Raw genomic sequence first — 72,089 nt, forward strand, 5'->3', positions numbered from 1 at the left:
GAACGGTTAATTGAGAATAGGATTTGCCTCAAGTATCTAAATTGCGTACAATACCCTCATTATTCTGCCTTAACTTTGATAAAGAATCAGATCAAGTAGAGTAAGTAATGGCTGAACTGCTGAGGTTACACTTTGCTGTTAAAAGACTTAAAGTAAGTATCAAAAGTAAGAGATGCAATCATCAATTAAGTTGATCAGCACAACACAATGTTTTCCCAGATGACTATTTCGAAAGCTAAAATCTGTCGATTATATGGATATACAATCTGAAAGGAAGGTAGATCGAGCGTCAAAACCATTTTTGTCGTATTTTCTATTGTATTCTTTTAAAGTACAGGTGTGATGTGTAAGCGTGACTCTCCATTGTAAAATGATGTTACATAACAGCTGATGAAATCCAGTGTGCTTTTTTGTGGGGGAAGGGTGGGGGGTGGCATCTTCACTGAAAACTGATACTCACATTAGATATTGTTCAGTATAATAGCTACTCATGCTCATGTTTACTGGGTTTTGCTTTTGTTGTACAGTATCCTGATACTATCGGCCTCTTAACGTTCACAGAAGTAGAGCTGGGTATGTTATTAGTGAGTATGAGAGCCCGTGTGATTTGAAGAACTGAATTGTCTGTAGTTGATACTTGGCTGTAATCTGAACAAGGAACAAGGAACTGAAACTAACAAACTATATATGGATAGATCTCGCCAGACATCATGCCCGCAAAACAGGACATGAAGGAAGGCTGTGCACTGAAGTGTATGCAATGTTACTGTACATTGTAGTGACCTGAAGAAAAAAAAAAGTTGTATAATATTATGCAAGGGTATTTCATATCAGTACACGGCGCACATGCACATGTGTCTATAATGTACTCTTAAATGAATCCCGCAGGGATTGGAACAATCATCCCTCAGCATTCCCACTGATTCCCACTGATCAGTTACTAGCCATCCCCCCCCCCCTTAAACCAAATGAGCATAGCCAAGGCTTCAAAATATAAGTTTATCACTACAACTCTGACTTGTATATCCCACACTATTTTGAGATAATAGTGATTGTTTCTTCCATTAATAGTCATTGCATTCACTTTAATATTATTCTGCTTGGTGGAAATATCATGTCTCGTTAATAAAAATTAAAATTAAATTGTGCAACTTTGAACGATTTGACTTTTTAACGAACATCTCTTAAATCTGTCTCTGCATCACTGTCGTGACACATTCCGCGGATATTGTTCGTAATTGAATTCTTTCCACACTTACACTGACCATATATATGTATGGATTCTCTACTATTAATGTAAAGCCTGAAGAAGAAGGCATAATCACGTCAATATCAACATTCAACAATTAGTGCATCACACAGCAGAGCACTTTCACTTCATAATTTCAATTTCAATTTCAATCTAATTTCATCTTTTTGATGAAAAAAGTACATCAAATTCACTGTATGATATCAAATAATACATGATATCCAGCTATATCGAGGCATAACAGAGTATAGCAAACAGTATAGAACATGGTGGTCGATCTATGAAAGTTGGCATCTCTCAATGCATGCTAAAGAAATATGGTGGAATATGAAATATAGTGGAATATGAAATATGATGGAATATGAAATATGACAGAAAAGATATGGACATATTTGACACTACAGCTACAAATCAAAATACCTCTTCAAGCTTATAGCAATAAGTTCTCTCTTACTCAAGTTACAAGGAACCTCATTTTCACAATAAGTGATATATATGTCCAAGCATTTTGCCTTTTTGATAGCGTTGTTCGTGGCAAATTGAGATCTCCATGTACTTACATATTTTCATGTCCAATTGTAATGTTGCTGGCAAATAGCATGGCCGCCACAAGAATAATGGGAAACCCTGTGAATACATACAAGATGGATACAGCTCGTTATACAAAGAAAGAGCGGTTGCTAGGATCGTCATACATACTGTGCTGTAATATGAACTCGGTGTACAGAGTGATGATACCAAATCATTGTGTGTATTGTAGGAAAGAACACATAGAATTAATACTTGCTGCACTCTGCTTATTACGTCTCTACACGGTACAATAAGATTTAACTTCTCTATAGTGTTCATGGTTACACGTATAATCTTTTAATACGCGGCAAACTGAACCACGGAATCACCTGTGCTGTAACTATCAAATCGCAACTCCGCACCCAACGAATACTTGGGTTTTCGTTACCGCAAACGCTGGTTTCTTACAGACTTGATTTCCTGCTGATCTTCAGTCTCGACTCTGATTTTACATCTCTTTATCCTCGTAAGTGATTGGTGCCAAAGAAGAAACGACATATTTACTGCACCGCTGTGACTAGTCATTTAATACTGAATAAATCAGCTTCGTGTATTACCTATTTACTGATTCGATATCATTTAATTTTTTAGTCTTTATGTATAAGCTTCACGCTGGATGACTACCAAATGTGTTTAATGATTTATTTGTATTAAATACTTCTGTTCGTTTGTATGATACCCGTAAGAGAAACACACTGCGACAACCAAAGGTACGCACAACATTAGCCCTGAACTCATTCCAATTAAAATTCCCAAAACTATGGAATGCTCTTCCAGAAGACATAAAGCATAGTTGTACAATATCACGATTTAAGAGATTGTCCTTTAATTTGCTCCTTCTGAGGGAAAACCTAGTCACACTTGTACTCACATGAATGAAGATCATTGCTTGCGAGCACTACGTCTATAGTCCATCTATCGCTTATATACTCCCACCTTTCCAATCATACTCACCTTGTTTTCTACTCTTCTTTCATCTCTCCTGAATTTTCGCTGTTGTTTTCCATGGTGTCACATTGAAAATGCATTTCCAGGTTGTTTCATGCAGGTCACCTATCGGTCATTCAACTAGACAAACTTGTTTACGTGTAGGGACAACGAGACAAAGAGTGCAAGTGAGTGAGCGAGAGAGAAAGCGAGAGAGGGAGAGAGAAAGTGCTAAGACAGGTGTAAATGTTTTACAAGTCGCGCCATCGATGACCGAGAGGAGTTGATTTATTTTTGCATGTCAATTAATGTAGAAAGAAAAGACAGGATGTAGCTGTAAGTCCGGGAGAGTGCTGTATAGGTGTTTTCGTTCAAGTCATTTTAGTTGTATCAATATTCCAAATGCCTCGAAAAGGAGTGTCGTAGTCGAGTAGCAATTTAACAGTAGAGTTGGATCCTTTCGGGGCAGACACCATTTTGATTTCACCGAGAGAAAATTGAGTTAGCTCCATGATGGCAGGAAACCAACCTGCCACACCCAGGCGCCAGTTGGCAAGATAATTTTGTTTCTAAGCCCAATTTCGTTTGCGGCCAGGAGCCGTCCGTCCACCTTACCGTCAGCCTGTATACTGGCTGATTAGAGTTCAGATTTTGTTTGCTGCCAGAAGGCGTATTCCAACAACCTTTGCAGCCTTCCAGTAGACAAGAATTAGAAGAGGCATTTTGGTTATATTACACCGGTCATTGGTAAGTTAAATTGCGATTTGATTTCTGCTTTGTCGTGTGTAAGGATGTGAATGTGTTTCAGGGCACCACATAGTCCCGGAGAACCCCGTGAATAAGTGATAAAGTATATCATAATAGTGTACAGTTTTTGAAAACGATGCGGTGATGTTTGATAAGCTATGCACTGTTATATTTCCAATGTTTGAAACATTTCATTATGTGAATTTTGTATGTTAATCGGATAATAATGCAGTTCACAAATTTTCACTGTGATGTCAGGATTTTAAGCTGATAACCTTTTTGTGTGTGTGATTAGAACACACCCCATTGGTATATGTTGCATTTAAATAATTTTGTAGATGGCGCCGAGGTTGAGTTTACTCCCAGGCAGACGCATTCCCAGTCGTGCGACAGTGTCCGCCCTCGCTCGGGAGAACCTTTGGACGCCAGCGAATACGCAACGCGGGTCCTCGCGACACTTTGTAGCTAGAACAGCAACCTCTCATACAAGGACGCTCCACCCACGAATTACTTATATTCTGGAAGCGAACAGTTTGAAAATTAATGTGACTCTGTGGACAACGCAGGTGAGCGATGAACCTGGCGGGTGCATGACACCCTGTAGACATGATTGGTTATGACGTGGGAGTGTCGCTGAAGGAGAAATATGGAATGTCATGCGAAATTGGTAATTAGATGAATGAAATGTGAACATAATTTGAATATTGGCATTTATATACTCCATGATAATTGCGGGTTAGCGCAGAACCCGGATGTAAACGGAAGCAGTGTAATTGAAGACAAGTGTCATAACCGCGGTAAACCGTCGTGTGTGCAGGCTGGTCATCTCAGGATCAGCACTACGGTGGTGTGAACCAAATAGTGTTACGCTTGATAGCAGATAGTGGTATTGTCAGGGATAACAAATTGATAGTGAAGCTGTTATAATTATTCTGAACAAGTGTCGAGTCAAAATTTCAGGTGGAACCTGACCAAGTCAGGTCCCGTTCACATGGTTGTCGAATATAAGAGTATTGTAATTTAATTTATCTCACTCAGAATTTTGATTTTGCATTTTATGTTGGTCACAACTTCTTGATTTCGGTTCTGTAAATATTCCACAAATTGTTTTATTAGATTGTACATTAAAGTGAATGGCACGAGTGTAATCGAGTATTATTTAAGTCCGCCCAAGTGACACAAGTCATGGTATCTGTGCATATGTATATTATATGCATGCTGTTTTTTCCCTTTCCCATCCCCACCAAACCAAATGTACAACCTTGAAATGTATATTAATTCTTTTGCTTGTTTGTTTTACATGTATATCAATATTCAAGCATTACTGGGACCCCTATTTATAAGCACTGCTTCTCATGGGGTTCCCACTAGATCAAGTTTAATTGTTTTCTGCTTTGTTTTTGTTTACTTTATGTATAGTTATGTATCTTTGTGTTTTTCTTTATTGTATACTTCTAAATTGATGGTGAATAAAACTGATCTGAACTGAACTGAACTGTGTTAGGAAGGCACATCGTGCAATGTCGGGCTTTACCATCAAAAGAAGACTATCACTATGGCGACTGGTATGTCTCCGCCATATCGCATGGTTCTCCCAACCTACGTTTTATGACCTGTTAAGACGGGACTTTATTGTAGCTACTGATTATAGTACATCTTGACATGCGAGACGACACGTAAATGGCACCAGAAGTAACTATTGCGCCCCCCTTCTTTCTTCTCGGAATTCCTGGATTAGCTCCTTGCGCAAGGAGGTGGAAAGAGCTAGACTACGATCTCTGGTTAAAGGTCTTGTTTACCTTAGGGAGCAGTGAATTAGAAATGTTCATGATATCACATTTATTTTGATCCATATATTTATGGGAATGTGTAGGTCTGTTGTATCACAAAACATCCTACCATATACGATTTTAGCATTAATCGCTAAAATATATGGGGATATCACTACTTTTCACAATAAACCATAAATGTAGACGGTTTAGTCTGAAAACATTTTCATTATATCTACTGTTCACTTTTTGTGTATTTAACATTACTTTAAATCGATTATACGAACTCAATTTTTTGCAGTCGTTGTTTCTATTCCTAACTCACATTTTAGAACTATATTACAGCACTAATGCGGGTTTTTGTTTCTTCTGCAAAATGGTAAATTATGCCTTTAATGTAATCAGGAAGTCCAGCTGGCCTAAATCACGTATCACAGTTTTATCACCTTAGTTAATCAATCCAAGGAGGAAGGCATTATTATACAAGTATGTACCTCCTTTCTTGAAAATGTAATGGAATTACCGTGCGTTATTCACGACTATAGGCTACCACAGCGTCAGGATCGACGCGGAATCCTCGGGCCATCCTTCGCGTCAGAGTTGGACTGTTCGCTGTGTGCAGTTCGTTTCCTCGGTGGTACATCTCCTTCTTCTTTTTTTGCGCGTGGTTTCATTAACCTTTTCGTAGATTTGTGAGACGCCCGGGGGAGACGCCATCATGGAAAGCAGTCAAGCAGCTAGAGATCGAATCATCACCAAGTTTCCCGAAGTAAGTTTGTACTCTCACAAAAAAAAAACATTGTTTATTCATTAAAGGAGTGGAACAATTTTGGTTGAGATGGGGCTTCAGGTTTCTAACTTTTTTCTACGATAATTAAAAACCTCTTTCCCCGTCTCTTCTAAAATTATACCATCCCTCTAACTTGCTAGGCCGGCCAAAATGGGTGATTACTGCATTTTGTAATGAAGGCTGAACAGTCAATCGTCTCAATTTATGCATAAAAGTTCATAGGGCCAAATGGATTTTTGGTTGTTTTTATTTTTGCTGTGGTTGTTTTTTATCTGATGATGCAGTCTGTGTCAACTCTATATGTCCAGATAATTTAAATGATTTGTGCAAATTATCGCATCTATTTTGTCGGGGCGCTGTGGCAAAGTGGATAAGACTCCCGACTCCCGATCGGAGGACCCGATTTCGAATCCCGCCCAGTGCCTTCGTCCTTGGACAAGATGTTTTTACCACTGTGTTCCTCTCGACCCAGGTGTATAAATATGTATACCTGGCATTGCTAGGGTAATAATAATGATAGCAGGACCCTCTGGTAGAGCAGTTGCAACGCTACCCTGGGTAAATAAGACATTGTTATTATTGCTATAATTTTATGAGTATTATAGACATTTTGAATAACTTTGGAAATACAATCAAAATGAGGTACAATCTCAATCTCATCTCTCATCTATTGAGAAATGATGTTCCTTCGTTCAAAAAGAAATACGTAGGGCCAACAGCAAGTGTATATTATATTATTTCTTTGAATTCAATCTTCTGTATTTAGCATAACTTATGCATATTTTGTGCTGCAAATGAAGGGATTTCTGTGGCTTTTCAGATTTTTTTTAAAATCTATATGACGTCAAATTAGATCCATTTGAAGAGACTTGGGGAATCGGAAGTTGAACATAGTCATGGAAGTTTCTTTCTGGAGACACAAGCGTGCATTTTATATCAAAATAGATAGAAAGCGCTCCTGAAATCCGTTTCCCTTGCACAAGATATATTATAGAGAATAATAGAATGAAATTCAAATTGTGACTTTAGTTGCATTCGTCGTTACCAACTAGCCTGTCGCAAAGATACAGGCTTACAACGAAATAACCGTATACAGGTGGTTTTTTATCTTTATCATTAGCCACACACACACACACACACACACACAAAATGAATCTTTATATAAATACGCAGCTACAGATTTATAAACGAGTATTTATTATTGAATTGCTCCATATAGGCAGTGGAAAATAATGACCCGAATTAATGATGTCTATTACTCATCCAAGATAGACAATGATTCATGATTTTTATAGGCATAGATACATACACTTTTTAATGGTTTCGTTATTGTTTTGGTTGACAGTCATACAGTCAGACGACAACGCATGGGAAAATTTTTGACTCGAGAGTGAGGGAGGCATGTCTTAGCAAGAAGATTCCGAACGTTCGGTAAGTCCGACTGACTTTGTTTCCTCAGAGAATTCGGAGAAGAATTAGCAATTTTCTCTTAGCACAGAGTTCAGTGAAATGATGAAACAATTAACAATAAAAGTAGGCTCCTATATAGTTTATAAAAAGAAAACTTTCCTCGAAAGAAAAGTCTGGACTGCATGTAAGAACTCCATCCCTCACGGTGAGACAGGAAACGCTGTCTTAGATAAAACTTAAGTTGTCTGGATTAAACAATGAATAAAATTTATAGTTCTTAGAACTGGAGAGATCATTAAATGCATGCATGACAACTGTTAACCCTATCAGTTAAGCCCAAGCTATTTTTACCCCTCGCAGGCCCAAGGGGGGGGGGGGGGGGGGGCACATTGTGCCCCCCTATATAACTTTTTTTATTATTTGATGTATCATCGTCATATTTGGCACGTGGGTAGAGTAACTCATAATCTACATGACCGTATATTTGAATTTTCACAAGGTCACCCATGGAGGGCGCTATTTACCAAAATATAAAGAAATACATAGGAAATATGCTAAAAACATGATTTTTCTTTATCCCCATTATATAGGTCTTATCATAGACCAATCATTTTCATATTTGCCACAAATGATAAGCAAGTGGAATTTTATTATTTCTTTATGGGAGAAATTTCTCAAGGTCACCACATGGGGGCGCTGTTCATATCAACATAGTGATACATTATGAGACCTGAGATGAAATGTTTTTGATGGGTACATGTATAGTTATGACATTTCATATTTGCATAATAATGGAATTGTGAGATTGCAAATTGATAATATGATAAACTAATGATATTAGAGGCATAACTTGGGTGAAGGAATCAAAATAACTCAAAATATAAGGGCAGTCTTTAGAAAATATTATTGATTTCAATTATCTCTATTATGTCTATTGTTTTATGCCTTTGTCGCGTAAAAACAAAGGAAATAATAAGAAAATTTTTCCAGGACCATAATTACTTCGAATTTTGCTCCTTCAACAAATTTCAGCCAAGAAACACCCATTTCATACTCTGTAATGATGTTAAATGAAATGGGAACAGAAAAAAGATGCAAAATCTGACTGACATGGTTGTCAGTTTATGGTTGCCATGGCAACCAGCAACATCAAATATAGCTAAACTATATATCAAAATGTTTGCCATAAGATTTTAGGAAAAGTCACCAAATTTGGTTGAAATCGGATTAAGGGCGAAGGAGTGGCAAACGAAAATCTGGTAGGGGGGCACAATGCCCCCCCCCCCCTTGGGCTTTATAGGGTTAACACAGTCGTTATACCACGGTTATAGTTTGCTATTCCGAATAGAGGGTTCGTTCAAATCGAAGTTTCTGTAATCGAAAAATTATTATGGTTCGATATTCCGAAGGTTCGTTAATCCGAAAATTAAGGGGGAAAAGCAAACTCGTTATTCCGAACGTTCGTTTGTTTACACGTTTTTTGTTTCTATTTTTTTAACCCTATTTCATTTTCGGATTAACGAACTTTCGGAATAACGAACTTTATTTAATTTTCAGATTGAGGAACCGTTAGAATAACGAACTGCACTTGTTACATCAGGGTGATATGATGATAAGGTGGTTATAATCACGTGAGATATGATAGGTTTAGTATCAAATGAAAGTGAGCTACGCTCACACACTTTTACACTACAGGAGAACGATATAGGGCCTATACACTCAAACCCTTTTTGGCTGGCAATCACGCATGGTTGTAGCAGAGGGGATTTGATTGTGATGGGAAGGTTTTCCAATTTCTATTCCATGTCAATGAAGGGACTTTAATAGTGAAGATTTCAAGGCCATTTTCGACACCATGCAAACCATTTACAAGTACCATGAACTGGTTATCAGATCCTTTGCCGTGTCCACCCTAGACAGGGAAATTCGAAAGTCTTTCTAACCTCTTTTACTTTCAGCCCGCCAAAGGTCATCGTGATTGGGGATGTGCCAATCGACAAACGGTTCTGCCATGAAGACTTTCGCAGACAGTTCGAGAGAGCCAATATCGGCATCGACATTAAGGAGGAAAGGTTCAATATCCTTGGCGTCCCGTTCGTAATCGTACTGTAAGTAGCCGTACATGAACTGTGAGTGTATAATACACAACATTTATATAGCGCCAATCATATATGTTGTAGAAGCATTAAAAGGCGCAGACTCCTCCAAGAGAGTTAGCAATTGAATGCCTGGTAATGTGAGTCTTCAGTGAGGTTTTGAAGTGATCCAGTTTGTCAATTTCACGGCGGAAAGATGGGAGGGAGTTCCATAGGTGAGGAGCAGTAGAGAAAAAAACCCGGTCTCCATATCCCTTGAGATGATTGTGTGATGGTCACCTGGCTGGCAGTAAGACCAGTTGAAAGAAGGCCAGGGCGGGGCTGGCGCCGCTCGATTATATTAAAAAAGGAAGACAGGTATCCTGGGACCTGACCATGAATGGCCTTAAAAGTGAGCAGTAGGATCTCGAAATCAATTTTGTTCTTGATGGGAATCAATGCAGCTCAGACACGACAGGGGTGATGTGATCATACTTCCTCATATCAGCCCAGTTAGCAAGCGTGCCGCTAACATTATGTGCTGATTGAAGTCTGTTCAAAGTTATACAGATGGACAGCCAGCTAGAAGACTGTTACAGAAATCCAGTCCTGATGTTATGAGTATTATGGATGAGGCTTTCTGCAGCTGTCCTCAAAGCAGAGGTCTATAATAGTTGCAAAGCTATACGAGGCTTGAGGTACATACCTTGTAAGCATGCAGTCCGGTCCGGCATACCTGCGAAACATACATGTACATGAGTATCCATCTTCATTATGTAGACTGGTCAAAGTAGACTCCAAGGTTGCAGATGCTATCTGCAGGAGACAGACTCACCGCCGACCTGAAAATCAGTGGCGACAATTTTGTTTCTCAATCGTGGTGAAGAAATGATGAGACATTCAGTCTTGTCGTCAGTGAGTTTCATGAAGTTTTTCATCATCTATTGTCGGATATCTGACAGGCACAAGGTCATACTCGCATAACTGCTGCTATTTCTTCAGTTGCCACTCACGCAAGGTACACTTTTCTTCAAATAACTGAGATACGCCCAAAAACAACAGCAGTAGCGGTAACGGTAACGCTAGCAGCAACATCGACTAATCCTTCTCAACAATGATTTCTTTTTTCCTTGTGACCTTTTTATTCCGTCAATTAGTCGCTATACAGTGATAAAAACACTGAAATGCCCCTCCCGGTACCAAGTGTACCTTGTATGTTTCAATGCAATGTCTTTTAATTGTTAATCATATTATTAACAAGGAGCTTGTTATTCTAGACATCCTTAAAAAAATTGAAGGGCATTCTTCATAATTCATAATACCAATGCAGATAGGCCTAATTTAAATAGGTGATTTGAAGAGCTTAGCCATGGATTACAGTGTACACTTCCTCTCTTGGGAATAGCACGTCAACATGGTTTAGAACCCACTTCTATGCAGATGACACTCAGCTTTATGTGACATTCGATCCTGGTTTAGTATCATAGAATTATGATTTAAGTAGGGAGAAAATCCGGTTGTTGCTGGGTTTTTTTTTTTCAGTTTCATCCCAAACTCAGCTATGAAAAATGTCAAATGTGTGTTGAAAACTCGAAAGGAAATTGGTACGCTTGTCGACATTCTGCTCCAAGTCAATTCAGTTTGAATACATTCACATTCTCACCGACGTATGATAATCTTATGTACGTTTTATAACGAGTGATCAAACTTGTTGTGTTGACATATTAAATAAAGATTAAAGTGTAAAGTGTGAAGTTCGAGTCTGAAATCGTGCCTCGATATGTGAGTAGTCTCATCATTTCAGACCCATCTGTTTGGACACAGTCGCTCAATAATAGTTTCTGTGCAGTCCGAATTCTCTATTGATTACCTATTTACATCTTTTGATGTGCACTTTTTTCATAAAATGTATACCTTATACCAGAGAGATAAGAAGGAAGTGACACATGATACAGGGGCCGCGGAACGGGGGTGGGCCTGTGCTGCTTCACCCCCCCCCCCCCCACACACACACACACACACACGCGCGCGCGCGCAGACACATATATTTATATATATTTTTTTGGGGGGGAAACACCTTTTCATTCTTTAAAAAACGGAAAAACAAGTAAAATAGTTACAACAAAAAAATCCCGTCAAAGTAGGGATGGGGGGAAGGGGTACTGTTAAACTCTTGACTCGATCCTATCGGCCCGCACAAACACACACACACACATACACACACACACACTTTAAGAAAAGTTTTACGCCCTTGTTATCAGTGCATGCACTTTGGTTGCCATATAATTATTATGAAAAGAAATGTGAATTGACGGTTACATTTGCAGGTGCTCGGCATAGGTGCTCTTTTCTAGGCGGTATGACCGCGTGAAGAAATAATTTTTGTCCAGTGTTATGTCATAGCGTTGTCAGAAAACTTTGCCCACACATTCTTTATTATTTGGGGTTTTCCCCCTTAGAATATAGAAGTACAGTTAAACTCGCCTAAGTCGACGTCGCATATGTCGAATAATTGCGCAAGTCGAAGATTTTAAAAAGTCCCGATTTTTCCCCATTGACTTACGTGTATTAATTCACTCACTAGTCGAATTTTTAAAGTCGAATACTCGCCTAAGTCGATGAAATTCCAAGAACACTTTCACGGAAAAAACATTGAATTTACTGTGCCTAAGTCGATTAAGATTTTATTGTGTAATAAATCACTGTCAAAATCACGAGACGCCAGTTTTTGTTTACATACATTATATACCAAAAGAAACTTTGCGTTAATAAACATTAACGTTTCATTAACGCAAGCGGTTTCACCTGAATCGTTATTATAACGCAAACTGACGATCGGGAAAATTAACGTTTGTAGTAACGATGAGTAACAATCCCAAGCGCAAATTAACGATGTTTCATTGACATTAACGATAGGTAACGCAAGAACTCACACGAGATTTTGATTTCCGTTACCCAGACCTGGTGAAAGGACGACGTATCGCCCCTGCCGAGTGTATAGCAATCTATGCCTTTTCGCGAATCGAATCATGATTTCGCGAATGGTTCATAACATTATGCGACCGGGATCACCAAAAATGCACGCCGGGCAACCAAAAAAAAAAAAAAAAAAAAGCCGGATGTTTGTCTTCAGTTTTGGAAATGAACAGCGGTAACAATCGGCTCCATATAAGATGCTAGAATAAATGTCAGATGTTTGCTCTTAATTTTGGAAATGAATAACGGTAATATTCAATGCGGATAAAGTGTCTTGCTGAAGGGCAACTATCGAGCACACCGCTCCAGCTCTCGGCTCCAGCGTAGACAACATGCATACATGTACAGTATACATGTGTAAGCGTGGTGTAACTGTAAGTCGATTTTTTTCGACTAACGCACAAGTCGAAACTCGCCTAAGTCGATTTTGCTCAGTCCCGAGAAGATCGACTAATGCGAGTTTAACTGTATTGTCCTTCCACTCTTTGCAGTTGTTCATGCCTCTAAACATTACACAAGGTATGAATGTATTTACACATAACGCTTCTACGGTAATATGACGAACTGTTGACTTTATGTAAGTGCGTGGGTATGAGGATTCTAGGCCAGTATAGGTATGATAGACCCTACTTGATTATGCACAAGACAAAAAAGAAGGCACACACAAAAAAATATCATGCAGTTTTGGTTTCTATCAAATTGAGGCTTTACATTAGAGGGGAATTAGATAAAGATTGCAGAGGATGCTCATAGGGGTAGTGGTGATCCTTGTAGTTTTGGAAAAGTGGATGTGCGAGAACATACGCCATTGATTACTTTGATGCATGATAATGACTCTCTATGCAAGACTTCAGGATTATAGTGCTTATGTAGCCACACACCTTAAGAAATTATGTATGGCATATACGATGTCAACACAACGATTAACTATATATTTATGAATGCAAATTCCATCATTTCCCATGCATATGTATTTTAGTATTCAGCACTACAAAAACAGTGGTGTTAGATTCAACACCAGTGGTGTTAAATCTAACACCGGCCGAACTTCAATAAAGGACCATACCATCTGGTGTTGAAGTAACACCGTCTCTGGTGTTAAAATATCCAACACCCGTGGGTGTTAAAGGGTGTAAAAATATACCAACACCAGCCTCGGTGTTTTTTCAACACTTAAGAGAGTGTTAAGAAGTTGACACCATAATGGTGTTCATTTGACATCCCAACACCAGTTATGGTGTAAGTTCAACACCCGTGGTGTTAAAATATACCAACACCAGCTTTGGTGTTGCTTAGATTATTGATAAGTTGACACCACTTTGGTGTTCTTTTGACACCCTTTAACACCAATGACGGTGTAACTTCAACACTATTTGTTGTTGGAATCTATACCCCAACACCTGTCATGGTGTTATTCTAACACTTCAAAGTGTTATAAGTTTGCATTATTTGGTGTTTATTTGACACCATAGAAGTGTTGATTCAACGCTTCAGAGTGAGAAATAAATTCCAAGTGATGCCAACTTATTAACAATTTGAAGTGTCGATACCTCGACATCATTTCACACTCTCCACATTCAATCGCACAAAATAACACAGTAATGTAAGTAGGTGAAAGACAGTCACGTGCTACTAGGTTGATCAAAATATTTAATAAATTCTGTCTGTCACAACAAAACACAATAATTCTATTACATGTAATGAAAGCCTCATCTCTACAATATACATGTAAGTATCAAAATGGAATACCTTTGACCCTTTCAGTTGGTTCTTTGATTATCTACGCAAATGAGATACACTATGGCTATTGTTGGCTAAAATATCAAATTTAAATACTCACTCTGAATACCTTTGGCCTTCTTGGCACTATCAAGTTGAATTTTCAAATGATATTGATACTAGTATTATATCTTCTTGGCTCTATCATTCAAATGTTCAAATTGAATTGCCTACTCAGCTGTATAATTCAAATATTCAACATAGATCATCCAGTCTGGTTGTAAAATGTTAACATTAAAAAAAAATTATACTCTTTCTTTTGATCAATGCTATTGCAAGTGACGATACAAGCATGTGAAATTCGGATCATTTAAATATTCAAATGACACACATGTAAGGCCTTCTTGGGCCAATATTTTCAACTCGAACTGGATGTAATTGATACCCCCACCTAAAACTTAGAGAGTTAGCTCAATTCACGATATTCTTGTATGCCTTTTGTTGAAAAAAAAGTACAATGTACCAAAAGTTGTTACCATAGCAAGATTACTCAACAGTGAGATCAGTGTGCGACTCATTTTAAGATTACACTGGTTACATGAGCGAAACCTCAAGTCAAATGCTAGAAAACTGAGGGAGCTCACCCAATTCACAGCATTTTTTGTTTGATTTTCATTTTAAAAGATGGTTGCCATTACATTAGCACTCTGTGCAATATTTCAGGCCAGATGCTCAGAAACTGAGGGAGATTGCATAATCAACAGTTGTGTAAGATATTAATTTGAAAATGTCACTGCCATGATAACACTTTCTTTGACCGATACAAAAGATGACATTTGCACATTAGCGCACTACAGTGGTCACGTGCCAAATTTCAAGTCAAATGCCTAAAACATGAGGGAGTTATGAGTCAATCACAATATCTTCGATTGCTTTGTATTAAAAAAAAATAAGTTAGCATGGCAACGCATTGTTTAACATTGACGAGATAAGTGTTTTGCACATCTAGAATTTATCTTGTCACAATATATAGGTGTCATATCTCAAGGTTATTGCTAAAAATTGAGAGAGTAAGCTCAATCCACTTGTAGTTTATACGATTCTCATTACAAAATACCATGAACTTGACAACATACTATTTGACAATGACGAAAAATAAAATTTGCACAGGTACATAATACAGTGGTCACATGTGCCAAATTTAAAGTCAAATGCTCAAAATCTGAGGAAGTTAGCTGAATCCACATCGTACTTGTGGATGATTTGTATGAAGATGCTGTTGCCATGGAAACGGATTTATGACCCCCACAAAAAGTGTCTTGCACGATAACATATTATCATAGTGACCATATGTATCAAATTCAAATTTAAATGCTAAAAAAAGAAACTAAGAGAGCAGCGTGATCCACACAATTTTGTATGATTTGTTTAAAAACTGCAATTGCCATGGCAACAGATTTCTGGACAATCGAATTTCAACAGAATTGATTTAAAACTGAGTAGCTTGATCCACATTCTGTATTTGTAATCTTTATGAAAATTTGATGTTACCATGGTAATGCATTACTCCATACTGACACATGTAAACTAGCACATGTAAAAATTACAAGGTCGTTGTTCAATGTCCCCTGGACTAAAGGCAATCACCTCCTCATCAAAAACTGTCATCGACTAATGAAGAGTACTGCTTCATCAACTGTATATCATCAGTCTCTATCTCGGTTCCTCCATAGAACTGGACTTGGAGTATCTTCACAGTTTCATTGTCACAATGATGATTCTTCAAGTGTCTTCTAAAACCATTGAACGAATCAAATTATGTCCGTACACAGGCCCCCTGGGCGCAATTTATTGTTTGTCTATCACTCAGTCCATGTTCGTATGGCAAACAGTGAAAAAAAAAGCAGTTTCAGTGGGAACTCCTAAAGAATGCATCACTTCATTATCTATTTGAAAGTTTAGATCTCGGTTCACGAACTCGGGGTAATTCCAAATGTCCAAAGGTTGATGAGAGGTTTTGCATACCGTAGACAAAACACATATTTAATGTGCTTTGAACAATGTGTCGAAGGCACTCTGAATGATATCACCAGGGCAGGGTGGTACCAAGTGGTCAACAATGAAGTAATATTGGTACACATGTATGTTATCCTTCTGACGTCCTCTGTCAAGCAAGCTGGATCTTCTGATCTTCAAGCAAGCAAGCTGCATCAAGAGCTGCATCTTCTTCTGCTTTCCCTCTTCAAGTGGTGATCAAAACTAGCATCAGGCTGAAAATGTAAGGAAACAATGAAAAACAAACAGACATTGTATGAATCTATAACAAATAAAAACTAGACAAATTTGACTGTGACCTTTATTTCAATTCCATAATGCAATTTGATAGACTCAGTCATACATAGGCTTAACACATTTTATTCACATTTATGATTATTCTAACAGATTTCAAGCTATCACACACACGGAGGGATGGACTACTCAAAACCATAACAATTCAGGCACCACTTCTTGGTAGAGGATAATAAATGGATCTTATTCCATTTTACTTAAAGATCACTATAATTTCACAATTAAAACTCACTTATACCTATTTTTTCTTAAGGAAGCTTTGAAATTTATCACTTTTCTCTTATTCGTGACTGATCAAAAAGCAACTTCAAAATTTTAGCCTACATATGGGGAAGACAATCTTTAAAGTTCAAGGATCGACTTTGAAGCATTCACGAGTAAAGTTCTCGTCGACATCAGGACATAACCCTGACAAAGGCAAGTGCGCAAAAATATTCACAACATCCAAAAAAAAAAAAGTTAACCTGTGAAACATTGAAAAGCAAGTGATCTTAGTAAATTACATAGTCCAACAACACAAAAAAACCCCAGAAAATTTCCCTTGACCTCTAATTTCTTTTCTAATACAAAAACAGATCATAGAAAGTAGAAAATGCAAAATCAATTAAACTCGTAAAAATCAATTTCATTTTCAGAATACCAAAGTACTGTGAGTTCTAATTGCCTGTCCAAAATGACTCATAAAGGCTTGTTCAGATACGATGAGACAAACTCCGGCAACATTTTAGTGCACAAATCAATGCGATATGAGATGGTCAAAAACAAACAAATAAACAGATCAAAATGCAACAAAACAAAACAAAAACACTGAGGCAAGAGGAATATATTTTGCCACACAGTGGCAAGAAGTTATGGTGCAATCAAGCTCAAAAGTAAGTGAAGATACAATGTCATGAGTTTATCTTTATCTTATTTTTTTTTTGAGTCATGTGCATTCATTAACCCGTTCCTTACGGGAACCTGGTTTACCAGGTTCCCGTGGGAGCAACTGATATACGGGAACCTGGTTTACCAGGTTCCCAAAATGAAGACAAGGGTGCCTGCTTCAGTGGCCTAAATTCATATTTCTTTGTGTTAAAATGCTCAGAAAAGTGGGTTTGATTAAAAGATCAGAGTTTATTCTATCAGGATTTGTTCTCCTACTGTTTAAAAAAGGGGGTTTAACAGTATTATGTACCTTTTCCTGATGTAGTTTTTTGCTTGTTCTGCTGTAAACTCGTACGAACATGTACATAATGATCAAGGCTGAGATCAGTTAGAAATGCGGGTTCGCTGACCCCAGTCACCTCATTCAGGTACCTGGTTTTGTGTAGAACAAAAGATTCTGAGAGTTCATCAGCGCACGCTCTATTCATACCTGGCACCCGATCGATATTCCCATTGTTCACGGGCACATGTAGTTGACTGTAGAAAGGGGACACAATGAACCGCTTGACTGCCTTCACACAGCTGGATTACCAACCTGTGTGCCTCTCTGTTGACGGGCGAAAAGAATCTCGTTTGGGGGCATTAAAGGCACTCAGAGAATTGCGGAAGGAACGGGTTAACATAATGAAAGTGGCGTGGTTCGGCGCACCATATCTGAACACTAAAAATGTCAGGGGGTTTGTCGCATCATATTTGAACAAACCTTATAGTCATGTAGACTTACCTTTTGAAATTGGATAAGGTAGTCTATAGCCAAAGCCACAGAAATCTTGCACAATCCTTGCGCCCTGGTTCACAGGTGGAAGCAGATAGAGTACAAGAAGGATTTGCAGGTTACTTACATTCTATGCTGTGTTGTAAGAAATGCATGTTATATACAATGTATTCTACGACTCATTAACAAAGTATCCAGGTATCAACAGAAATTATCAGTGAATTGCACTGCATAATCAGGGAGCATTAAGTAAAACATATGATCCTTCATGTAGGATGAACCTATGGGTTGTTGTGTGGCTTCTATAAAAAAAAACAAGAAAAAAAAACTCTTCTTTATTTCATCAGCATCTCCAAAATAACAAAATTACATTACATATTGATTTGTGACTGTGAACTTTTATATTACAATTGAGTTTGGTGAAATCCATTCATCTGCCTTTGAAAAATCAAAGTCACAAGATATTTCCTGCATTTTTTTTTCATAATGAAGGGCTCCTGACCCTTGATTATTGACCTCATGACCCTCATCGACTCCAGGGAAACGTTTGATAAAATGTATTGTCAGATGCAAAGATTTCAGCTACTTATAACAGTTGTCACCAATGACAAGTTTTGTGGAACGCCCCCTGGATTTACATAGCCTTACCAAGTTTCATTCACAGATGATTGTTTTCAACTTGCGGCATGATACACAAGAAACGATATTGGATGGATAGACATCTAGAACATAAAAAAGGGGCTTTCAAAACCTATAGTATTGTGCATACCCTGACTGCTACCAGGTCTGGTGGTACACTATTTGATGATTGCTCCAAGTCTCATGAATCCACATCAGTTTTCCGCATGTGTTCTCCCAGCAAACTCAACAGCTTGACTGTGGTTTCTGAAGGCTTTCCTCTTGCTAGCTTGACAAGACCTTCCACCAAAAACTGGCCACTGCTCACAGTGGCGTATCTAGGGGGGGGGGGGGGGCAAGGGGGGCACGTGCCCCGGGCGCCACTCCTTGGGGGCGCAAAAAAAAAACGAAGAAGAAGAAAAAAAACGAAGAAGAAGAAAAAAAACGAAGAAAAAAAGAAAAAAAAGAAAAAAGAAAAGAAGAAGAAGAAGAAACTCACCGGAAGGGGGGGGGGGGCAGAAAACCAAATCAAAAAAAGATAAAAACAAAACATAACGATGACTCGGACAAAATGACAATGTTTATTGTGTTCACACAAGAATTCCATGTTATGTAAGCTGAAATACAATTTTCGGCTCGCTCGCTGCGCTCGCTCTCTAAATTTTATATAGAAGAAGAAGGTAAGAACAAAATGTGATGATGAAGCGGACAAAATGACAATTTCTATTGTGTTCACACATGTCATTTTATATTTAGCAGGCAAAATGTTTCACCGAGCAGCGGCTGCAATTTCTTTCGTTCTGAAGCGATCGCCAATTGGATCAAAAGAAGGCGCCAACGGTTTCGAACATACGGGGGGGGGGCGCCAAAAAAATCAAACAAGATAAGAACAAAACGTAATGATGACGTGGAAATATACAAATTTCGGCTCACTCGCTTGTACTAATTTAGAGTATTTCTTCACGCCCTCAGTTTGTTGGTAAAAATCGTTATCTATAAGGCCGTCACTATATCTTGATTAGAATTGTAAGATTTGATAAGTAAAAAATGACAAGAGTTCCATGTTTTGTAAGCTGAAATACAAAAATTTTCGGCTCGCTCGCTGCGCTCGCTCGCCAAAATTTATCAAAACAAAAAGGAGATAAGAACAAAACAGTGATGATGACGCGGAAATATACAAATTTCGGCTCACTCGCTCGTACTAATTCAGAGTATTTTTTCAAGTCTTCAGTTTGTTGGTAAAAATTGTTATCTATTAGACCGTCACTATACATTGTATCTTGATTAGAATTGTAAGATTTGATAAGCAAAAAATGACAAGAGTTCCATGTTTTGTAAGCTGAAATGCAAAAATTTTCGGCTCGCTCGCTGCGCTCGCTCGCCAAAATTTATCAAAATTAAAAAGGAGATAAGAACAAAACGTGATGATGACGCGGAAATATACAAATTTCGGCTCACTCGCGCGTACATGGGGGGGGGGGGGGCATTTCATGAAGCAATTCGTCAGATATTTCGTCTGACAAACTGTTAAAAGCTACTGAAATCCTTGCTTCTGATTGGCTAAAAGCAAATTTTGTCCGACAAGTTGTCGGACAAAATGCTTCATGAAATGCCCCTCTGATTTAGAATATTTTTTAAAGTACTCAGTTTGTTGGTATAGATAAATCGTTATCTATAAGGCCGTCACTATCTTGATTAGAATTGTAAGATTTGGTAAGCAAAAAATGACAAGAATTCCATGTTTTGTCAGCTGAAATACACAAATTTTCGGCTCGCTCGCTGCGCTCGCTCGCCAAAATTTATCAAAATTCATTACATTTAAATCACCCTCAAAAGACCCCTTTTAAGGGCTTGAAAAGCATATCATGTGGACTTTGCTTAAAGTCCCTACCGGGATGGGGTTGGGGTTGAACATTAGTCTTTTTCAGAAATTAGGGGCGCAATTTTCGCGCTTGCCCCGGGCGCCGTTTTCCCTAGATACGCCACTGACTGCTCAAAAAAGCTTGGCATCGTTGCCTGGGAGAAGGAGTGAGAAGTACTGTTCAACCTGCAAGTGTAAGGACCATGAACATACATAATTATCAAGTGGCTACAAGTCCGCAAACTGTCAAACTGGTGCGCAAGGTGTGATGCACTGGCTTAGGATTCAAAGTACTGAACATCCACATAACTGCACTAGTGTATTTAATGTATACAAGTGCATGAAACAGATTTATCTTGTGTGCATGAAAGACTTGATCAGAACTGCAGAAAACAAAGGGTTTTGTTCAGGTGGCTTCAGATTAATTCAGTCGGTGATTCTATTATATATACCTACTTGAGATATGCTCATAATTTCAAGTTCGTTTTAATTAGCCAGCAGGGGGGGGGGGGGCAATAATACCCTGCTTCCAGGTATTCATCATCTTTATGCAGTGTACATTCATGCAAATATTATTTGAGAAAAGGAAAAATCAAATGCCATTTTGCAATTGATCTACTCTCATTTTCAAGGTTTTGTAGATAGATAATAAAAGGTCTTTTTGCAATTCTGTCATTTTCAAGATTCTCAAGTGCACTATTGCCAATATCATTAAGTGTGGCAATAACATAAGTATGGGGAAGAGGCATATTCCAGAAGGGATTTTTTTTTTCAAGAGATTATTTCAACAAATACTACCATCAAAGTAGACGTATATTCCCTCACCTGAATCATGAAAAAAGCGATGATACATGTATTCCATTTTGACTCATTTGTGAAATTTAGGATCAGTTCTCAGACAGAGAACAACTGCCAGTTATTAATAGGGGCTGTGATTCTGTTTCTGGCTACCCTTGAACTCGCACCTTACAATTAGATCTAGTGCACTGTCTTAACATGGACTCGGTGGAAATACCGGTTTTACATGCATGTGACGTCAACTTTATAAGAGCATATTCTTATATAATGATTAATGTAAGTTTGTAAGCGGTTAGCAAACTCATAAATAGTAGTACTCATATTAGAAACTAGTTAGTAGATTCTAACGTAAGATCCACACGCAAACACTAGCGTCCTGTATAGGCCCCTACGTTCCTACGTGTAGCTACTGAAAACATCGCGTAACGAGTGTTGTGATAAACAAAAATCGGGTCGGGAGAACCCCCCACCCAGCCCCTTTAATCGGGTATTTACGCTCTTTTTAGAGCGATATTTGCTACTAGTACCTAGTACTAATTTAAACCTAACAGTTTGGACCTAGAACAGTTACAGTAGGCCCTACAAAAAATATAGTAGGCCTAGGGGCCTACCAGTATACCTACGAACATGTACAAACCTACGAACATGTACACACAAACATTGTTCGAACTTCGTCTTCGTGCACGTCAGTAGCGGGTCGGGTTCATTGGTTTACAAATGATTTGCGCGCTAACAAAGATCCGCACCAGAGCCTCAGAGGTAAGAAAACTACATCAATAACAATACAAAATGCCACGGAACCTTTTATATTTAAAATTTGATGATATTTTTAAAATGCAATTATTGGACAAAGGAACCCTCAGTGAAATTCGGACTCAATGCACCGCTGCAGCGCGTTGGTGTTATGGCCTATAATATGTATGGCAAACACTATAGGCTACTAGTATGCTGCGCTACATAGTATACTATAGTATTATGTGCGTGCAAAGACAAAGTTGTCTATAATATGCGATGAAATCCGTGAAAATCATGCACATCGTTTATGATAGAAAATAACTGGTACAGGAATTAATTACCTTAAAAGATACTTATCCCTGCTGACAGACTTAGCAAAGTCACCATCATAGATTCAATGTCATTTTTAGCCCCAGACGACATCGAAAACCTGACTATCGCGATGACAGACGTTGACGACTCCGCGCCACAGCAACAAATTTCAGGCATTGGCATGTGTAACCAATGAGATCATCGGACTGCGAACACGTGATCTTCTCTGGTGGACAACTAACACCGATACGGTGTTATTAGTGAAAACCCCCTTTTCATGACAAAACTATAACACCACTTGGGTGTCATTTTAACACCGAGAATCTAACACCCAATGAATGAGAGAATGTTGGTGTTAAATTAACACCGAAGGGTGTCAAATTGTGTCAATTTAACACCAAATTTAACACCCACAGTTTGACACCCGGTTGGTGTTACACTTTTAACACCGCATTTTTTGCAGTGAGTATACAAAGAGTAGTACACTCATTAATTAAGTGATTCGGTCATGCTATATTTTGTTGCTTTTTTCCAAAAATAATACTATATACTTCGCTATTTTTCTTATCAGATATTCAAAGTTTTGTGTTTTTCTTCTTCTTCATTCTTCCTTTTCAGTTATGACACATCTGGCCCAAGATTCAAATGTATTTCTCCGTTCCATTACAAAGGTGCAGACGGTGAGCAGAGCAATAATACAGAAACTAGATAGATTTTAAAGTTCTGGTGGAGAACCGAATGATTGTACCTGATGCTTTTGTTCAAGAAGAGCTTAATAATACACAACAGATATTTTTCTATGTGCACTGCATGTATCATAGTAGAATACCTCTCTTCTTCTTGGGCATTCCGCATGAAAGACCTGACAATGCCTGATAAAATATTCGTTGCACTAATAACAACTATTATACAAATGATGAAAAGGATAGAGTGCGTTAGTGGAGATGTCGCGCACTCGAGGGTATTTACAATTGTGAAACATGCACTCGGCTTCGCCTCGTGCATGTTTCACAATTGTAAATACCCTCGAGTGCGCTGCATTGCCACTAACGCCACGAAATAATCCTGTGCATCATTTGTTTTATAAAATGGGTCGAAAACAAACAGCATTTTTCACGTACCTTTGTGGGTCAATACCTGTCAGCTACATGTAGCACTCGCTCAGGAGTCAAGATGTCCGAAGATGTTCGTCCCAAACATGTACGCACGTCGCACTCGGAATATCCCGCACATATAAGTACTGTACGTATAAGAGTATACGTACGCCACACATGTTATGCACACAAGAAAGGCCGGCCGGCAGCCCGAACTAGAAGTTGTTTACAGGATTGACAGCGCGTATAGTAGCGCGCGACGCACTTGTAACAACTGATTGAGTGCGCACTGCTAGTGTAAACATTGTGACGTCAGGCCGTGTATGTTAGTGAGAAATGATACACGCACACGTGACTCATTTCAGCGCTTCCAATTGGCTACATTCTTGAACCCATTTTATAATATACTATAACAGCTAATCATCTTTCAGAATTTCAGGGGTGGTATTCTGAGACCGTTTTATCTCTGTTGTAAGTCTGTTGTAACAAATCGGTATTCTGAACACCGTTTTATCTCTGTTGTAACTTCTGTTGTAACTTGTGTTTTATCTTGCGCACTCTTTGCCCGCGCATACCATTGTCTTAAAGCATGCGCACGCGCGTAACAGTGGGCGCAAACCTGAACACCCATTAGATTACACGGTATTCTGAAAACTGTTTTATCTTCTGTTGTAAGTCATGCCCCGTGTAAATTTATGCTTCTGAGATAAAACAGGGTGGAAGGTGTTTTAACTCCGTTGTAACTTTCGTTTTAACTTATGGTAGATAGTGAGATAATTTATTAACTCAATATTGTGGTATGCGAGTTCAATATAAACAAGATATACAAAAAAAATGAAAACAATGTATGCGCAGAAAGGCAAAAGAGATAGCAGTTTGACAAAATGTAAACTCATTCCACAATACAAAATTTGGTAACAGTAACATATTGCAAGTACATACGCGTAGTATAATTATGCACATAGATAAAACACAAACAGAAAGGTTACCGGCATCATCGGCAGTTTGTTTTAAGCACTATTCATTTCAAACATATCTTTCAAAATATTAAACATTCTTTTATATGATTTCACTATCTTCACCAATAAGAATTCATTATCAGTACCTTTGGGTGTTTGAAAAATATTTATTGCTGAGGACGGCGCGAATCTTGAGAAAAGTATAAGAAGTCTAAGGTTCCATGATGGAACTTGACGTGATATTGATCTGCATGAGATATCTTCTGAAGATAGTGACAACAACAACAACAACAATAATAATAACAATGATAATAATAAAATAACAATGATAATGACATGGCATTGCAAGGGCTCAACTTAATTTAGAAGCGTCTAGCTCCCCATAAACCATGAAATTTGCGTTCCTCAATATATGAACGCCAGATATCTTATTTTTTCAACAAAATTTCAAATAAAAAGACTCAATTTCAGATAGTTTTGCGAATCCCCTACCGCACCAACTATAATCCGTCAAAACCGGTAAGAAGGTATAATGATCAAGCTTCTGTTGTAACTTTATTTCATCTCTGGCTCTCTTTACCTGCGCATGCCATTGTCCTATTTGTGCGCACGCCAGAGAATGAGCGCTTGTTAAAACGCGCAGAGTTAAGCAAGGCGCATTTGCCCAAGGGAGCAATCTTATTGGTTGAAATGTCTTAGATGCTACTTCTAACGATATTTCCTATTGGATATGATTATTGCGATGGGCGTGGTTATCATGACTTACAACACCGTTAAAACAGTTTTCAGAATACCGATTTACAACTGTTTTAGCGGTGTTGTAACTCACAGACTTACAACACAAGTTACAACACAAGTTACAACAGAGATAAAACGGTGTTCAGAATACCACCCCAGCTTGTTACAATGGGTAGCTGCTTTAAAGGACAATTTCACCTTCATAAACATGTGATTTGAATGAATGCAGCAATGTTAGTAGAACACATCAGTGAGAGTTTGAGCAAAATTGGACAATCCGTTAAAAAGTTATGAATTTTTGAAGTTTCTGCTCAGTCACGGCTGGATGAAAAGACTACTATCGCTTGTGATGTCACATGAGTACAACGATATAAAGAGAGAATAAAAAAAAATCAACTTATTTCCATTTTTCTAGCATAACAAAAGAACACTCGACTTCTCTCTTTCAGAAGGCAGGGGGGAATAATATAACCCTTAACATACGTTAGTAGCAAGTCGAAGAACTGTGCACTTTATTCAAAAAGTTAAGTTTTGTGAATTTCTCTTTTTATTTTCTTATGTAGTTCTACGCATGTGACATCATACACTGTAGTAGTCTTCTCATCCAGCAGTGACTGTGCAGATACTTAAAATATTATTAACTTTTGAACAGATTGTCCAATTTTCCTCAAGCTTTCACTGATGTGTTCTATACTAATATTGCTGCATTCTCTCAATCCTTATGTATGTGAAGGTGAACTTGTCCTTTAACGGGAGATTACAGGTTATTTAAAGGAAACCAAAACCAAATCATGTGGATTGAGTAAAAGCGGCAATATTAGTTGATCTCATCAATGAAAGTTTGAGGGAAATTGGACATTACGTTCAAAAGTTATGGATTTTCATAGTTTCGATGCCATCATCGCTGGACAAGGAGAGCTACTGCAGTTCATGACATTAAGATGGACAACAATATAGAAAACATAAGGAAAATTCAACCTAGTTTCACTTCACAGCATTATGAACGAGCAGTTTGCTTTCCTCTTTCAGAAAGCATAAGGAATGATATCATCCTTAACATAATGTCAGTATCCCAAGATGGAATGTTTATATACTTTCCATGAAAAATTAAATTTTGTGGAATTCTCCGTATATTTCTTTATGTTGTTGTCCACAATGGCGTCATTAAGTGTTCATGGTAGTCTGTTTATCCTACAATTACTGCACCGAAAATGTAAAAATTCGTGACTTTTTAATCGACTGTCAGATTTTTTTTCAAACTTCAGCTGACAAATTATGTTCTACTAATGTTGCTTCTTTCGCTCGATCCAAGTTCACATTTGAGTTTTAGTTTCCTTTAATTTCACCAGAAAATGTTTCTATGTGAAGGTATCGCGTCGTTAACATGCATCTGAATGTATAGGAGGATGTTGACATTGCGGTAGGAGCAATGTTTATATTCTTGCGTAATGTAAAGTATCTAAACTACTGGGGGAGGGGTATGGCAAAAGGAGCGGGGCACATCCCCCCGCCCCTCTTAAAAATGGTTGTTCGCTTACTAGTATTCTTTTGCGTGTTTTTTTTTTTTTCGTTTTTCTCTATACACCGCGGATAAAGTATCAGATTTGGCGCACGAATAACTTGAGGACTATAGTAAACAATATCACAGTGGGAGCCCTCCTGGAATTTTTAAGGAAAACACACACACACACACACACACACACACTAATAAAATTTCTAAATGGCCGACACTTATGGCAAACTCCCCGCTCCTTTTTATGTTTGATTTGATGACAAGATATATTTGTATATTTTTATTATTGGTTTGGCTTAGGACCATAATTTCGACATTGTGGTCGAAGCATTGTTTACATTAAGTGTAATGATATAATGATATAACTGTCTGAGCGAGGGGGTAGGGGTAGAGCAAAAGGGGTATGCCCCTTTAAAAAGTGTTGCTTGGTTGTTCTTTTGAGTGCTTCCTTTTTCGTTTTGCTCTTACACTGCCGATAAAAGGTTCAAATTCGGCGCGCGGATTTCTTGAGGACCATGAAACAATGTAAGAGTATACGAATCATTTCATCTGTATGTTTTCTGGCGTCTGGCCTGCCTTGCATAGTGATTTCTGAGCCTGAGGAGACAGGTCAAATGATATTTTGCTTCCATTGCAATGATATCTGCTCCAACTATTCTGGCGATAAGTAAGGCTTCATTGAGCTCTGTGATCATGTCCCGGATATTTTTATCAGTGTCGAATGTTGACACTTCATGGAGGCATCCTCCACCCTCTTCTCCTTTCTCAAAGAAGAAACATTTTCGAACATCTAATGCTCTGTGCTTAGTGGACCTTTTCTGATCTTCATTTGGGGGGTGAACTCTGTTTTCTTTGTCTTCTCCAATTTAAAACTGATGAATTGCAAACGGTAAAATCTGTGCAATTGAGCTGAGTGTGTAACAAAGCTTTCAACACTTCGCTCCCAAAACAAAATTTAATGACTCAGAGCTGTTCGGCATTCGACAGGAATGACTTGTATAGGGATCTGTCCTATCACCACTTGCCCTTGCACTCTTCAAGGGACGCTTTAAGGGTTCAGCGGTGTCTTGCTGGCAAATCACACGACGATCCCACTTAATTACCATGATGAATCACATTCTGAAAAGCAAAAGTATTGGAATTTAATCCACTTATCGTTTAAACCTTTGAATTCCATTGAATCATAAGGTGGATTGGAGTAATAATAGATTGTTGTCATGTATTTGGCAGCAAAGACATTTTCTGGTGAAAATTGACCTCTAACGTATAATGTACATTTATGATGCCTTGGGATATGTTACAGCAGAAAGCACATGTACATGATAAAAGTAATCCTCTGAAAAAATGGACATTATGCAGTTTCTTCTCAAGCGACCATGTCAGTCAGCTATCTTTCGTCTGATGAAACATTCTGCAAAACAAACCTCCCTCAGCCCACAAAACGTTAAACATCTGTAAACACAAATATAGATTTTGGCCAACACTACTATGACAAGATAGTCCTCATTTGATATAATTGTGAAATTCCTAAGATAAAGTTCACCCATAATCTCAGGAGGGAAGTTTTCGGTTGCTGAGACACATATCGATGGCACAAGAAGAAAGTAGTAGCTGAATGTAGTCTAACATCCTCACCAGTGGTTTCTAAGATGTCTGTCTTTGGCTTTTTCTGGTTGAACAAAACTTATCTCAGCATGACCTTCCATACCGTAACAGAAAGTCCTTAGTGGTTTAAGTAATTGATTATTCGATGACCATCCAATTTCATGGAACTTAGAGCTTGCTAGATTTATGATGCTAGTCAAAATAATGTTTCCAAAGACTGCAGTACAATGCACCCCTGTTGTAACAAACGTCGTCGGGACCAGCATTTTTCCCCTGTGATATCTGAATTTCGTTATAACCGAACAGTAAAGTGTATATGGAAAGATATAGATGATAGCTTTGGGACCTAGTTTTTTACTTCGTTGTAACGGAGATTATTTCCGCGTTCGTTATTACAGGGGTGCATTGTATCCCTAACAATTCAAAATCTTACTGCACTGCAAAATAATTTAAGTGTAAAGTGAGTTTTAGATTATGTGAGAAGCAAGGGCAGATCCATGCAGGAATTTCGTAAGGGAGAGGGGGCGCCTTTACAAATCAAAGGGGGGGGGGGGGGTACGCGCTCCCCGCTATAATTATTTTTCTTTTTATTTCTTTTGTTTTAACAAAGAAAGAGGGGGCGTGCCCCGGTGTGCCCCCCCCCCCGATCCGCCACTAACCGCTTATATCAGAAACTATTTTCTGTCGATTTAAACCGTATTCATATATTTGATTTGGTAAGTGTATATCATAATTAGATTGGTAATTAATCCCACCAACTCCATGTTTCAAATGGTTTGATGTTGATCTTGGTCTAAAGTTTAGGTTTAGGTTTTCAATCCATGAAAACATAAATCAATAGTTACCATATTCCTTTAGTTACACAAATACGATATATACATATCACAGATGGAGAGAAATATTTAAATTCAGCATTTTCACCCTAAAAATAAAAAATAAAAAAAATCCAGAGGGCTCCTACTCTAATATCAATGAGTAGGTCCTAGGGGATCACCTCTCCAAATTTGGCGCTTTTATCCGCCCTGTAACGGTAAGCCCAAATGTTGAAATTAAAGGGGAAGGCGATAAATCGAACTTTCTATTTAGTCGGGTCGCTAATAATGGGGAAGGCTAGTAACTGATCAGTGGGAATCAGTGCGAAAGCTGGGGGATGATTGTTCCAATCTTTATGGGATTCATTCAAGTGTACATTATATATCTATTGTTGTATGAAAATTATTCGCTTCAGAATGTTTTCGGGTCGTCCGTCCGTCCATGGACCTAGCAATGCTAGGTCCATGGTCCGTCCGTACGTACGTACGTCCGTCCGTACGTACGTCCGTCCCGTTTTGTTTTTGTCGATATCTCAAGAACCGTGTGGTGGTTTTACATCAAACTTGGTATGAGGGTATATCCTGGGGGATAATATTTTGTTTGGATTTTAGGGTCACGGGGTCAAAGGACTAAGGTCACAGACTATTTTGTGAAAAAAGGGTTGAAAATTCATGTTTTTCTCAATATATCTCGCAAGTGGTTCAAGGTATCTTCATGAAATTTAATATATATGCTTGTTCCAATGGGCAGTGATTATCAAGGGAAGTTGGGGGTCATGGTTCAAAGGTCAGAGGGTCAAAGGTCAAGGTCGACTCCTCAAAATATCACTACTTTCCCTATATTTATGCAATGCCTGAAGGTTTGGTTTTTTTTTAATTTGATGTATGCATGTATTACCCGATATATATTCTGTGGGAAGTTTCTTGCCAAAAGGTCAAAGGTCAAAAAGTCAAATGTCAAGTGAAAGTGCTGAATTGCACTATTTCCTCCATATCTCAAAAGTAACTCAAGGTATCATCATGAAACTTACATATCTATGCATGTTCAACCTAACAGTGATTCTCTTTGGAGCTGTGAGGTCAAAGGTCAAAGGCCAGGTTTAGATAATGCTATTTTCCCATTTGATACTGAAATTATACTTTTTCTCAATACCTTGAAAATGACTCAATGCATAAACTTATAAAAGAGTCAAAAGTCAAGTAAAAATCATCAGTTCCCCAAATACCTGCACTCTGACATTTTAATCATTCATCCAATTAAACCTAGTTCTAGGAAAGTGAACATTCCGCACATTTGTGGCAAACCTGTCATTTTAATATTTTGCCAATTGTGTGAAACTGTCATCACACATTGTCAAGACATTGTACTATAGACCTATTAGGAGAACCATGCATTATGGCGGAGGCATATCAGTCGCCGTAGCGATATATCTAGTTTCTTCTCTTTTTCCCTTTTCCCCCTTTCCCCGATCCTTCATTTTCCCCCATTCTTCATTTTTTTTCTTCCTCTTACTTTCCTTTACGTTTTCCCTTATCGTCTTTCTTTCCGTTCTTCTTTTTTTCCCCTAGGTCTTCCCTTTTCCTCTCTTTTCCTTTTTGTTTATATATTCTAAAAGACAATGAATATTCACAATTTTCCAGGTGATTACCATGAAACATAGTATTTTTTGCTTCTTTCATGATTTTATAAAACCCGTAAGGCATGCAGTGAAATATTTGCGAATAGTGCGAGCTGCTTTCTTTTTAAAGCAATATTCTCTCTATACAGTGGCCTGAAATCACTTAGAAAACCCGTAGAAATCCCCACTCCTGCAAGCATGAGTCTCTTAGCAGTAAACTGCTGCCAGAGCCTCATGACACTTTTGTATACAAAATTTGGAGGAAGGTATTATATGCATGGAACTGAGTAAAAATGTAAAAAGTTTGTCATCAAAGTGGGACAAAATTGTAAGAATTGCATGAGAACATAGATATTAGATACTAAATAAGTGTCACTACGCCCAAATTATAAAGTGGGATGATGGAAGATGGATAACTGCGACAGCCGCCGCACGCAGTCTCCGGGGCTAGATGATGGATAAGACTTTATTTCATTTTTTTATTTATCTGAACTGGGTTTCATTTTCCACCAATTTTTGGAAAATATTTGCCTGTGTAGAGACAACTTAGATTTTTGAAATATTCAATTCCTCACTTTAAAGTGTTTCAAAAGATCTGAATGTATTGATCTGGTGCTTTGTAGAGTCTAGGTTACTATGTTACCAACAATCTTTTTTTTTTAACAGTTTGCACAATTTAATTTGAGAGTGAAAATGAAGCCCAGTCCCACATACGTGTTTACCCTGTTTCAGCCACAAAAGGTGCTCACGAGTGAGAAATCCCCTGGAAAATCATTTTAACATGAAGTACATAGATCAAACTAATGCAACCGTAACCATAACAGACCGTTAAATAGCGTTACAAACACCGGACCGTCAATATATGTCCAGGACGGTCATCATGGTCATGTGACCGTCTTCAACCGTCATAGCCGTAGGTCGGCCTTAGCGCTAGCGCTAGTGTGAGAGCACCTTTAAGTGTGGCACACTCCTCGCACAAGGGCGAGTGAGAAAACATAGCTAAGAATAGACATGATAGATACTAGATAGACAGTCATAGAATAACCGGCGTAAAGACCGTAGGCCTATTTTAGGCCGTTAGGTCTACTGAACGCTACTTGGTAGGCCTACCATGCCTACCGCCCACTCCTGCAAGCATGGGTCTCTTAGCAGTAAACTGCCTAGCCGCCGCCTTTACCGGTAGATCAAGGCTAATTTGAAATAGAACAAACGTACCCATACCGTACGGTACCCACCTTTGAAAATGAGTATTGCGATAAATCGAACCCTCTATTCCAGTCCCAGATGCATGCATTATTCAGCAAGTGAGGCGTAGATTCAATTCTCGATGTAGTATGCATATAACGGCACGAGCGTGCATGTGGGTGAGGCCGAGGCGAAGGCCGTCGACTGTTGGCTCGCCTCGAAACTCGCGTCGCTCCCGCGCCGGCGAAGCGCGCTAAGTCTAGGTACTGCATGCATAGCCAGCCGGCCGGCCGGCCGGCCGGCCACTCACCTCAGCTCAGTGCTAACAAAGTGCCATGGCACTGTAACTCCTCTTAGACTGGCGCCACCTCTTGTCCGGGAAAAAAAAAAAGAGTTTTTTTTTTATTTTTTTTTTATTATTATTATTATTTTTGGGGGGGGGGGTTATCAGAGTGAAATGGTTTTATCAGAGTGAAATGGTTTCGTCAGAGTGATATGGTACACCAAGGTGATTTTTTTTTTAACGGAAAAATGAAATGATTAATTCTTTTTCTTGAAAAGTGAAATGTATTTTTTGCGAAAAGTCAAATGTTTGTGGTTAAAAAGTGAAATACATTTTGTGAAGAGTGAAATGAATTTTCATTTAAAAGTAGCATGTATTTTTGTGAAAAGTGAAAAGAATTTTTATATAAAAGTGAAATGTATTTTTGTGAAAAGTGTAAAGATTTTTTTTAAAGCGAAATGTATTCTTGCGAAAAGCGAAATGAATTTTTATGTTAAAGTGAAATGTATTCTTGTAAAAAGTAAAATAAATGTTGTTGAGTGAAATGTATTTGTTAAAAGGAAGTGTATTTGTTAAAAGTGAAATGAATATTGGCTGGAGTGAAATGAATTTTGTATTGTTTCCCTAATTGCGTTCCATAGTAGTCTGACGGTGGGGCATACACGTGCTGTAGCGGTGTGTGCGCGCGGTATTAAATGATCACACAAAACAGTCCAGGCAGTGGACTATAGTAAATATGCTGCGTTTGTACACACCGCCTGCATAAGAACATTTAACCCTTTGAACCCTGCATTATTTGAGATGGTCGTGACCCTCACCCTGCATTATTTGCACATATTGAGCATATTTTGCTAAAAGACTGAATACATTGGTAATACATACAAAAAATACAACAAAAACAAATAACCAAAGGTCTGTGAAGTGTGGTTATGATTACTCCAATTTTATTTGAGCTGCAATAATAGCTCAGCATGACAATATAATGATTATAATCATAATGATAATCAACAATAGTAATGTTAGCTATAAAAACAATAACCTAACTCCCTGACTGTGCCACGCCCCCTTGACTTCGACGATCACCAACATGATCACCTCCAGCTCCAGCTCTAACGGCATCCCAGCTGCTATTTCCCCCGCTGGTACCCGGCTAAGATTGTACATCACCTTGTTTCATCTTCAAAATCACTGATTTTGACTATAATATGACTTGTCAATAGCCTCCTCATAATCACCAGATGATTCACCTAAGATTATCGCATGAGCCTCCTCTGTAGAATAGCATCTTTTTGTCATTTTTATAGCTCAAAACTTGCAAATCCAAACCGTAATCAACGAAAGTATAGACCGAAGAACCTCTCCACATCGTTGTCGTGAGATGGCGTCATATTTAGGGGGTCACCTGACAGTTAACTCTCAAGTTATCAAAGTCACATGATTTCTGGCCGGTATACCGGCCTTTAGGGTATTTGCACGTTCTGCGCGCGGCCGGTTTTCCGGCCTTTCGGGTTCAAAGGGTTAAAACGTGTGGCTTCTAATGACCGGCTTTCCAACTGAAGGTTCATATCAAAGAGTATAGAAGCTACGCTAAGAGGGTATACTCTCGCGATTTCGCGTAGTGCGCTCATGGGCGAAAAACTGGCGCCATTAGCTGGCAGACCGATAGAGGGCGTATCTTACGTGATCATAACCCTGATTTTATAGTAGTGATGTTTGTCTGCTTTTCATTTTCCCCCTTTTTAGGGGGCATACAGGGGGAAAGATGTAATCAGGATTTCGTTTTGTCATACAGAAGTATCATTCCTGTCTAACCATGAAATGCAATTGAAGAAATATCATATATTTTGTGATATGCGGTCCCACAAAGTTTGAGCTAAAGTAGCCCGAGAGAGAAAGAGATAGACGGCGATTGTCAGCTCAAATACAATCTCTGAAGGACTATAGATTGAAAAGTAATGAAATTTCTTCAATTTTTTTAACGTGTCGACAGAAAATATACTTCTGCTGATATTTTGAGGCCTTAAACACTATTCTACCGCTGTGTTTCTCCTTAAAATGAAAGGAAGGTAGGGTTTGCTCGAGATCCATAGGCTCACGTGTTAAGAAGTTCGCGGTTTTATCACTAAAATGGTCGCCGTTGGGCTCCATGCGGGGCGTGCGGCGCTAGCTCCATGGCGTACTACACCCGTTTGCGTGCGAAATCACGAGAGTACACCCTCTTTATAGCGTAGCTTGTATACTCTTTGGTTCAGATCCCTTCTATATTCCCGCATATAGGGATACGGTATGTCTTTGTATTCGTCATTGATTCATCCAGTAAAGTTTGAAAAGAATATTAGTACATATACTCGCAGTGGGCTTTTGCACCGAGAGAACCTAATCTGCTGCTATAATTACCTCCGCCAAGGGAGGAGGTTATGTTTTCGTTACCGTTAGTTTGTTTGTTTGTTCGTTAGTTAGTTACTGCAGTTGGTCAGTTAGTTTGTCTGTGTGCAAAATAACTCAAAAAGTAGTTAACGCGGATTGGGATGAGACTTTCAGGAAAGGTTGAGAATGACACAAGTAACAATGATTAACTTTTGGTAGTGATCCGAAAATTTTGGGGGAATTTAAGCAGGATTTTTTTTTTTTTTTTTTGTGGCAGGTAGGGTCAATGAACTTGGGAGTTCAGGCTGCGCGTATTTGAGGTTTGCATGCGCGCACTAAATTGCGTGCTCTAGGGTGGTATTCTGAAATCCTTCCTAGGAAGAAATTTCTTCGTAAGTCAGGATTTTTTCCTAAGTGGTATTCTCAAAATCTTCCTAAGTTTCTTCCTAAGTAGACTTAGGAAGAAATTTAGGAAGTGGGCGGGAATATGCAAATTTCTGACTTAGGAAGAAGTTGGGGTGGTATTCTGAAAATCTTCCTAAGTTTCTTCCTAAGTCAGAAACTTAGGAAGTGCCTAGGGGTGGTATTCTGAAATCCTTCCTAGGAAGAAATTTCTTCCTAAGTCAGGATTTTTTCCTAAGTGGCATTTTGAAAATCTTCCTAAGTTTCTTCCTAAGTAGACTTAGGAAGAAACTTCCTACCAATTTTGTCTTTCCTAGGCACTTCCTAAGTTTCTGACTTAGGAAGAAACTTAGGAAGATTTTCAGAATACCACCCTAGGAAAGACAAAAGTGGTATTCTGACATTTCTTCCTAGGCACTTCTTAATGCAAATTAGGCCATCCTTATTCCCGCCCACGTCCTTTCCTAAGCCAATACGAAATGCCGTATCATAAGGAACTAACCGATGTCTGCCAATGATAATCACATATTACTATGACGTAGGGTCAAATACACGAGGGCGCGGCATGTCCCCTTTCTCACGCTCATTTCGCGCATCAAAGTACATGTGCGCACAATGACTGACAAGCGCGCCTATCACGATGCTTGCAGTTTGCTATTCTTAACAACGTACTTAGGACAGGGGTGGAGCTTTCCTAAATATTTTCCTAAAATTCTTTCCTAAGTGCATTCTAGAATACCAACTTCTTCCTAAGTCAGAAATTTGCATATTCCCTCCCCCTTCCTAAGTTTCTTCCTAAGTCTACTTAGGAAGAAACTTAGGAAGATTTTCAGAATACCACTTAGGAAAAAATCCTGACTTAGGAAGAAATTTCTTCCTAGGAAGGATTTCAGAATACCACCCTTGGTATTCTAGAATGCGCTTAGGAAAGAATTTTAGGAAAATATTTAGGAAAGTTCCACCCCTGTTCTAAGTACGTTGTTAAGAATAGCAAACTGCAAGCATCGTGATAGGCGCGCTTGTCAGTCATTGCGCGCACATGTACTTTGATGCGCGAAATGAGCGTGAGAAAGGGGACATGCGCGCACTTGTGTATTTGACCCTACGTCATAGTGATATGCGATTGTCATTGGTTAGTTCCTTATGATACGGCATTTCGTATTGGCTTAAGGAAGGACGTGGGCGGGGATAAGGATGGCCTAATTTGCATTAAGAAGTGCCTAGGAAGAAATTTCAGAATACTAATTTTGTCTTTCCTAGGCACTTCCTAAGTTTCTGACTTAGGAAGAAACTTAGGAAGAAACTTAGGAAGATTTTCAGAATACCACCCCTAGTTTCTCCTAGGGCGAGGCGCGCGGTGCAGCTGAGGGTTTATGACGTAACAAAGGCTTCTATATTGGGAAATCGGGCGACTTTCAGCACACAATGCTATAAGTACGTATGGGTGGAAATCACTGATATCTCTAATGGAAGAGCAGAATTAGTGGTGGAAAATGAGCTGCATGCTTGGCGGAGGTCTGCGCTCTCAGAGTGCTTCTCTAGTTGTATGATACAATAATTAATACTCCTGACATTTTGCAAGTGTGACTTTTCTTAACGGAGGACTAAACAATCTCGCAAGTAGTCATTTACGCATTCGAGAAGCAAGACAAAAATTTAGATTGCAATGTCCAGAGTTTGTATTTGAAGTAATATCTATAAGAGATATCTATTGTTTCAAAGCATCAGTACACCCTTGAATTTCATGAATATATATTAAATATAGAAATTATACACTCAGCAAAAAAAGTAAGCTCCCCCCTAACATTTTTGGACATATCTCAAAAAGTATTTTACGGATGTTCATAATTCGAACGGGAATGGATAGGGAATTTCATTACTCATAACATGAATGGCATATCATTGCCACCAGATATCATTATTGGTGTAAAAAATCGCATTTTATGTCAAAATGCATGGGAAAAAAGTTGCACTATAGGCAATAGGAAGTATATTGTATACATTTCCTATGTAAGTTATCAAATGATCTTTTTAAATTGTGTAATTCTCAGGAATTTCTTCAGGTACAATGTGCTTCCCTATTAAACAGATGTTATGCATACTTTTTGAACAATAGGCCTTCTCAATATGAAAATATTGGTAGAAGCCATGTGATTTGTAATTCCAATTTAGGTTGATCACATTAATGTGCCTGTGGGCATTTTGCATCATGCCCTAAGGTTGTAGATCAGTTTGCTGAGGGAAATGACATCGAACGTATGGAGTGGCCTGCAAGATCCCCTGACTGTAATCCAGTAGAGAATCTTTGGGATATCATTAAGTGGAAAGCGAGCAAGAAGTTGAAAGATGACACTTCACTGCAAGAATTTCAGCGCATCTTGGAGAGAGCATGGGCCAACATTGAGCAGCGCCAAGTACAAACTTTAGTTAACAGTATGACAAGGAGACGGCGGCTGGTCATTGCGGGTGGTGGACATATCAATTATCAAATACTTCACTATATGTTCATGGAAAGAAAGAGATAGAGAAATATGCAATAACCCATGCTTAAATGTTCAGAATCATGAGTGATTGTTTGATTATGTGTGTAAAAGTCATTGCAAATCACTAAAGTGCAACTTTTGTTTCCATGCATTTTGACATAAAATGCATTTTTTCACACCAATAATGATATCTGGTGGCAATGATTTGCCACTCATGTTATGAGTAATAAAATTCTTTATCCATTTCCGTTTGAATTGTGAAAATCGGTTGAATACTTTTTGAGATATATCCACAAATGCTAGGGGGGAACTTACTTTTTTTGCTGAGTGCATATATATATATATATATATATATATATATATAGAGAGAGAGAGAGAGAGAGAGAGAGAGAGAGAGAGAGAGAGAGAGAGAAGGGGTCCCGACCATGTACAGCACGAGTGTAGCTCCAATTCATTATTTATATTCAGTGCGAGAAGAGCTCTTCCTCTCGCACTGTATTATTAATATATTATATATATATATATATATATATATATATATATATATATACACATAACTACTGAAAATGTCCTCTCTTGAAGGAGTGAATAACAAAAAAGAGCGAGTGTAGAGTGAAATGGGGGTGAATTTTGAGTGAAAATGTTTATTTTCACTAATATTTAAAATGATCTCAAGGGTCACTCCAAAATTTTGGGATTCCTGAGGTCACACCAAAATAAATGAAAATATATATATTTTCACTTCAAATTCACTACGATTTCACTCTAAACTCACTCTTTTCTGCAATTCACTCATTCGTGAGTGAACGTTTCACTCTCTCTTTTTTAGAGAGAGAGTAAGAACAACTCGAGCCATGTACCGTATACAGTAGAGTTCATTTATTTTAGTTCCTCTGTTTTGTGTTTTTGCTCATTTCCATCTTTCTCTTTTTTAATTCTTGGCTACATGCAGCTGTGGTGGCAATGTTTGATATGGCAGACTCCAACACGTTATATAACGTTATGAGCTGGTACGAAAATGTACTGCTTTATAACAGGAAGCACGATCTTTTCCTTGTCGGCAACAAGGACCTTCGGGTGAGTGTGCGATGTTCAGATCAGAGTTGCTGGAAGTTCCTTGAGGATTATACTTTTCTTTGCATCCTGACAAAAGAATTAAAAACCGCCTTCCTGATTTAATGATTGATATTATAAATAATTGATATAGTAACTCACAATTCCCTCTGAATTTATTGTGTAAGATGTTGGCAGCCATCTTAGTTATAGCAGCATTGACAATTTGATGGATCTATGACGTCAGAAGCTGATTTGTCTTACTTCATGTAATTTTAGCTGTTTACACACTAAAAAGAGAAACTCCTGACCAGTTAAGAGTAAGTCTGATGAAACAGAGTAAAATCTTAGTGGCACGAGAGAAAAACTTCGAAAATTTGGAAGGTTCACTAAAATACAGAAAACATTTCTTGAACAGTAAATATAATTTTGAGTGTTCAAGAGATGCAGTTGGCGATGTCATCACCACTCTCCAATCGTATCTCAGTTGAGTGCATTTTAATTTCGAAATTTTCCAAATACTTAATAGAAATCCCATATGATTCTTTTATTCTCTCGATTGAGCTGTAAACACCGAGCCTATCTGAAAAGGGCGAGCGAAATTTGCCTAAAACAGTGGTAAAATTGGTTTCGTCAGGGCCAGTCAATATTTCCATATTTCACTTTTTGCGTGAAATTAGAACCGGTAATTAAGATGTCGATACAAAGAAATCATTATTTACTTGTTATGGTATACTAGATCTCATATTGCATATTTGTTTGATAATTATTCAGTAGACAATTTGGAAAGTGAATAACTTAAGGCATACGTAATAACTGCCTTGTTATTATGTGGCATCCGAAAACTGATAATTATGTTGGCAGTGGTATGTATAGGTTTGCGATGAGAAGTGGTCGGTTTGTACAAGCATAATTATTATTGCACAGTTCAGTCTTATTTTTCACTGGCTATTTACGAAACTCACGATAATTGGAAATCACTTGTTTGAAGATAGGCCTTATTTACTTTTCCATTGCCTCACCCCCCCCCCCCCCACCTTCAGGAAAGAACAAAAGAGACGGATGTGACAGCCATGGAAGAGGCAGCCATGGAGATTGCCGATGTAATGCAAGCAGAATACTGGACAGTGTCAGGTATTAAGCAGCGCATAGCGGGAGGAGCAACTCTCACCATCATACCACCAGAGATGGTGCACACAAACTGTGATAGTCCCCCCCCCCCCCCCCACACACACACACACACACACCCGAGTCATCATGAATGCAGAAGGGGAAATGGAAAATCCTTAGGAAGATGACTTCAGTTATAGTCTGAATTTAGAGGGTACCAAACGTGATCAAAGTCTTCTATCATCTTTGAAGATTATACAGATTTCTTTATGACATCATAGTAAATTTCTGTGTGAAGTTCTTGGCTACATGTTGATTATACCTAAGTATAATGATAAATAGATAATAGTTACTATGAAAATACTCTTGGCCTTTTGGCAAAAGTCATGTGTCTAGAGGTAGGAATGATAATGATCCGTAGTTATGAGGAGTATCATCATAATGATAATACAATTGTAATGATAATGTTAGAGAAGAAATAGCACTAAAAGCAATGCTAAATCAAAGTCAAATGTCTGTCCTGTATCTCATTTTACATGATTAAGGATGGAATGTCGAGGTGTTATTTAACCGGGTAGCAGCAATAACCTTCAATTCAAGGGTGCTCAAAATTCTCGACGACACAGACGCTGGGTCGGCTAACGAGCGGAAAAGTGAGTTCGTTTATATACATCTTCAGGCTTCTTGCTTAAAAACGCTCCAAGAAAATGCCGTTCATGAGTATTTTTCATCTTAAATATAGTAATAACTTGGCTTTAGTAAAAATGGTACCCAACCCCTTAAGGTTCTGTCTCATGAGAGATTATAACTTTTAACTCCCTATCTTTAAAAATCACAGTCTATTATGTTTCAATGATCACAGTGCTTTTCAGTTTTGAGGTGTTTTTGTGTTTTTTTTTCCTAATTTGCAAACTTTTTTAATTGCTACCCCCCTCCAAAAAAAAAAAATGCAGCATCAGACAACCTATAAGTTCACTCAGGTGCAATGATGAACGTTTCGTATGGAGGCCGTTACCAAAGGGAATAAAGGGACCCAGTTACTACACAATTTGTACATGATATGCAGTTTCATATAGGCCAGAATGCATGCCAGAAGATCTACATGCGTATAGTTAGCACATCAAAAACTTATGAATATGCCAGTACGTTATCAGCTCATGTGTACATTGGTACAAATCTTTCATTTTTGTCAGTTGGCAAAATTCATATTCAAACAAAGAATTGACTTGCGCAGAGCAAATATATATCTCAGAATAATCTGTGAATAACACCTGGGGAAGCATATTTCATCATATTCCCCTGAATGTATGATAAAGATTTGTTTTTCTATCAATACATGAACTGTAAGCCGACTGGTAACTACCAGGCTTGTCTGGTGGATGTGCAAGAAAACACCATTATAATAAGGATCAGATGAATTATCATCGCATCACAGATGCTTATCACATTGAATTTACAAACCAGCTCGCCCGTTGCAACAAAAAACCTTTCTTCTTCTTCTTTTTTTCTGCTGTTGCACAAATTGGAATTACGAATTGGTCTATTCTTACGGAGCCCAATTATATAGTGTGTTAAAAGCCTAGACCCAAAGTAATATTAGAATTTGGTTTCCAATCCGATTTTGGCACGGTTTCTCAACACTACCGGTATGAAAAGAATTCACCTGTTGCAGTATATCATGTCCCATCACCATATCGCAAATTCCTTTTGATTTGGCCTATTATTCATGATTTTAAAAAATGACTCTTGTTCCTCAAATATAGCAGCAAATTTAACGGTTACTCGATAATCGAAGCGACATCTTGCATGTTATATCAATTTAGAGTTGCGACCAGTTGACGTGGAAGGCAAGACACTGGTCATCAACGAAGAACCGAAAGACAGCCTGCTGGTACTAGATCACTCTGATGAAAGCCAACCATCCACTGACTGCTCATCCGTCAGTTTTTTCTCTCGAGCCCGAAGATATTTTGAAGCGGGAAAGCAATCCTTGAGATGAGGACAAACGAACCAATAATTGTAAAATCATCAAGTCATTTACGCCGTTGGTCTATTAATGATTCCACTTAACCGTTGAACGAGTCCGGTTGACAAATGCAGGAGCACATAATTTGATTTGTTGAAATATCGGCTGGGATACAGACATATCAGCACGATCCAAACTTTAGACACTCATTTGATGTCCGCTTTCGTCACTAGTTCCGCTTGGAATCAATTTTAGGGAAACAGAATACCCATATTTATCACCTTTCCACTCATCTATCCCCTTTCATCTCTATTCTTAGTTCCGTTTGGAATCAATTTCTAAGCTAGTTCTGCTCGGAATAATTCCACAGCAAATGAATACCTATACTTCTCACCTTTCCACTCTTTCGTCCTCTTTTATATCTCTTTTTTTTCTTTTTGAATTATATGTACACACTCGTATATCTCTGATTTTCTGTATAACTTTTGCACTTCTTTTCTTTTTTCTTTTTTTCCCCCAAATGTTTGAGCCTTGTAATAGTTTGATTACTCAAGTGGTCGAAGACAACGGAACCTCAGATAGTGCCAGATACTCCATTAATAGTGCATGATGATGTGAGGGTTTCTCCCTTAACATCTGTTTTTCAGGAAGAATCAACTACATCTTCCAATTTCTGTAGTGAACAAAATGAAAATGTTGTTGAAAATGAAGAAACTCACTTAAGTGTAGTCAAGTATTATCTGACTAACGAGTTTGATGTAACAGTTCAGCAATTAATGTTAACAGATAATTGTAGTATGTTACATTTTAATGCAAGGAGTCTGTCCCGAAATTTTGATCAAATTCACAGTTATATCTCAAGTATCCAATTTTCGTTCTCAGTGATAGGAATATCAGAGACATGGATAAACTCATCTTTGACTTTACCATTTGTGATTGATGGCTACAAATTTGTCCATGTGGATAGACCCAGTGGCCGTGGTGGTGGAGTTGGTTTGTTTGTACATGATAGCTTGAATTTTACGTTAAAGAATAATTATGAGGAATGTGAAGGTGTTGATTATCTGATTGTAGAAATTGAACGTAAATCCCGTATATTGTAGGAGTTGTGTATCGACAGCCCAAATCATCAGTGTCTGCATTTACATCTTTCTTTGATAACTTGTTGAACACTGAGGATTGGAAGAGCAAAAAAGTGTATCTTATGGGAGATACTAATATTGATTTGATGAAAAAACAAGACAATGCACAGGTATTTGATTTTGTTAATACAGTTGTTTCATCCGGGTTTTGCTCAACTATAGACAAACCCACAAGGGTGAATTCATTATCGGCCACTCTTATCGACAACATCTATACAAATGATGTGGGATACTGTAATCTGTGTGGTATTTTATTGACTGAAATATCAGATCATTTTCCTGTATTCTATTTATCTAATGAAGCTGTCTGTGATGATAATGTTGAGCAGGTATCCTTTTGTTACAGGAATGTAACGAGGGCAAGTATCGGTGAGCTAATAGAAGAGTTGAAAACAACAGATTGGTCAGATGTGTATAAGGAAGATGATCCTAATGCAGCATATAATGTATTTTGTGCAATATTTACAGGTTTATATAACACACACTTGCCGAAAATTATTAAGCATGTGAAGAAATGTAAGAAAAGTAGGAAACCATGGGTAACCTCTTGTATTTTAAAGATCATCAATAAGAAAAACAAAGTTTATAGAGAATATCTTCAATGCCCGTCAGAATATAGATATGAAAAATACAAGAAATTACGAAATCATGTTACAGCTTGTTTGCGAAGAGCAAAAAGGAGTTATTATTTTAGTAAATTTGACTCAGTAAAAAATAATTCAAAAAAGATGTGGTTTCATATAAATTCTATACTCGGTAAGAAAAATAATGTGCAAAGTGAAGGTATCACATTTGATGGTAAACATTGTAGAGATTCTGATGTAATTTGTGAACGTTTTAATGATTTTTTTATTCATACTGGATCTAAAGTTAGTGAGATTGACAGTGGAAGAACTGATGATTTTTATGGATATCTGCAAGAACCACTGTCTCATTCTTTATTTTTTTAAGCCAGTGACAGAGGAAGAAATAATCAGAACTGGTAAACTGTTGAAGAACGGGAAGAGCAGTGGATATGATGACATCAGCCCAACTGTTGTCAAACATGTATTACCGTATATAGCTCAACCTTTACATCATATTTTTAATTCCTCACTCAGTACTGGTATTATACCATCTGAAATGAAAATTGCCAAGACCGTTCCAGTTTTTAAAAAAGGTGATCCAAGTTTGTGCAATAATTATCGCCCAATATCAATTTTACCCTGTTTTTCTAAAATTTTAGAGAGATAGGTGTTTGATAGATTATATTTATTTTTGATTAAACATAATGTGTCGTATGACAGCCAGTATGGTTTTCGTCACAATCATTCTACGGACCTTGCCATTATTGAAGTTCATGATCGAATCCTGGATGAGTTAAATTCGGGGAATGAGGTCATTGCCGTCTTTATGGATTTATCAAAAGCTTTTGATTCTCTTTCACATTATATTTTGTTGCAAAAATTATATTATTATGGAATACGAGGTGTTTGTTTTGACTGGTTTAAATCATATCTGTTAGATAGGAAACAATACACTGTATTTAATTCTTGTACATCCACACAAAAAATCATTAGCACAGGAGTACCCCAGGGCTCAATTCTTGGGCCATTATTGTTTTTATTGTATATTAATGATATTGTAAATGTTTGTTCTGATTGTCGTTTTATTTTATACGCTGATGATTCTACAGTCCTTGCATCTCATAAAGATATCAATGTGTTGATTTGTAATTTGAATAGAAGTTTGGCTCAGATATCTTCATGGTTTAAAACAAATGAATTATTATTGAATATTAGCAAGACACAGTGTATCCGTTTTAAAAGGAAAGGTGTGCAACAGGAAATTGGCAATTGTCTGTCAAAATAGATTCAGATTCTTTAATGTTTTATGATTCTGTAAATTTTCTTGGTGTCACATTGACTAGCACTTTAAGTTGGAAGGAACATATTAATTCTGTTTGCCAAAAAGTGTCTCGTTTTGTTGGAATTTTAAACCGGTTGAAATATGAATTGCCAAAGTCTATATTATTCATCTTATATAATTCCCATGTTTTATCACATTTGACATATTGTAATTCTATCTGGGGGAATACATATTCTTCCCACTTGCAAAAGTTGATAGTTTTACAAAAGAAGGCTATACGTATCTGCACTGGCTCTACATATCAAGCGCCTACATCTGAATTATTCAAATCATTGAAAACTCAGGAGTTAATAGATATAAATAAGATGCAAATTGCCTCGTTGATGCAACGTTATCATTCACAATCTCTCCCTCCGTATTTTATGAATATGTTCATGATTAATGCTGATGTTCACACTCATTATACTAGATCATGTTACCAGATTCACCGATGGTCTTTCTCAAATGATAGGTCCAAATATTCATTACGGTATATACTGGACCTGTATTGTGGAATGATTTGAACGTGAACCATGTTTTTAATGTAGGCCTACAATTTAATAATATTTTTAAAAAACAGTATAAAAAGATTCTTCTGAGTTTATACTGAAGTTCTATGTGAAAGTATCGGTTTTAGATTTTGGGTGATATCCTTATGTATTTTGACCATGTTAATTTGTTTGTTTGTTTGTTTCTGTATGTTTTTGCTTGTTTGTTTTCTCAATTCAAATCTGTTTCTATACATTATTAGGTATGCACAGTCTTACAAGCCATTTAAAGGCTTTCTTATGTGCATTCCATTTTTCATCATTACAGTTGTGTACTTTGTACTGATTTGTATAGCATATGAATGAAACAATACCTTGTGTTAACGTTGTTTTGTTTTTTATATGTCATGTGGGGTTTTTTTATCCTTGTGGAATGATGGAAATAAACGAAATGAAATGAAACGAAATGAAATGAAATGAAATATCAGTACCGCTTGCAATGATTTTATAGCAAAATAATAACCAAATTTCTCACTTTTCCTCTCAACCGTGCCCTTTCATAATAAATCCTCTAGGAATTAGTTTTACAGCCTCGTTGTCTCCTTACCGCTCAGACTGTCCTCTTTCATGTCTTTCATTGCTCTGTTAGTGATTTCTTCATACCGACTTCTGGTGCCTAGAACATCTTTCTCGTTAACCCAATCAGGCTACTTGCGCAGCGCTCACAGCAACGGCGTAGCCAGGATTTCATCTTAGGGGGGGCGGTTAGTCTGCGAGGGAGCGAAGCGACCGAGCCCGAGCGAGCGGAGCGAGCGAGGGGGGGGGGGGAGGGTGTGGGAGGGGGGTGTCCCCCCTCCCACGGTGAGAACTTTTTGCATTTTGATGTTGTAAATGGTGCAATTTGATGCATGCTTTTGCGCGTTTTATCGACGTGAAACAGTCCCACTTGTTTAAGGTAGCAGTTTATTTTGATGTAGATTATTATTGAACAATTTGCCTATAAAATGGTATAATTCAAATACACTTCTTGTATTAATTCTTTTCACTGAATATCATGAACGCGACTGAACCCGAGCAAGCGGAGCGAGCGAGGGGGGAGGGGAGGGTGTGGGAGGGGGTGTCCCCCCTCCCACGGTGAGAACTTTTTGCATTTTGATGTTGCAAATGATGCAGTTTGATGCATGTTTTTGCGCGTTTTATCGACGTGAAACAGTAACATTAGTGTAAGGTAGCAGTATATTTTGATGTAGATTATTATTGAACAATTTGCATATAAAATGGTATCAATTTGAATAATCTTCTTGTATTAATTCTTTTCACTGAATATCATGAACGCGACTGAACCCGAGCGAGCGGAGCGAGCGAAGGAGGAGGGGGAGGGTGTGGGAGGGGGTGTACCCCCTCCCACGGTGAGAACTTTTTGCATTTTGATGTTGCAAATGGTGCAACTTGATGCATGTTTTTGCGTGTTTTAACGAGTTGAAACAGTCCCACTTGTTTAAGGTTGCAGTATATTTTGATGTAGATTATCATTGAACAATTTGCCTATAATATGGTATGATTTAAATACACTTCTTGTATTAATTCTTTTCACTGAATATCATGAACGCGACTGAACCCGAGCAAGCGGAGCGAGCGAAGGGAGAGGGGAGGGTGTGGGAGGGGGTGTCCCCCCTCCCACGGTGAGAACTTTTAGCATTTTGATGTTGCAAATGATGCAATTTGATGCATGTTTTTGCGCGTTTTATCGACGTGAAACAGTAACATTAGTGTAAGGCAGCAGTATATTTTGATGTAGATTATCATTGAACAATTTGCCTATAATATGGTATGATTTAAGTACACTTCTTGTATTAATTCTTTTCACTGAATATCATGAACGCGACTGAACCCGAGCAAGCGGAGCGAGCGAAGGGAGAGGGGAGGGTGTGGGAGGGGGTGTCCCCCCTACCACGGTGAGAACTTTTTGCATTTTGATGTTGCAAATGATGCAGTTTGATGCATGTTTTTGCGCGTTTTATCGACGTGAAACAGTAACATTAGTGTAAGGCAGCAGTATATTTTGATGTAGATTATCATTGAACAATTTGCCTATAATATGGTATGATTTAAATACACTTCTTGTATTAATTCTTTTCACTGAAAATCATGAACGCGACTGAACCCGAGCAAGCGGAGCGAGCGAAGGGAGAGGGGAGGGTGTGGGAGGTGGGAGGGGGTGTCCCCCCTCCCACGGTGAGAACTTTTTGCATTTTGATGTTGCAAATGATGCAGTTTGATGCATGTTTTTGCGCGTTTTATCGACGTGAAACAGTAACATTAGTGTAAGGCAGCAGTTTATTTTGATGTAGATTATCATTGAACAATTTGCCTATAAAATGGTATCATTAAAATAATCTTCTTGTATTAATTCTTTTCACTGAATATCATGAACGCGACTGAACCCGAGCGAGCGGAGCGAGCGAAGGAGGAGGTGGAGGGTGTGGGAGGGGGTGTACCCCCTCCCACGGTGAGAACTTTTTGCATTTTGATGTTGCAAATGGTGCAACTTGATGCATGCTTTTGCGTGTTTTAACGAGTTGAAACAGTCCCACTTGTTTAAGGTTGCAGTATATTTTGATGTAGATTATCATTGAACAATTTGCCTATATTTAAATACACTTCTTGTATTAATTCTTACACTGAATATCATGAACGCTGTCTGTTCAGCAATCAAACAGAAAAAGCATGCACACGAGGTTGTAGATAGGGGCATATCCCCTCCCACACGAAGGGGATTTTGCGTTTTCAGACCTGAAATTCAGCGATCTGGTGCAAATTTTTGGTGCAATACTTTTTTATCGAAGTGTTAAAATCACGGAATTTAGCTCTTATTCCGAGTGTGCACCATCTGTGTGTCAGTGTATAAAGTCTAGTGAGGTAGAGCTTAGGGGAAGGGGAATTCCGCCTCCCGCTCGCGGAGCTTTTGCGTTTTTAGAATTGAAATAAAGCGATCTGGGTATAGCCACAGTCTACTTCTATGCATGGCGGAAGGGGGGGGGGGAGGAGGGGCGGGTGAGCAGGGAGAAGGCGTGGACGAGTGTTATCTCCACCTTTCCCTTCCGATGGAGCTTTTGCCTTTTTAAGGTTGAAATTGAGATATCTCGTATACGCATATTTGATGGAATCAACATTTGGGAAATCAAAAAAAAAAAAAAAACTGATGGGGGGGGGACTGAGGGAGGAAAGGGTCGATTAAAAGGGGAAATTCCCCTTATACATGAGGGAACCTTGAGTTTTTTGAAGGTATGTGATAAGTCTTGTGCACTCAGAATTATTCATAATTTTTTTGTAAATCTAAAAAGTGTACTAAGCTAGGGAAAGAGGCACAGAGGGGGAGGGTTTGGGAGGGTGATACCCCCTCCCAAGCACGAGAGATTTTGCATATTTTGAATTGAAATTCAACGATCTGGTGCACACTTTGAGTGAAATATTCAAAAAAATATCTTATTTGATGAAAGGTTGCAAAGGAGACCCGCTTCATGTGCATGCATACAGTATACACGCATTTTTTTTCCGCCTCCCAAATCCCCGGTCCAAATCTTAGGGGGGGCGATCGCCCCCATCGCCCCCCCCCCCCCCCCTGGCTACGCCAGTGGCTCACAGTGTCAAGTCTTTCAAACAAATCACAGTTTCGAGATATGAAACGTCGAAATACATTCACTTAGTATAGTGGAATAGTTTTAATGACGCGTGAAACACCTTAGATGTTCAATTCAACGAGAAATATTGCTGCATATATACAGTAATCCAGTCATTCGTTTATAAACTAGAACCTCTCTTTACTACGGTGCTCAGTGTGGCCAATTAAAGAAAATTAAAGAAAGTTCACCTACGTGAAAATGAACACTCAACTTTCCACTACATGACGGACGTTCGTAATGTCAACAAACACTTTCAGAGGAGAACATAACATGATTCCTTCCAGTCTATCCACATCACGGACGGATCCTGGAATTCCGTAAAGGAGAGACGCCTTTATAAAAATCGAAGAGGGGGCACCCCCCCCCCCCCATTTTTTTTTTTTTAAACAGTGGGAGTGAGCCCGGTGCGCTCCCCTCTGGATCCGCCCTGCACATTCATTTTTAGTGTTTTCGACTGCATGTATGCCTTCCAATGTATCTTTGTCTGCAAGCTGGTACTAGACTTCAGATATGAGCTTCGCCAATCTTAGACAAGTCACAGCTGTTAAATTACTAGTTTGATAATAGAATTGGCCGAGGTGCATGGCCGATATATTCGTCACAGATCGTTTCACAGGTCCAGTTCATAGCCGGCGCATGCCATGCACCTTACATAAAGGTAACTTAATAACAAATGCAAGTTAATACTGACTTTGACATTGACATTGCACCCAGTGAATCTATACTTCCCTAGCTCTTATCAGGGAGGTGTAAAAGACATATTTCCACCTCCCTGCTGTGATCGGGGATTCTCTTTTAAAGGGGCATTCCAGATTATTTTCATAATTCCACATCATGTAATACATACATCGACAGCTCCATGTGTAGATTTGTGGAATTTACTGTGGTTCGTGAGCAGAGAAACCAATATTCTGAAAATCTTAAACAAATTACACTGAACAGTGTTGATTACATAGGAGCCTCATATATTTCAGAAATGTGTAGCACTGTATTTCCATTACAATACCGCTTGCTTAACATGTCCTATGCAATCTATGCATGCCTTCTTCTTTTGTTGTGGTTCCTTGAGCCCCAACTCATCCATTCTTATGGTGAGGATGTCATGTCATCATCCTTGTTCATTGCAATTTGTTATACATTTTAAAAACATTCCTATTCTTAATCCAAACTCTGAAACTCTGTACTCTGTATAAGTAATTCATATTTGTTCAAATATAAACTTCTGAAAATCATCCGGATGTCTTTTAAAAACAATCATTACTACATTTCCTCCTATTCATGTAATCAAAATTACTTAATTTTTCTCCTCATATAGAATGAATTTCATGCAAAGTTTATGTTTGTACGAATATATCTGATAAGAACACTGCCTCGTTTTACCGATGGCGCATTCTCTGTGTAAGCACATCGGAAATTTGTTGCCGTTGATTTTTGTCTAAAGATGACGTGTTCCCGTTTTATTATCACAATACAAATCAAATGGTGTCGCCTATAATAAAACAAAGACCAGATACGGATACAAAATGCAAACAGGATCTTCACGCTAATGGACGTTCAACTGGTATAACACACTTATAGATATAATATACACTGTAATTTTGTACAATATAGTATCGACCAACCAAAGTAAAAACCTTCACTATATAGGCCTGATAGCCTAATAGCATTTCAGGCAGATAAATATTAATGAAAGTTACAAGCCACCCTGACGTTATAAATGGTTACATGTTTCAAGATGTGGCGGCGAAACACTATTTATTAACAAATACGAAACATTTTCTTTTCTATATAGTGTGCAAAGAGCTACAAGCAAGAGATGACAATACACTTTTCAATACAAGTTTCCACTTTCTCCGCTCCCCACGGAGCGCCATTGGCCCTCGCCCCACACATTCTAACATAATACAATTTTAAGCAGGCAACGCATACATTTTCACATCAAAATGACACAATAACGAATGTTCAATTTGCTGCAAACCAGTAAATACTAATATCCAGGCACAGAACTGTATGTGCATTTCTTCTACTCAGCTTATCAGATGTCATAAAGAACCCCTATCTTTGATGATAACGATTATCTTCAAAATATACAAAAGATGCACATTTTATATCACCCTAGACAAACTGATGACATTTATTTATTATTTACCTCATCTGAGATATTTTACATCGCATATATCTGTTAAATACCAAGGACCAAGGAGTACATGTCTGGAATTCCGTCCCTAATAAACACATAGAATGCAGTTATGTCCATCCCTTGCCTCTTTTATTCGTAAATATAAATTGTTTGTGTAGAATATTTACAACTGTAATTTCGCTGAAATCTTGTCAAATATCTATATGATATCTGCAGTATTTTTCATCTTCCCGCCATTAGTTTGCATGTTCTGTCTTTTTCTCCTTCTCCCTCTATTTAAGCGTATCTTATGTAGTGTGTCAACCGTAGAAAGGCCAATGGCCTCTGTAGTATGACTCCTCCCTTTTCTCTTTTAGAATTTTATTTTTTAACCTTTTTTTCCCTCTCTCTCGATGTCTTGTATGTTTTGGAATACATTGTATTCCAATGCTATATTATTGTTCTCACCTTGTTCTATGCGTTTAGTGAGAAATTGGAGATAAAGAAATGAAATGAGATCATCTGATTTGTCGTAGCGTGTTTTGACCTCCACGTATAGGCATCAGGGCAAATATTGATGTCTTTAATTTCCTGACTGCTGCTGACATTATGAACCTTTTCCAGCCATTTTTAGGAAGTTTGCTTGGAGAGATTTGTTTCTGCCAAAGTCTGATCTGGTCTCTCTAGTAGAGCCCTGCTGGCCGGGGTCTGTCCAGACTGAGACGGCTTCTCTTGCATCTCCTCCCGGTGCTTCGGCGACTTGCCGATCCGCGTCATCCACCTGTCTCCAATGGCGGGGCATCCCATCCCGTATCTCACCTGCGTTGAAAAGCAAAATTTGAATTGCGATCTAGACTTAAATCTCCAGTTTAAGATGTGACTGTTTTTGTAACAGTTCCGTACAGTATATCTGAAATGTCATAATATTCTGGGATTCGTGTAACCTAATGATTTTAGACTTTATTTCTAATTCTTTCAATTGCCTATGCTGTTGACATTTTTTTCAACAAAAAAAAAATGATATGATACAGACGGTGCCTATGCCGTTCAAATACTCCGGTTTAAAGATTATAAATATGTGGCTCAAAAAAAAAATCTCACAACCGTGGATAATGGGTAAGTCAGATAAATCATGTCATACTCTGTATGATTTCTGAATATTCGTTCTGTACTCACGGGTTCAAAAATAACATTGTGTTGCGAAACGCATTTACAAACTATATTAATGTAAAATTCTGTTTGTATCTCAAGCGGTATTAGTTTAATGTTGATGTTGTTCTCGTACAGCATACGGTACAACGATGGAAAAGTGCGAGCAAGTCATACTTTATGAATTATCATAAAGAGATATCAAAGCAGTCATAACGTCGTTCTAACTGACAAAGTATGATTGTATTTTACTAGAGAAAGTGTTCGGGATGAAAAGCCTTTTCTGCTATTGCAAATGACAAAGTCGATGATTCACGACCACGCTTCCACCAAACGATTGGAAAATGAGTTGTAGGACAATTGCCCCCTGGACAATTACACCTGACCCTCCCCCTGATCCTAACTCTAATCTTAATCCTGAAACTAATCTTGACCTTAACCCAAAGTCTAACACTAGCCATGACCATTACTCCTAGTCTTTACTATAAACGCATCACTAATCGGGATTTAGCGGAGGGGGGCGGGGGGGGGGGGGGAGTGGGGCGCTCGAAGGGTGTCCTGATGGTTTATTGCCACTTGGTCTACTATCAGATGGTCTACTTCCCGGTTCGTCTAACACCAATTTGGCTAAACTCACTTGGTTTACTATCTATTTCATCTAATGCCCATTATATTTTGGTCTAATCCCCACATGGTCTAATGCCCAGTTTGTCCAATGATGGTATCATCTAATGACCAGATGCTCTAATTGCAATTTTATCTCCTGGGATATTTCCCACTGTGTCTGATAAACTGTGGGTAGACGAAGTTGGCATAGCCAATCTGGGAGTAGACAAACTGGTATTTAAGCCAAGTGGCAATTGGCAGAATGGTCATTAGACGAACTGGTTGTAGACGAAACGGGATTAGACCATGTGGGTTGAGACTACATGGCTGTTAGACATGTTAGAGCAAGTGAGAGTAGACCAAGTGATAGATCACCGTCCTGATACGGGGGGTGATCGATAGTGACATTGCGTTACCTCTGAGTTTCTCAAAAAGAACATGACAAAGATGGCGACCCCCTGCAGAAAGTTGAGGGTGATAAAGATGTACTGAAAGATGAGGGTGGAGCGACGGAGCAAGGTCATGAAGCCGAACATCCAGGTTAGATCAATAATTGGAAGGAGGACTACCAGAGCCATAGCGCCATGTCTGTATGAGATGAAAGTATAGAAGTATAGAAGACACATATTTTTATACAACTGACGGAATAAAAATGAAGAGAATAACAGGTTGGGTTTCTTTTTTTATCTCAGAAAATATCGATATCCCTTGTATCCCATCATCCCCTGCTGTGAGCAATACACCCGTAAATCAAAGGCATTACATGTATAAGCATTTGAAAACGAAACAAAAACCCAGTTTTAGTGCTTCAAAATAGGGATGGAAACAACCAATGCACAAATTGTAATCAGTATAACGAATGTCGTATAGTACTAGTAGTATTGTTAAATATACAAAATGTAATCAATGTTTATAATGCAATTGTTTACATATTAAACCGTCTACAGTTATGGTTTATTGAAAAAAATGAGGATCTCCTTATATTTTAGGCTTTACTGCAAAATGCTTACATTTACATGGTAGGTTGTTTTATGAAAAACTAATATCTTTTAAATCACTGCTCTCAATTGTAAACAGTAACTTTAATTCACGATCTTCTGTCATATAATCATGACAGTATTTCAGGGCATGGCTATAATTTGCAGATATTCATCGTGAAAATTTCACGTTGATCTCGAGCTACATGAATGGAATACTAAAATCGGTCTTTTCGCTGTTGATTACGCATAATGACCGAACTATCACATGACAATGTAGCGAGATCCGGCTTCAGTATAATTCTATAACTTTCTAGCCACACACAGGGAGGGGGCTCACCAGTCCTCCCTGCTATAGTATTTCGATATTTCAAGTTCACGTACCATGGGCAACACTTGACGATGCACAATATAAATCATGTTTTACAAAGGAATTACTTAGTTAATACAGCATTTCACTCATAAGAAAATGGCGTAATAGGCCCTATTAATAAATCCTTTCAAACTGGGACCATATTATCATAATTATCACTGTCATGTGTAGAAGCAAGAACCAATCATTTCATTATCTTTTCAGTTTTATCAGAGCAGGTTTTCACGTCTACGCACATTCATTACTTTCGCTTATCAATGATAACTCAGCTCCACTCCCCCCCCCCCCCCCTCCCATAGCAAAAGGAGATATCCGCCCCTGAATTATCTTACTCCATGTATTGAAGCATTTTCAGCATTATGGTAACGGAATTAGATTTTAAGCAGGCAGCCTGTCAAGTACAAGAACCGAAATCGCGCATTACTGTTCAGCCGTGTGCTCACTTAATCTTTGTCAGATTGTCCCTGTGGATACTTGGACCGTTTGCCATTTTAAATATCTGAAAGAGGACCTTGATGCCGACCAGTAGGTTGAAGAAAATGACCACGCCCAGAGGGACGAACAGGTACAAAAAACTCAGATCGTCAATGCTCTGGAAGCAACTGGGATCGAGAAAGGGAAAATGGAATTATCGAAAGTTGGCTGGACAAAAATCGAGTCTAAATTTTTGCACCATGCCATTAACTTATACCTTTAAACAATATTGTTATAAAGTTGGACTTGTGCACAAACAGTTTTGATTAACTGGTTCTTCTGTCTAAGCCCTACACCAAGATTAGGTTAAATCAAACGAGCATTGCCAGGACTTCAAAATATAAGTTTATCACTATGACTCTGACTTCTATATCCCAGACTATTTTGACGAATTGAGTACTTCTATTAAAGAGAGATTTAGAGTCTATGATATAAAAGCGTCTTCCTATAGTGATTGTTTCTTTCATTAATAGTCATTGCGTTCACGTTAACATAATTCTGCTTGGTGGAAATATTATGTCTCGTCACTATAAATGAAAATCAAATTGTGCATCTTTGAACGATTTGACATTTTAGCAAACATCTTTTACAGCTCCGGATCACTGCCGTGACTCACATTCCATGAATTTTGTTCATGTTCATAATTGAATATTCTTTCCGCATTTACACTGACCATAGGTATGTATCCTCTACTATAGAGTCTGAAGAAGCAGGGATAATTACATCAATATTAACATTCAACAAGTGCATCACAAAGAACACTTTCACACGATAATTTCAATTTCAATATTTCCATATTTCTCGGTGAAAAAAATACATCAAATATAACAAAATTAAATAATACATGGCGACCAGCTATAACGAGGCATAATAGAAAATTGCAAACATATAGAACATAGGGGATAGTCGATCTATGAAAGTTGGAATCTGAGAATAAATGCTGAAGAAATATGATGGAATATGAAATATGATGGAATATGAAATATGATAGAAAAGATATGGACAGATTCGACACTGCATGCTACAAATCAAAATGCCTCTTACAGCTTTTAGAAATAACGTTCTCTCTTATTCAAGTAACGGGGAACCTCATTTTCACACTCATTGATATGTGTCCAAGCGTTTTGCCCTTCGCGTTGTTCGTGGCAAATTGTATCTGCATAATACTTACATATTTTCATGTCCAATTGTAATGTTGATGGCAAATAGCATGACCGCGACAAGAATAATGGGAAACCCTGTGAACACACACAAGATGGATTCAGTTCGTTATAGAAAGATAGAGCGGTTGCTAGGATCGTCATGCATACTGTGATGTAATATGAACTCGGTGTATAGAGTGATGATACCAAATCATTGTCTGTATTGTAGGAAAGATCACATGGAATTAAGACTTGCTGCACTCTGCTTATTACGTCTCTAAACGAGAAAATTGTAGTATTGTCGTTTAACTTCTCTATAGTGTTCATGCCTACACGCATATTCTAATACGTGGCAAACTGAACCACGGAATCACCTGTGCTGTAACTATCAACGAATACTTGGGTTTTCGTTAACGCAAACGTTGGTTTCCTACAGACTTAATTTCCTGCTGATTTTCAGAGTCTCCAGTCTGATTTTACATCTCTTTATCCTCATAAAGTGATCGGTGCCAAAGAAGAAACGACATACAACTGCACCGCTGTGACTATAGTGATACTGAATAAACTGTATTAGGAAGGCACATCGTGTGATGTCGGGCTTTACCATCAAAAGAAGACTATCGCTATGGCGACTGGTATGTCTCCGCCATATCGCATGGTTCTCCCAACCTACGTTTTATGACCTGTTAAGACGGGGCTTATTGTAGCTACTAGTACATCTTGACAATGCGAGACGACAGTTTCACATGATTGGTGAAAATAGAAATGACGTGTTTGAAAGCTCGGCGCTCCCACAAATGTGTTGTGTTAACATTCCTTCAGCCAAGTTCCATTTGGATGGCTATTGTTATTTCAGAAAGCAACATCTGGCGTTTAATCCCAACCTCTTAACATCCCATGGCCAACAGCTTTCTCCAAGTAATCACCAACTGGTAGTGTTTACAATTTTACAAAATACTTTGAACTATTTTAAACATACAGGAAAAACTGCGACATTTTATCGAACCTTGACAGCACTGCCTTAATCTTTCCCCAAAGCAGCGTTGTACAGAATATATGCAAGTATATATACCTGTATGCACTGAGTAATCACCAAGTTACGGAGAAAACAGTGTACCTGTAGCAATACATAGTAGAATTTTAGCATCTTAACCTAGCCTTCGACCCAATAGACTGATGTAAATTCTTCTCATTCATCTTTGACCCAATGGCCCTGAAATTCCAAAGAGACTCATTGCCAGGCAGTATACATGCATACGCACCAAGTTTCATGAAATGCCTTGAGCCATTTCCAAGATATGGAAAAAGTGACATTTAGCATTTTCACTTAACCATTAACCTTTGACCTTTAAATCAATGACCCGAAACCTTGACTAGACTTGAGCATCGAGTCTGGTAACATAATGTATACAACATGTTTTATGAAAATACCGTCATTCATTACAGAGATATGAGGGGGAAATAGTGAAATTTTAAGACTTGATCTTTAAATTTTGAACATCCTTGAGGATGTGCACCCAGGTATTGTTATAGACACAGCCACAATCATAGAATTCTGTGGACACAGCCTTTTCCTCCCATACATACAGTCATGATACATTAAAAAATGCCAAATTCCATTTGCATGATATCTCAAACGGTTCTTCAGCTGTCCACAAAAGCAATTAGGGTCGACCAGGCGGAAGGATCGACGAACGGACGGACGGACGTGCAACCCGCGAAATTGTAATGTCTCCAGCGACACTTTGTGGCGGAGGCATAAATAGAAGTGCACCGATACATACCCCATGCACATGCCATGTAGTATCCGATCTTCCTCTTATCGGCGTTCCACGCGACAAGCGTCGAGAGATATAGATGTAACCCTTCTACGGCCATCCAAAAGAAGGTCACGAGGAAGAAGTAGAAGATAAGCGTCGATACACTTGTACAAGCAACCTGTGAACACACAGACAAAAAAAAATGACATCGTTAAGTTTCATTCTCAGTCTGTTTGATGCTAAATGATGATAAAAAAACGCTCGATATATTGCATGCAATTTCACGTCATGTTTAGGTTGGCACGAATGATTGAAGTAAGAATACATAAACAGGACATAACATTGCATCAAAATCTGAAGAAAGTTATGCAACATTAAAGGGGAAGGCTAGTAACCGATCAGTGGGAATCAGTGGGTATGCTGAGGGATGATTGTTCCAATCCTTGTGGGATTCATTTAAGAGTACATTATATATCTACTGTTGTGTGAAAATTATTTGCTTCAGAACGGTCTCATATTCCAGTAATGTGCAGATTAATGCCCCGTCACTGACCAGGGACGCTTATCTGGAAACATTAAACTGCACATTACTTGAATATGAGACCATTCTGAAGCAAATAATTTTCACACAAGAATAGATATATAATGTACTCTTAAATGAATCCCACAAGGCTTGGAACAATCATTCCTCTGCATTCCCACTGATTCCCACTGATCAGTTACTAGCCATCCCCTTTAAAGTGTTACAAATTATAAAGTTATCAATCGCAGTGCAGGAAGTGATTTTCTCATCATTTCCTGTATTCTTTTGACCTGTGCATAATTCTTTACTAAATTTGAAGTCCGATATTCGTGTGAGCGTTTATAGAAATCATCGCAGTGAGGGGGAGGGGAGGGTAGTGATTCCATCTGATTTCATGTCATTTTATTTCAGTGTCAGACAATTAGGTATGACATGCATTCAATTGCTAACTCTCTTGGAGGATTATGCGCCTTTGCATGTTTCTATAACAGATGATGGCGCAATACAAGCGCTGTGGATCATCGTCATCATCATCATACTTCATCATACATCATACAAGACAACGAAAGAAATTACAATATTGACCTTTTTTGTCACGCCAATAGCACAATACTAATTAGAGTATAAAGCTGACTAGACGTACACACCCTCTGAATAAGGGTCATCGACAAAACAATAGAGATTCTATTGTGTTTGATTTGTGTTTAGATTTTCTTATCTTCTTTATCAAATTTTCACGTCTCTATACAGAGGAAGCACTAAGCTGTTTATGTCTATCTAATGGGAATTTAAATGGATGGTATAGTATAGTTTAGGTGAGAATTCAGTGAGATACGTAGATGATTTGATGGAATGTTCATTAGTGTACAATTCTGACAGGAATTCAAAATTTATTTGGTGAAAATTGGTTTTGAAATAGCTGCTCTATCAAAAGACAAAGTAAAACGAAGTGATCCTAATAAAAGGTGGGACCAGGTGGGTCCCATATTTTTAGGAATGCTTTATTTTGATCATCTCAGCCATTTGAAAGCCTAATTTCGTCAAATAAGCTTTGAGTCCCTTTTGGAATTATGTGTATGTGCTCTTTAACATTTCATTATCTCAAAATTCCATCACAAAAAGGTTGGAAACATCAAGCCCCATCCCATCCAATAAGCGACATCCTTTTGAATTTTTTTTTCTCTACTTTACACTGACACTCTTTTACTGGTCTGAGTTTATCATTTTGTCAGTTAGTGTCTTCTCTCAAGATTTGCATATCAATATAGTGTAGACATGGATCATTGATATGGATATAAATATTGGCTCGAACTTACCGATGGAGAACGCACACGGCCAAGAGAGAGAAAGGCGATTTCTGCCAAGCCGAGAGCAAACGCCAAGTTCCCATGCACTAATATCAGATCACTCTTGAGACTACGGGAGTAAACAACACGAGGTGATAGCCACCATAATGACTTGGTTGGTAATAGATCTACATTAGTATGGTTATGATGATGATGATAATGATGATGATGATGATCATAATGTTGCTAACAATGATAATAATAACAATGGTAATAATAACAATAGTGATGATAATAACGATGATGATAATTATAATCATAAAGATGAATAGTAATGATGGCAGGACTTGTTAGAAACAACTGTCGCTTTTGCGACTGGTATGTCTCCGCCATATCACATGGTTCTTCCATCATAGGTCTACAAATATGACGTAATGACAAAGTGATGACAAAGTGAAACGGCAATTTAGCTTGATTGGTAGAAATGGAAATGACATGTTTAATACTTTGGAATGGAAATGGAAATGACATGTTTAATACTTTGGCATAACCACAATTGCGTTGAATGGATACATACATTCCTTGACCTAGGTTTCATTTGGATGGTTAATTTGTTTTAGAAAGCAAGTACATGTATTTGAGTATTGAGTAATTTCATTTGACCTTTCACCCTGGCATTTGACATCATGGCACACAACTTTCGTCAGTTAATAGGCAACTCGTAACATCCAATTTTCTTGACAATATTTTCAGCTACTTTCAAAATACAAATAAGCAACAACAAAAAGGTTAAGACATAACATTTTCATATGAGCTTTGATCAAATTGCATGATTTTTTTTTCCTACACAATCATGGGTAGTATTACTGGCATGCAAACACGTTTATCTATTTCATTATTCATTCAAGTTTTCTTCAGAAATGCAGGGTAGGCACATTCAGTTCGATAACTGCTTTAAAATGGCGCCCTGTATGTACACAAAATATAAAATTACAATACATTTATAGTAACATAATTCACACGATGACATATCAATGACAGAAACAAAAAAGAAACTTAACTACATTTCTGTTACGTATATACTGGATACATCAAAGGTTATACGGCCTTAGCAATTTGGAAAAGGGGAAAGTATGTAATCATAGACCGAAAAAAAAAACCCCAAATGTATAATGGGGGTGACAATGAATGTTTAGTTTGACTAAGTGCACGCATAGAGTAATCTCCAATGTATTGAGATACTAGTGTAATTTCATCATTAAACATTACCCTGCATCACAAAACCAACAAAAAGTCGCCAACATGGATATTTAGTTAAGAGCAGATTCTGAAAGAGCAGAATCTAAGATTTGAAGTGATGTTTAACTAAATTCAAATGGACTCTCCTATTAAACCTATCTAAATATTGGAAAGAAAGGACAGACTCTGGAAAGTGTGAACTAAGAAAACAGGCTCTGAAGTACAGGGTCTATTCAAGCGCTTAATCTTCACCAAGCCATGTGGGATGAATGGAACAAAAACAGGATGTTGACCATCGGAGCAGCAATAATGAAGGGATTGTAAAATTAAGCTGAAATTGAGCATGCTTTATCAAAACATACTGTAAATGATTACTGCCAACTTTCAATGCAATAGCATTACTTTTTTCTAAAGTTATTGGAGTTGAAAGTGAAGAGTATGGACAGGGTTTTCACGAAATGAAAAGAGGGCCCTATGAGAAACACCGAATCACATGCACTATTCCACTAAAGAGTGTTCAAGAAAAACTGATGAAAACACAAGTTCCTATTATTTTATGATCACAAACTTTTACATAATGTAGAAGAAGACTTGCTCTTTCAGAAAATATGAAAATCTCAAGATTGGTTAAGTCGACCCATTTCACCTATTTTCAGTCCTCACACAAAATCACTGCGTGCGACTTTTTGTTCGTTTTGTGATGCAAGGTCACAAATAGTACAATCTTAGTATTTAACCTGACCTTTGACCTTGAACCTTCATCTATGACCCCCAAATCCCAGGAGAATCATTTTCAGACAGTATTTGCATGCATACACTAAAATATACCTCGAACCCTTTCCGAGATATAGAGAAAAAAGGGCGCAGTTTCAGCATTTGCATTAGTCTTGACCTCTAACCTTTGACCTTATGCCCCGAACCTTTCCCTGGAGAATGTTTATTCTAAAATACATGCATACATTAAGTTTCAAGAAAATAGATTGAGGTATTGCATACTTTTGTAGATATGGGGAGGGGAATAGTAACGTTTTAAGAATTTATCATTGACCTTACACCTTTGACGTTAAGTGTGCATCCAAAAGTTCATGGGCACAACTTCCACTATGCATACATACATAACATCACGCCAAGTTTCATTTGGATACATCAAGTCGTTCTTAAGTTAAGCTGTCCATGAAATAGATTACGGAGAGAAGGACAGACGGACGGACAGACAACCAGAAGACATAATGTCTTCGGCGACACTTAGTGGCGGAGGCATAATGAAATACAAACAAGTAAACATCATGACAATAGCGCCAATATTACCATCATAACGATGCAAGTACATTTACTATAATCTTCTTTGCATTAAGAACGATTACGACTGACAATAATTATTAAATCATTTCCATACTTTCGACTTGATACCTCATGTTTGCGATTCATTATGTGAATGTTTATGACGACAGTACAGATAACTGACACGAAACCAGAAGATTTGCGATTTAAAAGATCTCTAGTCAGACGGCAAAAAGAGTTTGCACCCATCTTATTATCTGAATTTCCTCTTTGTGTGAATCCTCAACTTATGCCCTTTAAAACTCTTATCGCATTTGCCGATTATTGAATACTGTTTTACAGGAGAAAACACATAATTAAACGTCTTCTATCAAGTGCATTTCCCCGTTTCTCAATGCCTTCAAATCCGTTTTTATTTTGATTCTATAAAAAAAAAAAAAATCCCTGGATTATGACAGATGTGCACGGTCGATGTATTGGCAGGAAGACAGGACCGGTGTGAACAATCTCTTAAAGGGATGATAGGACCTAATACAGTTTCGGTTGAGGTGAGACTTCAGGTTTCCTATGTTTTTTGTTTTGTTTTAATAATGAGAAAAATCGAATGAAATATGAAAGAGCATGATAATTCTACGAGGAATCCACAGGTTTTTTTTTTTTATTTTGAAGAGGCTCAGATGTCCAAAGCGAAGCGATCCTAATAAAAGGTGGAACCCACCTTTTATTTGGATTGCTTTGCTTTACTTTGTTTTTGTTTATCTCAGTCATTTCAAAATAATCGATTTTCATCAAATAACTCAGAATTTTTCCTGAATTATGCTCTTTAACATTTTTGAAGAATCTCGAAAAAAAACCTTAAGAGCTGATTCTTCACCTCAACCAGAACTATACAATCCCATTAACCTCCTCGTATTCCACAGTATTATAGGCATACGTTTAGGTTCAAGCACGTCAACGTACCGGAGGGCTGCGTATCCGCCGCTAACGGTGAAACAGGCGACCAATGAAAAGCTGCAGCTTATCATGGAGAGATTTTTCATCACGTGGTCATGAGTCACGGGAATCTCCTGGAGTAGAGAAGAAGAGACTTGCATTAGCGGCCTTTTAGCTATTGAAGCTTGCCCTATCAGGTGCCTATAGCATACCTGATTACATGAAAGATGGCACTTCATAGAGATTGCATTTACTCAATTAACACTGTTTCAGTGGTTATCATGTGATATACAGGTGCAGGGTGTATTTACATCAAGATAATGTGGAATGAAAATCGAATCATATATCTCTTAAAGGGAGATGTGTTATTTTCTATTAGCCCAGATTTATACAATGCCATGCAGTAATACCACCTAAAGTAAAATGGCAGGCATCTCGTAAACGGCTTCCTTCATACATTATTCAAATCATGTCATCACATGGACTAGACTTACAATTAAGGCCTAAGGCCTATATTGTCCAATATAGAAAAAAAAACTATAAAAATACAGCTGGTATCCCGTTCTGTTCTGTGCAGCTGCAATGCGTCATTCTACTTAAATCCATGCATTTTCTACGAAGAGCTTACAAGTAACCATTCAGATATTCAATGCAGTCATTTCATGCAACTGCTCCCGTGTGCAATTAATTGCACAAACTTGAAATCGCGTTGCACTATTACTTCTCGCTACTTTAGACCCTAAGTCACTGGCAAGCTTTCTGACATGAAAGGTCTTTTGCATGGCCGGCGGAACCGGGTTGGAGGGGGGCATCGGGTACCCCCCCCCCCCCCCCACCCTCCCCCACACTTCTTTGTGCATCATACAAAGGAATTTGATGAGGTGTCACCATTCCTCCCCTGTTTTAACTCCTGGTAGTGCGAAAGTGGCACTAGAAAGAGTTAGAAACCTTGGAGTATGAGCCCGGTAAGGCTTTAGTTTGTATTAGCACTTTTTAAGACCTTGTTAGTTCATGAAACCCATGAAACCCGGAAGTGCGCCCCCCCACACACACACACACACAAACTTTTGAAAGCGTGGCTCCGGTGGTGTTTTGTTGTCAAGGTATATGCTATGAAGAGTCGGTTATGCTGGAGAACTTATGGATTGGAACTGCTAGTTTTAAGCCCCGCACTCACCTTTTGGTCGACAAGTAGTAGTACGGCGAAGCTTGTCAGGTGATCACAGAGACACGTGACGTGCATCACATCTTCAGCCATCTTTACTGATCGAGTGTCCAGTGTGCAACCTGAACTTGACCAATTTCTTTCATTAAGAAAAAAATAATGAGTTGTAAGATTACATTTCGTGTCCAGAAATTGACACACTTCCTTTTTTTTTTCTTTGGTTAAATCATCCGGCTGCGCTCTAGACTCACAAGAACAAACAGAAGCATATATAATACCAGCAATTATAATGAATGCATAATCAAATGGTGCAAACGAGCTCTAAAAATCTTCTCCAGTTAGAGGTCTATTAAGTAATAATTGTTTGGTTTGGTTGCCGCATAGAATGACATTGTTACGCTGACAAAATGTTAATACCTGTGAGTGAAGTTCCAAAACGAGCATAGTTTGTTGTGGTCCGCGAGATTGGCCTTGGCCTGCAGGGTTATGTCGAACACACATACACACAACCATATCACACAAACACAGACACATGTAGAGGGGGAAAAAGAAAGAACTGAGATTGTACCTTCCAGGACACAAAAAAAAGTCATCTAACATCATTGCACAAACAAAATTGCGTAAAATAAAGATCAAAATTTAAACAGGTATAAGTTAGATTTAATCTTTCTATTATTTCCAACGTAAGTGGCATACAAATCACATCAAATGTTCATCTAAATAACATGCATTCAGACATTCACTAGGCCCTGAAACTCCCAAATCATCGCAAGGATTAATGGACAGAAAACTTTTCATTGAATCAGGGCACGGTACGTGGTGCGATTGTTTATCGAGTATACAGAGAATTCTGAATGCAGATTAGCTAACGAGAACGTGACATGTTCACGCAAAACTGATATGTGCGTCATGTACGTGTAGCTACCAATGGGTAGGCAACTGCGTGTATCAAAAATTGAGTCTCCCATATCCGGCCAAATTCCTATATATCCGGATGAGCGCCGGTCCCGACATGTCCGGATAGGAGAGGTCGGACTCACTGTACATCGAGGCTTTCCGAATATGACGGATAACGTCAACGGGTTGTCAGAACTTAAAGGGACTGTACAGTACTGGTTGAGGTAGGGATTCATGTTTTAAACATTCCTAAGTGAGATAATGAAAAGCCTCTTATGAAATATGAAAGAGCATGTAATTTTAAGAAGGATTCAACGTTTATTTGATGAAAATTGGTTTTCAAATGGCTGAGATATCCAAAATAGTGCTAATAATAAAATGCGACATGCCACAACTTTATTAGGATCTCTTTGTTTCACCTTGTTTTTGGATATCTCAGCCATTTCAAAACCAATTTTCATCGAATAAACTTTTGATACCCCTTAGAACTGCATGCTCTTTGACATCTCATAGAGTGGTTTCTGAATATCTCGCAAAATGTTAAAAGCTAAATCTTCACCTCGACCAGAACTGTACACACCCTTTAAAAGCTTATAATTTCTCCTATGTCATTGTTGGACAGAATATTCATTATCGACATATTATAGTATGTATGTGAAACGATTCTCGCCCCACCCTTGTATTTATCAAAATTATCTTCATGAATTGTCTATACTTCTTTTTTAAGGGAGATTGTATTATATAGATCACGTAATACATATACATGACACTTCTGATTAAATTTGTTGCGTATTTGTGATATCACTAAAATTTATAAAATTTGATATAGTATTATATGAACCCTCGGCAGAAGAGTATGCTGTTTGTCATAAATGACTTGTTCACAATCATATCTGATGTAACGGAACTAAGCAGAAATAAATCAAATCAAAGAGCGTAACCAATATCATGAGGTTCAGAAATGTATTTCAGTGAGAGTGTATTTTTTTTTCCCTCGTAACTTCTCTAATGTATACCATTTGATTATTGTATTTTACATCAGTTTGATTCCGCATATCAGCAGCGTAATTTAAAAAAAAAATGAAATAAAAGTAACATGATACCATTAACATCTGTGCGTACTCACCGTGAGGGATTTCAAATTGAAAGTCATGGTAATATTCTTGGAGAAACTGAATTCGCTTCTGGAGTCTGACACAAAACCAAGGCTAAGGAGAGTAGATGGAACCTCAATCCTGCACAGAAACATGGTGAGAACGAACAAAAAAAAAAACCAAACACCGATCGTTTGCTGTCTTCGACATTTTCATAAAACGGATTGTTTTCAATTACGTTATTAGTAGGTTTACATGGGAAATAAAAGGGATGATGCGATACAGAAAATAACTGAATCTTTGCATGTAGGAGCATTAGTTTTGACCGTGGTGAAGCGGGCTCTTCATTCATTTGACGACAGTTATTCATAATTCCTAACAACATCTTTTCATGACATATAAGTTAAAGTTATTTTAGTTCCATTTGACATCCTGCCTCTTAAGTCACTCCCTAGAATGGACTTAAAATGAACAGTATGAATTCAAGAAGTTCTGCGTAGGCCTGATCTAGAGAGGTACAAGGGATTAATAAACAGAATGAGTTTACCATGAAAGTGGCGGTGCAAGCACTGCGCATGCGCCACTTACCCTCTGTCGTCAGACGTGCACGTAGATCGTGAGATGGTATCCCCCGCGTACGGGAGGCTGATGTGGTACAAGGCTTTCGCGCCTTGCTCGCGCAGTACAGCGCAAGGAATTACCACATATGACATCGCATCGCTTACGTTTACGCAGTTGCCGTCACTCTCCACCGACACCAGTGGCTGCGTGGCCGTGAACCTTATAGCTGCAGTTGCCAAAAAAAACAAACAACAACAACAAAGCAAAACAAAACGAAACAAAGCAAGACCAATGTGATTCTATTACTACTATTGCATGCCCGGAAATATTCTACGCATGTGCATTATTATAACGCAAAAACTCCGAATGAAAGGATACCTGACAAAAAGCTTATGGCAAACAATGGATAGTTAACCAATTTTAAGCATTATCCTTAGAACAACGGAGTAGTTGCACAGAATTCAGTTGCTTCTGCAATATTCAGTTAATTTCACTGCTGTACTTCCAGAAACATTACCCCCAGTGGCCTGTATCTATCATGATTCTGATATTTGTCATTTAAATTTGAAATGACAACAGTCCTTTACAAAAATTAATAGGTAAAAATACAACATTTCATTTCCTTTTTTATCTAAGGGATTTACATACCCGTTTGATGAGTACTCCTCTTTTAGAACTATTGCGGCGTAAGAATTAATGTTATTGACACTTAAAATGTGTCCATCTTTTACTATTTCACTGTTGTTTCGGGACTTGGCACATCACTACGAGGTCTTGAACAGTGAACACGAATTTAACATAGGCATACGTTCTAAGTAAAACGTGGAATGGATGGCGGTTTACACGTAGTTTAAAATGATATCGATCATTTTGTTTATTGGTATGTGTCTGCTCCGCTAAGGAAAGATGCATATCACATACAATGGCGGCTATTTCATGTAATAATGGTGTCAAAATTACTGTCATTGTAGAGCTGTATCAAATTTGGCGTAAGAATGTGCTCGAAGGAGAGCTACGCTGATGTTGATATTAAAACATGGTCCAAAATCGACCTGTTGCAGTGGCGGAACCAGAGGGGGCGCAACGGACTCGCGCACCCTTTATTTGTTCGGGTTTTTTTAACAAAAGAAATAAAAGGAATAAAATGAGATGAAACCCGAAAGTAGCACCAGAAAAATTGTTTGCGCCCTCCCCCATTTTTACGGAATTCCTGGATCCATCCCTGCTGTTGTTTTGGTATCTAAGGTTATTTACAAGCTAGTGACAGAGATGTTAGACGATGAAGTCATTTTCCTCATTCGTTATGTGATTGTGTCCAATATCAGTGTTTCGCGGACACACGGAAAACTTTGCTGAGATCAAGAAAATGTCTCTTGTCCGAATTTGTATTCTTTACATTCGATCCCAGTCTTTTTACTACAAAGTTTATCTCTTGAACGTGGAGTGGCCCTTAAGTTTTAGGGTCGATCGTTCTTGGACGTGTAATGTCGAACATGTAACGTGTAGCGTGTAGTGTCGAACGTGTAAAGATACCTGCATTGCGGCGAATGGCCAGGAAAGATGGAAGTCCGCCGGAGACGATTTTCTCCGCGGCAGTCTCGGCGAGAGCCTCCAGCTCCCTTTGGACATCGTCAGGATACGACAGGAGACTATCCTGTCGGGCAAATAAAAAAAAAATAAATAAAAAAAATGCAGTTATCATCAGTGTTTGCATTCATTACGGTATTGGAAGAGTTCATCTACACTTGTGTGTAATTCTCTCAGCATGACAGACTCTCCAATTAGCCATTAATTCATGTCCTGGTTACGTATTTCTTATCAAATATAATTCGTTGATCGAATCGATAGCGGTATTTTGACTCCCAAGCCTTTAAACTATTAAAGGATGCATTTTAACTCATTTCCTGAAGTCGCCATTGTCATAGAGAAGGCAGTTTGATTAGGAAGGATACGATTTTAGCATAACCAAAGATGGAAATCTTTGCCACGATACATCTGAATTAAAGTGCATGTTGACAAAACAATATAGCAATCTCTTTTACCAGTGTTTACCTTTGCTCGAAATAGCATTTGTAATGACTGAACTCTGTTCAGGATGCAAACCTTTGGATTCGAATCTCTCCTATCTGACTATCTGTAATTAATGGTGAAATGGGTATACCTCTCAAGCTAGTGATAAGGTCATAAGTTGTTTTGTTGTTGTTGTTGTTGTTGTTGTTGTTGTTGTTGTTGTTGTTTTGGAAGAAGAAGAGTTTTGGCACTGCAGAAATGTTCTATAATGTGACACTACGACATTAGTCTTTCATAATTATCATCATTCAGTGCAGTCGGTGCAATTATTATGATCAATACAAATGCATTATGATTACTTGAAGCTAACTGCATGCGGCTGGCGGTTACTAATGAATAATCCCTCGATCTCATTGACATCTTCCATTTCATTTAATAGATCAGGGAGGTGTGGGTGGGATCCTCCCTGTTTGGAGCTCACACGGGAGTAACAATAGCAGAGGCTCTAGGCGCCAGCAGTACACTGTTAACATGGTTAATGATGTACAATGAAGATGTAATGACTTGGCAGTCTGTATGCAGCTTTATATTTCCCAGGTTGACAATCAAAGCTAGGTTAATTCTCTAGTAATGAATGAGTCGTGCTAGAGATACCCAATGTAGAGATTTCAGAAATAAAATATTTTCCTTGGAAAACCTTGATCTGCCACATTTTCACATTTCCGTGATGTGTAGTCTCCTTACATTCCGATGAAGCTTCGAATCCACTCAAGCTAAGAGTATTAGTTTTAACCTTGACATTTCTGGTAAGAAGCTGACTTTCTTAGGATACAATATGTAGCTCCGGGAATGTGTCTAGAATAACATACTGAGAGTCCTTATAAATCTTCCTTGAGTGTTTTCCGCAATCCAAGATGGCGTCCAAAATGGCCGCTATTTCCTGAAATTCTTATAACTTTTTAACCAGGTATCCCAAATACAAAATTTAGATGTCTCAATATATGTTTTGAAGGGAATGAAGAACTCAATAGAATACATACCAAGAGATTTTGACGCACACAAGTACCGTTATCCAAGATGGCGTCCAAAATGGAGGAAAAATTTCAGGAAATGGCGGCCATTTTGGATGCCATCTTGGATTGCGGAAAACGCTCAAGGAGGATTTGTGAGGATTTTCAATATGTTATTCTAGACACATTTCCTGGACCTACCCTGAAAAAAAAAAAAAAACCATCAGCTTGTTTCCAGAAATGTCCAGGTTTAAGTCTCTTTTGACCTAATGCTCTTGGACCAACCACACGGGCCCAATTTGAAGATAAAGGAAAGAGCCAAATTCATAAGTATGGGTTTAAACCAACGTCCAAAGATGACGTGTCACAGACCTCCTTGATTGAATAATAATAGTTATGGCAGATTCTACTGCAGGTGAAAGCCAATCTTTTCTCTGAAACTTTATACCTGTGAAGGGAACATCGGGAAATAATAGCGGTCTTTGCTTCTAATGATGGTGATGACGATGATAATAATAATAATAATGATAATAACAATGATAACAATAATTGTAATAATAACAATGAATTTATAAAGCGCATAATAAGCACATGCTTCTCTATGCAATGTACAATCAAACTACAAAATATAAACAAGCAAATGACTAACAAGTCTAAATATCAACAAAATAGATCAAAATAACCAAAAGGGGTAATCAATGTTTATCTTAATCAAGGAAGTCGAAATTTGCAAACTTGGGTACACGTCGAATACTTTTTTTTTTGGGGGGGGGATCGTTCATAAGATTAGGTCCAGCAACTGCAAAAGATTTGCCCCCGTAATATGATGAATACAAGTGTGTGAAGACAATTACCCTGTCTATCATCATCTATCTACATATCTAGTTAATGGGCTCGTTTCATTGGTGCCATGGTGGGATAGTTGTGAATTGCACTAGTGCAGATGAAAAAAAAAAATCATACCTCTCGATTACACGCCATGGCCATGAGTTCGCTAGTCCTCTCAGCAAACATCACATCTAGTGCTGTGACTGTCATCTGAAAAAAAAAATAGAGACATAGAAATATATATAAATTATAGTATTATATATTTGTATATATATATATATTTATATATATATATATACGTATATATATATATATATATATATATATATATATATACCAATCAAAATATGAAAGTTCTGCGTCGGTGTTTAGTAAATAGATATCAAGAGTAAAAACAGTCGTATAAACACCGCAAAAGGCACAAAATTGGACTGACGTTTCGGAAGTTTTGATTATATATGCATATATATATATATATATATATATATATATATATATATTTATTTATAATGTGAGAAATAGTTCCCTGGGTCCCGAACGTACGCGGTGCCGCATTGTTGGATGCATATAGTTGAAAGAAATTGGACTGAGGCGGGACGTTGCTCTCGATCTTAGTCTCCCTTTTATTTGTCAAGCTTTCGGCCCGTCATTGGGCCTTCGTCAGGACCTACCAACAGAACGATTATTATATGAATAACCTGATGTGTCATATAATATATAATGCAATTTCACATATTACCAATCTTCTAAATCATTTCCTTTATATACACAAATCAATCATTCAATTCAATACAAATATCCAATCTAACCTCAAATCATCATCAGAATAACATCATATGTCCAAAAAACATATAAATAAATTCTTATATCATAATGCTGCCATATAATAATCATATTGTCTTATAATTCTTAGCATGATGATCACAAACAAAATCATTATACATATATATCATATTCATATGTCTATTTGCATTGCGTATATGTATACATCCGCATACGCACACACACACACCCACATACATACGCACATATATACATATTCACATACACACACACAAGCAAACACACACACACACTCACATATGCACACACACACACAACTCCGGTTGATATAATACTATCTAAATCAACATATCCTATTTTATTTCGTATATTACCGAAATATAATAGCGTCAACCCTCCAAAAATATATCAACTCTTAGATCAAATGTGTAAACAACAACAATTTCTGTAAATTACCTGCGTGGGACTCGTGTGGTTATCGTGCATCCCAGCACCGTGTGCTCATATTCTGTTCAAAACTACAATAATTACCATTCAATCATTCATAATACCTTTTATTTTGCAGATATAATCAAACATAATCATATTAAAACATCACAAGATCATATTCACAAATCCATCATACACTATTTTCCATATCATTCTTATCCATGCAGTCAGATCAACTCGTGACGCTCAACAGTAATCATGAATCGTGTGATCATACAATAAATATCAACAGAATTTCACAATAATAGTATTCAATCATAATATCTATTATGTTACATATAAATACAGTCAAAAATAATCATATCAGAAATCACAGATTCATACATTTTCCCAAATTCATCATTGTACACCATTATACATTTCATTCATATCAAATCACATGAACTTATTACACTCAGCTTTATTCATACATCTTGTGATCATACAATATATCAGTACATATACAAATGAAATC

The 72,089-nt window shown here is 38.0% G+C and overlaps 1 protein-coding gene across 2 annotated transcripts; it reads left to right on the forward strand.

Annotated features, from left to right (window-relative positions):
- Positions 1-4,025: 4,025 nt before the first annotated feature.
- LOC139741581 (ras-related protein Rab-34-like) lies at positions 4,026-42,153 on the forward strand. Of its 2 annotated transcripts, XM_071652164.1 has the most exons (9): positions 4,026-4,160; positions 5,808-6,031; positions 7,398-7,483; positions 9,421-9,570; positions 23,166-23,227; positions 38,560-38,684; positions 39,704-39,794; positions 40,316-40,423; positions 41,594-42,153. In XM_071652164.1, exons 2-9 carry the CDS (start codon positions 5,981-5,983, stop codon positions 41,767-41,769), a joined length of 849 nt encoding a protein of 282 aa, XP_071508265.1. In that variant the 5' UTR covers positions 4,026-4,160; positions 5,808-5,980; the 3' UTR covers positions 41,770-42,153. The 2 variants fall into 2 exon arrangements, with proteins under 2 accessions (XP_071508265.1, XP_071508264.1); XM_071652163.1 differs by lacking the exon at positions 4,026-4,160 and having other exon boundaries at positions 5,555-6,031.
- Positions 42,154-72,089: the final 29,936 nt, after the last annotated feature.

The sequence above is a fragment of the Diadema antillarum genome, unplaced genomic scaffold (assembly GCF_040938485.1).
Source record: "Diadema antillarum isolate AM-2024a unplaced genomic scaffold, OU_Dant_1.0 seq00000936_RagTag, whole genome shotgun sequence".
Lineage (NCBI taxonomy): Eukaryota > Metazoa > Echinodermata > Echinoidea > Diadematoida > Diadematidae > Diadema > Diadema antillarum.

What these genes read in the sequence shown, in the direction of transcription:
- LOC139741581 (XM_071652164.1), top strand. Translation starts at nt 5,981, where the DNA reads ATGGAAAGCAGTCAAGCAGCTAGAGATCGAATCATCACCAAGTTTCCC. An exon ending in GTCCCGTTCGTAATCGTACT is followed by an intron (nt 9,571 to 23,165) that starts GTAAGTAGCCGT and finishes CTTCCTTTTCAG; the next exon opens with TTATGACACATCTGGCCCAA. An exon ending in CCATTACAAAGGTGCAGACG is followed by an intron (nt 23,228 to 38,559) that starts GTGAGCAGAGCA and finishes GGCTACATGCAG; the next exon opens with CTGTGGTGGCAATGTTTGAT.